This window comes from Sminthopsis crassicaudata, chromosome 2, assembly GCF_048593235.1.
Source record: "Sminthopsis crassicaudata isolate SCR6 chromosome 2, ASM4859323v1, whole genome shotgun sequence".
NCBI classification, from domain to species: Eukaryota; Metazoa; Chordata; class Mammalia; order Dasyuromorphia; family Dasyuridae; genus Sminthopsis; species Sminthopsis crassicaudata.
In genome coordinates, this window is record NC_133618.1 from 464649314 (window position 1) to 464721402 (window position 72089).

The window sequence follows — 72089 nt, forward strand, 5'->3', positions numbered from 1 at the left end:
TCTGTGTGTATAGGAACTGTATATAGAGAGGAAGAGTGTGATGATAAAATGTGTGTGGATAGAATGCGCACATAGAACAAGTATAAGAATTGAATACTTGTAGATAAAAGTGTGTGGAGATAGAGGGCATCTGTAGATAGAATGGGTGTTTAGAGGAGATATTGTGTGAGAAATGTTCTGGATCCTTAGAGTCAAGGGACTTCACTTCAAAACTTAGCCACCTATTTGGGACCAAATGATTCTGGAGACAGTCTCTGCCATGACTCCTAGTCCTCTAAATGTCCATGCCCTCTTCCATTTGTTCCTTTTTAAGCTCAGTGTTTCTCTTCTGTGCCTTCACTCCCATATCTCTGATTTTTCTCCTATTATTCTGTTTCCAACCTGCCCCTGGATATTACAAAATTGCAAGTGGTGGCACTTAGAAATCTTGTGACCCTAAGCTAGTTACCAATGTCTCACTTTTCTCATCTTCAAAGAAAAGTTTGACTAATACATCTAAAGTCATTTGCATCTCTAACTTTATGGGTCCTAGACTTAGAAAAGGCACAGAAAGAGACAGTTTCATTCAGCTAAATTTATTCTACAACAAGGGGGATTATTTTTTTTATTCATATTTCAAATGTATTCTTATTCTCTCTCTCCTTCGCTTTTCCTCCTCATTCTCTCTATCTCTTTCCCACCAGATGCACACAAACATACAATTCACACATATGTACAATCCTCCCTCAAGACAAAAATACTTAAGTGTGAAGAAGATCATGCAAGCTTATGTGGGCATACTCCTCCATCCATAGCCCCAACCTGCCTCTAATTCCTTTCCTAAGGGTACAAGACTCTGGAGTCCAATTTCATCTTTGGCTCTCGGACGGGAACTTGGTGACATTATTGAGATGTCATATCCTCCTGAGGCAGCCAGTGCCAATTACCCAAAACTCAGTATGGACAAGATTTCTTGCTGTTCTCCATAAACAAATTGCCTTCTCAGTGGCCCCACCCCCAGCATATCACCCAAGAGAAGACTGATTCTGAAGGATTCTGATTATTTTCTATTCAGTGATCTCCAAGCCTCACTCCTCAAAGTTACAAGGCTAATTCAATACTGCCTTTTGCACCTTTGGGTTCTGGTCCTTTCTTTAATACCAGACAACTGCCCAAGGTTAGCGTCAGCAGGGTAAGAAGTGAGAGGTTCTCTCTACAGTTCTTCTAGTCTGAGACTTCCCTTCCCTTCTGGTCTTTTTCACTCCTGCATTTGAGATGCTGAAGCAGGGTGAAGTAGGCCTATTGCCTGGAAAACCAGGATTTTCATCACCACTTTGCCACTAAAATTCTCTGTAACTTCAGACATTCCTGAGCCTCAGCTTCCTCACCCCATTAAATGAAGAGGCTGGACTACATGATGGCTAAGATCCCTCTTGGGTGTAAATGCTTTCTTTCCCTATCCCTTTCTTTTCTTAGCTTCTTTTCTTCCCTGATACCTATCCTGATAGTGATGAAATGCCAAGGAAACCTTAAAGGAGATTTCTATTTTCTCTATTTTGTCACATAGGTTGATCTTGATCTATCTCAGTTCTTATAAAATGACAATATTTGTATTACCTACCTCACAGAATTATTGTGAGAATACAATGAGAGAATGCTTGTAAAGTGCTTTGTATATTTTAAAGGGTGATAAAATAGTGTTAATATTAATAGCAGTATTGGTGGCAGAAATAGATCAAATGTAGGAACAAAATGTGTACATGGATAGAATGTGTGTTTTACAGTTGAGGAAACAAAGAGAATCCAGCAATATATACATATACATATATATATAAACTATATATATATTATTATTATTCCTTAAATGTTATATATTCTCCTTCACTTCTTTATTCTCTTGTTTTGTTCCTTAGAGGTGATTCACAACATCAGACTCAATCTGCAAGGTAAGAGGGCCAGAAACCACTTGAGTGAGGACTCTCCCATGTTATATTCCTGTAAGTCAGCCAGTTATAGGTCCATGAAACCATGACAGAGTGCAGGCCAATCCCAGCCTATATTTCCTCTAATCTATGGCCATGAGAATGTTGGTTTCTCTCCCCCTGCCCCATCCTATATTTTCTTTCCAAGCTTTCTTGAATCTTAATCAAATCCCCTTCTTCCATGGGGGAAAACCACCAATCTATGACAAATCTATCTGGAGACAGTCTCTGTCATGACTACTGGTCCTCTAAATGTCCATGCCCTTTTCCATTTGATCCTTGTTAAGCTAAATGCTCTGTTTCTGTGCCTTCACTTCCACATCTCTAAATTTTTCTACTGTTATTCTGTTTCCAGCCTGCCCATGTTTATTTCCAGAGTAATTTTCTTAACAAATTGGTTTTAGGTCATAGGGTTGAGGTTCTCTAGTTTAACCTTTCCCCCATTTTACAGAGGAAGGAGGAATGGGACTTGTCCAGGGCCATCCAGATTGGTGGTAGAGCCAGAATTTGAACTAAAGTCAGATCTCCTGACTTCCATGACAGTTCCCTTTCCGATCACATCAACATTTTTTTATCAACATAGGACAAGTCAGATACATATATAGATATATACTTTTTCCTTTCCCCTTCTATGCCTTTCTCCATCAGTATCTTTCCTAACTTTCTTTCCTCCTCTCCTTTCTCTTCCCCTCTCTCTTTTCTTCATCTTCCCCCTTTTTCCTCTTTCCTATCTCCTCCTCGTCCTCATTTCTCTCTCTTCTCTCTTTCCCCATTGCTCTTATTTTCTCTTCCTTTATCTCCTTCTTTCTCTTTTATTCTATTCTATCCCTTTCCTTCCTTCTTTTCCTTTTTTTAATCTGCTTTCCTCCTTCTCTGATAGCCCTAATGTTTTAATTTGTGAAAAAGGAGTCCTTGATTAGATGGACTCCCTATTATCTTCCAGCTCTAACACTAAGATCCTATAAACTCTAGCTCAGACACTTTCTTAATAACTGTATCAAGTTTAGCAATTCACTCTAATCCTCAGTTTTTTCATTTATAAAATAGAAATTCTAGTAATTGCAATATCTATCTCTCAGTGTGATTATAAGGTACTTTGTATACCTTAAACCATTATTGAAAAGTGAATTCATTTATCTCTTCCTCTCCCTTTCCTTCTCATTTTTCCTTTCTTTTCTTTCTCTCTCCTTTTCTCCCTCTCTTTTTTTTTGCTATCTGATTCACCTTTCTCTCTCCTCCTCCTTCTCTCCCTATTTCTGTCTCCCTTTGTCATTCTTCTTTCTCTTTTCCATTTCCTTTTTTTCTCTCTCCTTTCTTTCATCTCTGTCTTTCTTTTCCTTCCTTTCCTTAATCTACTTCTACTTTTATTAATTCCCTTTCTCCTTTTCTGTCTCCTCTTTTTCCCTTCCTCTCTTTTCTATCCCTTTTCTTTATTCCTTTCTCACCAATCCCAATTTCCTCTCATACTTTCTACTCTCTCCTTTCCTTTCTTCTTTCACATGTTCTCTTCACTTCTCTTACCCTTTTCCTTTCTCCTCTCTCTTTCCCAACTTATTTTCTTTTCTTCTCTCCCCTTTTTCCCCTCTCTCTCCCTCTCCCCATTTTCTTGTCATTTTCTCCTTTTCGTCTATATCTTCCAAATAGGAGGTGATGTTTCCTCCTAACTTATCTTCCCTCAAACAGCATCACCCTATGATCTGAGGCCTCCCTGAAAAATTCAGAAATCAATCTGTGAATATATGGCATCTATACCTGCACATACAGGTGAGTGTTGAGATTTAATGTCTGGTACAACTAAATTGTCAGTTCTCTGATAAGACCCCCATAAGTCATGTTGGGAATCTCCTTTTCATAACAACTTTACATTATTGAGTAAAATCCCTCTAAATTGGACCACAGTTGTGATGTAATGTACTTACATGAAGGCCCTCTTGGAGATGAAGTTCTGTGGTGTGTGTACAGAGGGTGTGGATATATGTGAAGTACTTTGTAAACCTTAAATACTGTCAATTATCCTTATTTTTACGGGCTCAAATATACCTCAGGGTAGATTTCAAAAAAATCACAAGATCTCTGACTTTTTTTAAAGTCAAAGGGAACCTCAAAGTTCATCTAACCCCTGTCTAAAATAGAAATAGCCTCTACAGTATCCCTGACAAGTAAGAGTTGGTCATTCAGTCTCTGACCAAAAAGTTCTAGTTGCACGGAGTTTATTATCTCCTAAAGTACTCATTTTCATTGTTTCATTATATTGTTTCACCAATATAATTTCTTTCTGAAATAAAACACATTTTGTGGATACTGAAAAGAATAGGTTAAAAAAGATTTCTAAATCATTGTTAATGATCTTTGAAAAAATATAGGACTTCAGGACTAAAGAGGAGTGTAAACATGTCTGGATTTTCAAAAAAGGAAAGAATGCAGACCTTCCAAAAATAATAAATTAATATATTTAGAAAAAATCTTGATTGTAATATTAAACCAATGATTTGTGAATGTCTATAAAGGGAAGCAGTGCTTATTAAGGGCCCATTATGGCTTCATCAAGAATAGTTTATGACAGAATGACTTCATTTCCTTTTTTGACAGGATAACTAGGCTGGTAAAAGATAATGTACAATAATATATAGCATAGAGAGTATATAGTTCCTTAGAACTAGGAAAACTTGTTTTCAAGTCTTACTTCTTATATGTACTTGCCATGTTACCACAGACAAGTCACCTAATCTCTCAAGGTACAAGAAAATTCTCTGAGATTAAATTATAACTTATAGAATAGTTACTGATTTATATTAGTGGAAGGAGTTTCAACAATAAGTGACCATTGAAATTACCCATCTGGACCAAAGCAGCAACTAAACCAGTAGCTTAAAGAATTCTATAGACTAGATAGACTAGATTTTAGTTTCAGAACAGCATTTGATTCTCTCTGTTTCTGCCTGTCTTTCTCTCTCTCTTTGTGTCTCTCTCTCTCTCTCTCTCTCTCTCTCTCTCTCTCTCTCTCTCTCTCTCTCTCTCTCTCTCTCTCTCAACAAAATGGAAATATGGAGGCAATACTTCAATTTAGTAAGTTGGAGTTAGAGGGGATTGATTGCCAGACCTGAAGAACAGTCATTAGTAGATCACTTAACCAAGAATCATAGGATCATGATTTTAGAACTGAAATGACCATCAAAAGTCATATAATCCAATTTGCTTATTTTACAAGTTAAAAATGGGCCTAAACATGCTAAGTGACTTGCCAGTAATTGCAGGTAAATAGAAAAAAAGAGTCAGGACTTGAACCAAGGTCCTCTGTCTTTCAATCCTAATTTCAATCCTAACTTCTTTCCATTATTTTATGTTGTTTAGTAGATATCTATCCTTGGTTATATCTTATTTAATATTTTTACTAATACCTTATATAAAGGAATAAATAACTACTTATCAAATTTTCAGACAACATGAATATAAGGAGAGATAGTTAATATATTGAATGACAGAAATAGGATCCAAAAAGATCTTGACAAGACTATGTCAACACATAACATCTAAGATGATACATAGAGAAATATAAATCTTACAGGCGTTTAAAAACTCAACTTTACAAGTAAAGTGAAGGCAAAATCAAATAATAGATCATACTTTTTTTAAATTGAGATTTTAAGTGTATCCTAAGCTTAATATAAACTTACATTTTGAAACAGAGTTAATTGGCCCAACCTCTATTTCAATATAATAAATTCCTTTACTCCATATCCAAATGGTCTTCTGTTCTTTAGTTAATGCTTTCTAGTAACATGGAGCACACTGCTCCAGCTGCTGATTTCATTTTTAGGTTGTTAGTAAGGAGAACCTATCTGCCTTTGATAAATTCAAGTCACTTGGGCAACTGTACTGTACTCAAAGAGCTGGATGAGCCTTAATAAAAGATCTTTGAAAGATAGTAGAGGAATGAAGTACTGTAGAATTAAACAAAGTAAATGTCCTGATTTTTAAAAAAATGACAATACAAAATTTAGCTTAGTCAGTTAAACTTTGATTCCTAACAAAATTCAAGATTATATTATTAGACAGTTGGAGAACATATAGAAAAGGAAGCAATAAACACAAATAGACACCATGATTTCAGTAAGAACAGATCATACTAGGCTAACTTCATGTTTTGCAATAAAGGTATTAAACTGGTTGATGAAAAGAATAATGTAAACATAGTTTACCTGGGTCTTTAGCAAAGAATTTGACAAAGTCTCTGGTACATTATACCAAAAGTAATGAAAATGGATAAAGAAATTATAATCCAGGGTGTGTACACAGATAGATAAATAACATAGTCAAAAAAAATAAAGAGGAATTTAAATGCTAAGAAAATTAGAATTAAAAGGAAAAATTAAAAATGGTAAAGAAAAAAAGGCTAAGAGACATGAAAAACTAACATGGAGAATACAGTTTAAAAATTCAAAAATTCACAGAAGCAACAAACTTCAGACTTATGATTGAAAGTAGAAATAAACACACAGGTAGAGGGGAAAGTAGATGTTTTTAAAATCACTGAATTATCCTAAGAAAATACAGATTTGAATGAAAAATCAAAAAGACTATGACACTGTAACCATAAAGAATCCAGAGAACTTAGAAAAATAAAAGAATCTAAACACTATATTTAAGAAAGTCAGACAAAATTTTCTAAATTAGTAAAAACAATCGACAAACAGAATCACTAGATGCCTATGAGGTCTCAAAATTTGGTATATATAAACATAAGATAGTTAAATTTTTCCAAATCCTCCTCAAGGATAAGGACAAAATATTACTAGTTGTGAGACTCACTTCCCAAGCAAATACAAATAAGACCAGAATACACTTTTTAAGAAGTATAAGAGAAGTTGAAAACTGAAATACAGTTCATAAAATTAAGGAATGTGGACCATCAATTTAGCATAGAGAGCAATTCACTCCAGAGAACTCTGAAAAATGAGTAAGTTTTCCAACCAAATTAATAACAGTTTTTACAAACAAGAGATAACATCTGCTATCATTTGTGAGAGTTCTCAGAGGTTTGTACTGGCTAAATCCTTAATGATTTCAGAAGAGCATTTTAAAAGGACAAAAGGGAAAGGAAGAAGGATAAAATGAAAGGACAAAAATAAAGCTCTTATCTTTGAAAGGGAAATTCCAAGTTAAGATGTAGAACCCAGAGCTGAAAAAAAGTACTATATATTTATCTAATATCTAGGTCAGAGGTCTGTGGAAATATTAACCTACCTCCTTAATCCTCAACAGCATGCCTTCCTTAATGTACCACAAGTTCATTTTAGCTTTTTAAACTACTATATCGAACTTACAGTTCACTAAGACTGTGGTGTTTTTCAAATTTTTTGCTATTGAATTTCATCTCATTAGATTCAATCCAATATTCTAGCTTGATTTTTTTTTAAAAATTCTTACTCTGTCATCCAGTATCTTAACTATTTATCTCACCTTATTTTGGGTCATAGCATATTTAACAACTATATCTTTTACCAAGTCATTGATAAATATGTGAAATGCCACAGGGCCATTCAACGTTCCCTTAGGAAGGGATTCCAGTGGAAAATATCTTTCAAGCTGACATCAAACTATTGATAATAACCTTTGGATCCAACCATTCTACAAGTTCTAAATTCAATTTTTTGTCAATTTATCTTCAAGCTGAGAAGTGTCAAACTTGCCACCAGCAGCTGTTAACCAGAAATGTAAATATAAATACAGAAATGTAAAATGTAATAGAGAAAGGTAATGTTAATTTGTAGTTCTCTAAATTGATAAGCAGCCCACAGGGTTCTAGTTGTATTTCTTTGGCATCACTGGTCTAGTTCACCTATTTCCATCTTGTCCACAAGAAAAGCATGAATGTTTGTACCAAATGCTTGCAAAAAGTTGATATAGAATCAAAGATATCTAAAGCATTCTCTTAATCTAATCTACAAAGAAAGGTGATTAAGTCTGCCTTAACTTTTTTTGTCCTGCACTTTAAAAGTTGTAAACAAATATTTATTGAATTAAAATTGAATTCAATTGGAAACCATTCTGGATTTTCATGACCATCACTTTCTTTTCTAGATGTTTATTAACTATATTGTTTAGGATGTTCTAGTATGTTGCTAATAATCCCTGCCTAGCTGACTGGACACAATTTAGAGATAATGCACTCTTCCATTTTTTTTTTTTTTTTTTGAAAATCAAAACAGCAATGGCTCTCCAATTCTACAAGATCTCTTCCATCCTTCAGGATGCTTAAATATCATTAAGAACAATTCAGTAGTCATATTTGCTAGTTATTTTATTACTCTAGAATATACTTCATTAGGCCTGGTGTACTTGGGGAAATGAGTTGGAATCACTGAATTAGAGCTGGAAGAAATCTCAGTGACCACCTCAAATCTCTTCATTTTGCATAGGAAGACATTGCAACCCAGAGATCAAATGACTTGCTCAAATTCATATGAGTAATAAGCACTAGAGGTAAGATGTGAATCCAGGTCTTCTGATTCTACAGTTGGCACTTTTCCCCTTGTACCATAATGCTCCTACTGCTCTCTCATTCCCTTTGGCAAAGAATACAAGTAATTCTTGACCCTCTTTGCTTTCTCTTTGTCTTCTAAAATTGTTTCATTTGCCTCATTGTTACCCTCGTCTTTTGCCATATTCCTCCCTCCCTCCAAAGGCCTCGATCATGTTTTTGTGGTCTTTCAATGTCCACAACAGTCTCACTTCATGCTAAGTTTCAATGATTCTGAAATTATTCTTATGACTATACCAGTCTTTTGAATTCATTCTCCAAATTTGCCCTTGTTTTCATCTTTTATTTAAAAAAAATAAATCTAAGTTAATGATAAACTTCAGATTAGTCTCTTTAGGCAACTTCCCATTTCTTTAAGATTGAAATTGTTTCTTTTTGTGTCTTCTCAAATTGCTCCAGCCTAATTATGTACTTAAAGTAGCTAGAGCAGTAGAATTAAAGTTGTGAGTACCTGAGTTCAATCCAGCCTCAGATATTTACTAGATCCCATTGCTTTAACTTGCCCATAAAAAGAGGAAGCATGAGAGCATTTGTCAAATGCTTTGCTAAAAATTTCACCTACTGCTTCTACAGTACTTTCTTATGCAGTTAGCTGGTCAAAAAAAGGAAAGATTAGTCTACCACAAAATGATTTTGATGAAGTTGCCCTTAATCTCAGTGATCAGAGTTTTTCTTGCTTAATTTCTCATACTCTGTCTTTAATATGCTCTACAGTTTTTCCAAGGATACAAATTAATTTTTTGTCAATGAAACCCTAAGCCTTGTTGAGAATTGAGATCATTTGCCAATCCTGTAGCATCCTTCCGTTGTGATTTTTTAAAAAAAAAATCATTGACAGTGAATCATCTATATAACCACCTGTTCTTTCCAGACCCTAGTATGTAACAGATACAAGTTTGGAAAGAGATTTAAACTCATTGAAGGCAGCTGAATATCCTGTTGCCATAACTTTATTCATTTTTTCCCACTTACTACTAATCATTTCTTTTGTACTCCTAAATCCAAAGATTCTCTCCTTATAAGAGAAAATTGAAACAAAATGAGAGTTGATGGCATTTAACTTTTTAATCATCATCCATTATCATCCCATCCCTCTCATGATGGAAGGAATAATCTTATTTCTTTTTTTAATTCTCCTCTTATTCCCCACGTAGCTTTTAAAATCCTTTTTTTTTTTGTATTTAGTATTCATCATCTACCTTAGTCTGGTCTGGGATTTAGTGCCCATCAAATTATTCTAGAATCATACTTTTGTTCTCATCTTCTGCTATTTACTTGTTTCTAATGTTTTATTGGTATAATGAATCCCCAGTGAGAAAAACTCCAATTTAGGCCTGCAGCTTGAGAGTCTTTGAAGATTGTCTAGAGCAGAGATGTCAGACAGTGCCTAGGCTGTATTACTGTTCTTAACCCTATCAAGAGTGAGCTGAATCAAATCAAAATGGAATTGAAAAATATTTAGAAAAATAAGTAAAAATATAATAGAAGCTAGACAATATTGATAGATAATTTTCTAAGTAAATATAAGGCCCTAACAAATCCTTATGTGCAGTTTTTTTATTTAATGGCCCCCATTTTTATTTAAGTATGATATTGTTCGTCTAAAGCAGGACTGCTTAAACTTTTTCCATGTATGATCCCTTTTCACCCAAGAAATTTTTATGTGACCTCAGATATTTATATGTATATATATATATATATATATACATGTATATATATACATGTGTATGTATATATATGTATATATATACACATATATGTATATACATCTATTTGTATATATATAAAGTAGGTATGGAATCAAACATCTATTGATGATAAATAATAATTTTGCAATCCCCACATTCAGTTATGTGATTCCATATGGCATTAGATTCCATATGGCATTACAACTTAAATTTAAGAAGCTATGCTCTAGAACATTGTGAAGATAAGTGACTCACCTAAAGTTATACAGCCAATAGGTGCCAGAGATGAGACTTAAATCCAGGTCTTCCTAGTTCTAAGTCAAGATACTTTCTGAACAAGTACATTGGTCCCTTGAGATACTTCATCATTCTCTTCATCATTTTAATCATCATCCATTATCATCTCATCCATCTCAGAGAATAATCCTATCCCTTCTTTGATTCTCCTCTTAGTCCCCAAATAGCTTTTAAAAATCCTTTTTGTTGTATTTAGTATTCATCATCTACCTTTATTTGTGATTTTGGAATTTCATTCTCAAGGGTTTTCATTACTCTTAGGATAAATTTTCCTTCAAAAAATTAGACAATTGGATCTTCCTATCTAGCCTCTCTCTGGAATTTTTGAACTCACTGAACCCTTTCCCAAAATCTAGGTTGTGGCTTGTACTAATAGAATTCTTATTAAAAGTCTACTTATTCACAGGTAAGGACCAAATATTTTAAAATATTACATTGATTTTGGGAATGTCACATCATATGATGTTGACTCATAATAATCATTATCACAAAGCCCCATTTTTCACATGAGTAGTAATCCAAACATAATATTCCTAATCCATGTATATGTAGCTGGTTTTTTGATCCAGGGAAGAACTGGTCTGCCTATTTCATTTTATCATTTTATATTTGGGCCCATTTTTTCCAAACCCTGAAGCTCTTTGGGGATTTGAGTTCTTTTGTTTTCCAATATGCTCACTAATTTGCCAAACTTTGTGTTATCTACAACTTGATAAGCAAACCATTTCTGCCTTTCTTGAAGTCAGTGATAAAAATATAAAACAAAACTTCACCAAGAAAATATCCTTGGACTTGGGTAAGTCCCTCCTGATTAAAATTGATCCTCTAATTGTCACCCTTGGGGTCTGATCATTTGACACCTACCATAGAGCTCAGATCTCTTTATCTTATTCACAAAGATATTGTGAGAAGTATTATCAAATGTTTTGCCAAAATCCAAGTATACAGAATCTAGTAAATATATGCAGAAGATATAGTGTAATGTATAAAATACTTGACTTTGAGTCAGAAAGATCTTATTTCAAATTTTCCCTCACTCATTTCCTAGCTGTACAACCTGGGTAAACCACTTAAGTCCTTAGTTTCTTTTTCCTTATTTGTAAAATGAGGGGAATAAATAAGACCTGCTTCACTGGGCTGTTGTAAAGATAAAATGAGATAGCATATATAAAGTACTTTGCAAACCTTGAATTAGTATACAAATGCTCATTATTTATTACTATTGTTATTGATATTATTATATCTTATAGAGTTTTCCTCATTTATCACTTTAGTGATTCTGTCAAAAGAGAATTAATCTAACCTATCTGTTCCTGAGGAACACCACTCTGATTCTTATGAGTAATCATCTCTTTTATTCTAGCTGCTCACCAACCAATCCTTTAATAAGACATTTTGTGAATTATACCAGGAAACAAAATCAAAAGTGTTCTAACACCCTATGTTATGAACAAGTTCTCATTTTCATCAAAGTTTGGACCTTCTATCTTCAAGTACTCTTATATTCTGAGATCCCTTCCAACTTTAACATTCCATTTTATAATCGCTTCTACTCTAAAAACTGTTCTAAGGTTTCTTCCACCTCTGTCTTCTATGTTTTAAACTTATTTCAGAACATTTTGTTTAATACTTTTTTCTCTTCCTCAGGATTTAATGTCCCAGAAGCTGAACTGTAAAACTAGAGAATTTCTTTTTCATTGGTTTGTCAGGTTTTTATGTCAAGTGTAGCTCTTTCTAATAGGGAGTTAATGAATTGCTCTTCAGATTTTTCAGAGTTGGGTGTAATTTTGTTGTTGTTGTTCTGCACAAACCAGAGTCTTTTACAGTTCCTTGAAATTCCACCATAATGGTTACATTCTTTTGGACTTTAAGGCTTTGATAGTATACAATGTTATTTTGATACTGCCTTTATTAGCCAGTAAGTAACTATATAATATTGAGTAAATTATTTAAACATCCCAGAGCCTCAGATTGTTCATTTATAAAATGAAGGAAATGGACAAAATAGGCTCTAAGGTGCTTTCCAACTCTAACAATCTATCAATATTCAAAATGCTTTGCTTACTTTATGTCATTTGTTGCTCAAAAAAGCCACTCTGAAATAAGCAGGACTATTGTTTTATTGTTTTTACAGAACATGGGCTCAAAGACATTAAGTGATTTTCCCAACATCACACAACTAATACATAGCAAAATATCTGGCATCCCAACACTCAGCCCAGTGCTTTCTGAACTCTATCAGCTAACCTATTAAACTGGAAATATAACTCTTGTCATGGTCTCATTTATATGGAATGGAATGATTGAAATTTTTATTTAAAAAGAACATGTCTTGGATTCAGAATTCCTTGTTTTCAAGTTTTGATCCTTGCCTTTACTAGCTGTGTGATCATTTCATCTACCTGATCCTCAGAATTCAGATATGTAAACTGGAGAGAATTCTATTTATCTTATCTGACTCAGAATTCTTTTGAGAAAAGTGCTCTGTATACTTAAAATTATGGATTCCCAAGTATCTTAGAGTAGTCTAAATTTTAATAAACATTTATTAAATTTCATAAATTACAATAAGATTAAACTTGTTAAAAGTTAATGTTAACTTTAATGTTTTTAATGTAACTATAGAAATTAAAGCTATCCTTAGCACATTCTTCTTATTTTTGAAATAATAAACCAAGGCTTATTAATATATTAAACCTTCTCTGAAAATTCCAGATATCCTGGAGGAAAAGAATGACAATAGCAGCTGGAGCAGCAGTAGCACCTCTGAATTCTTCCTCTTAGGACTCTCCTCAAATCCTCAGTTACAGGAGCCACTCTTCATTATATTCCTTAATATGTACCTGGTCATTCTTCTTGGGAACTTGCTGATCATAGTGGTTATCCATTCAGACTCAAAGCTTCATACCCCAATGTATTTCTTCTTGAGCATCTTGTCCTTCATTGATATCTGTTTCACCTCTGTCATTGTCCCCAAGATGCTGGTGAATTTCCTATCAGAGACAAAAACCATCTCCTACATAGGCTGTCTAGTGCAGATGTACTTCTTCATGGCCTTTGGAAACACAGATAGCTATCTTCTAGCCTCCATGGCTATTGACCGCTTGATAGCCATCTGCAATCCTTTACAGTATTCTATGATCATGAGTCACAGACGGTGTGTCATTTTGGCAGTGGCTTCCTGTGTAATCTCACACCTCCATGCTCTTTTACGTGTTTTGCTCATGTCCCGTCTGTCATTCTGTGCCTCCCACGTCATCAAACACTTCTTCTGTGACACACAGCCAGTGCTGAAGCTTTCTTGTTCTGATACTTCTTCTAGTCAGGTTGTGGTCATGACAGAGACACTGGCTGTTATTGTGACCCCCTTCTTATGCATAATCTTCTCCTACCTGAGGATCATTGTTGCCATTCTCAAAATTCCCTCTGCATCGGGAAAATGGAAGACCTTCTCCACTTGTGGCTCCCACCTCACCATTGTGGTACTATTTTATGGAAGTATTATCTATGTCTATTTCCGGCCTCTGTCCAGATACTCTGTGGTCAAGGATAGAGTGGCCACAGTCATGTACACAGTGGTCACCCCCATGGTAAACCCCTTTATTTACAGTCTAAGGAACAAAGACATGAAACAGGGCCTGGGGAAGTTGAAGGAAAGAATTAAGTTCTAGAAATCAAAGACTCATGGCACCAGAGACACATCAAATATTAAAAATGGAAGGATCTATAAGAATGTTAGAGTGAGAAGGAAATTTAGAAAAAAAAATATTTTAACATAAAGTGTGAAAATTGAAAGAGACCTTAGAGATCATCAAAGACCAACCAGAGAAGGAAGGAGACTTTCTAATTTCACAGAACTTATTGTTTTATGATTGAAAAAGGATAAATATACCAAGGGTAAGAGTAAGAAAAGATATCCATGGATTTTGGGAAAGTCTGCATGATGAATCAGTTGGAGAATGGTTGGGTAAATTGTGGTATATGAAGGTTATGGAATATTATTGCTCGGTAAGAAATGACCAGCAGGAGGAATATAGAGAGGCCTGGAGAGACTTAAATCAACTGATGCTGAGTGAAATGAGCAGAACCAGAAGATCACTGTACACTTCAACAACAATACTGTATGGGGATGTATTCTGATGGAAGTGGAAATCTTCAACATAAAGAAGATCCAACTCACTTCCAGTTGATCAATGATGGACAGGGGTAGCTGCACCCAGAGAAGAAACACTGGGAGGGGAATGAAAATTGTTAGCACTAATATCTGTCTGCCCAGGTTGCATGTACCTTCGGATTCTAATGTTTATTGTGCAACAAGAAAATGATATTCGCACACATGTATTGACCTAGACTATATTGTAACACATGTAAAATGTATGGTATTGCCTGTCGTCGGGGGGAGGGAATAGAGGGAGGGGGGGTAATTTGGAAAAATGAATACAAGGGATAATATTATAAAATATATATATATATATATAAAATAAAAAAAAAAAAAAGTCTGCATGATGAGTAGATACCAAAGACAAACTCCGGCAAATTCACCAATGTGTCAAAGGTCAGTTCTAATTTCATCAATTCATTTATTCAGCATGCATTGAGCAGCACTTGGTTCTTTCAAGGCATTTAGTTAAGAAAGACTGTAAACAATGGCAGGAAAACTGGGGTTTTATCCCAGGGTGTCAAAATTTAAATTGTTTTGATAGTTTTCGTTCTCCATCACCTATTTAGCAAAAATAATTAGTTAAAATAAGAAGTTACAAAATGACTCTTCTTCCCCAGCACTGGTGAACTCTGACATGTCCCACCCTTATCTTTTCATTAGTCCCAATGGGCCCAAGTTCCAGGGTCCCTCCACTGACAGAAATTGAGTTATATAGTTTTTACTTCAAGCTTTGTCTTTAAAAATTAATTTGAAGATAGGCTTTCAGCAGCATGACATAGTGAGTAGAAAGCTGTCTTCTAAGACAGGAAAACCTGTACTATAGGCTGGCCTGTGATATATACTGACTGTGTGGCCTCTGAGCAGGTGATTTAATTCCTCAGTGTTCTAAGTAATTTTTTTAAAATTATAAATTGCAGAGAAAGAGCTGACCCACACTGATGGAGAGTTTCCACACCTGGGACTTACCTATACAAATGAAATCATTTCTTTTCTCATTATGCTGCCTTCTCTGGCCACATCTTATAGTGCTTGTCTTAGGCTTCAGAATTGTCAGTTTTAACTCTGGAATTGTGTTCCCTATGAAGACCATATCTCTTTAAGATACTCTATGAGAAGAGAGTATAGACCTTGTGAGTTGAGTGTGGTAGTCTAGTGAAATTCTCCATCTGCTACAAAGATGACAAAGTTTTCTCATTAACTAGTTATTATTCCTTGGGAAATTCTGTTAGTGCAACATGGTTTCTCAAAGAGTTTATAGTTATTGCTCTTGATCCCACTTGTGTTGTTGTCATCCTATTTATTTGAACATGCCCCAAATAATCAAACTTTTTATTTGACCTTCATGAATCGCTTATTTAGTCACACCATTTCTGTGGGAAATATACTGTTTATTTAGTAGCTCTCAAAGTAAGCTACCATTGAGTCAACACAACGACCACCCAAAATTCCAGAAGACTGATGAAAGCATGCTATCTACCTTGACAAAGAGAAAATGGACTTGGAGTACAGAATGAGACATATTTATTTCTAGACATGACCAATTAGGAATTTGTTTTGTTTGATTAGGCACATTAGTTGCAAAGATTTTGTTTTTGTTTTTGTTTTAAATTAATGGGATTATGGGAGGGAAACAAATTCTTGCTACCAGAAGAAAAAAAATTAAGCTTACCAGTTGGGGGAGACTAAACTACAGTATTTTGTTAAAAGGCCACATAGATATGAACATATATCAAAAGAAGAATTAGAAATTACCAACAACATATGGAAAATCTCTTGATCACTAATAGGAAAATAAATACAAATGAAAACAGCTTTCATTTCACCACACATTTATCAGTATAGAAAATAACAGATGGAACTAGTTTTTATTGAGGAGTCTGTGGGATGATAGACTCACCAGTATCATGTTACTACAGCTATGAATTTATTCAACTTTCTCAGAGAATAATTTGGAACTATGTGAGGAAGTGGCTAAAAATGTTTATATTCTTTAATGCAGCAATACTGCTATTGGTCATATATCCCACAAGGATCAAAGGAAGATTGACTTTCAGAATCTAACCTATCTAAGGAAAAATTTAAAGTTAACCAAAAAAAAGGGGGGAAATACAATGGCTAGCTATTGGTAATGATTTTTAGAAAACTGTGTAATATATGTAAAATAGAAAGTTTTGTGCAATAAAAAATGAATATGGAAAATTAAATTATCATACATTTAGAGTTAGAACTTTGCAGATTAACTAGCTCAAATTCTTAATTTTACAGAGGAGTAAATTGAAGCTCACGAAGAAGAAAATCTTGATATATCTTACATTCCCTTCCATGAATTCTTCAGTCTAGTGACAGTGGCCTCTTTGCTAGTTCTCTGACAGCCCAACTACCGACTTCAAGCATTTTCATAAACTATCCTCACTGTCTAGAATTTTCTCCTTCCTGATCTTCATCTCCTGGCTTCCCCGGGTTTCCTTCAAGTTGCAGATAAAATCCAATCTTCTGCCAGATAACCATTGTTAATCCCTCTTAATTCTAACACTTTCCTTCTATTAATTATTTTCAATTTGTTAGGAATATAACCAATTTGTACATAATTGTTTATATATTGTCTCCTCTATTAGACTGTAAGCTCATCAATTGCAGGAATTGTCTTTTAACTCTCTTTATACCCAGTGTTTAGCACTGTGCTGATCACATATACTTACTAAATGCTTATTGATTGGTTGACTAACTGGTTGACTAACTAAATAACTTACCTAAGATTACTCAGATAGCATGTATAAGAACTGAAAGTGAAACCTAATTTTCTCTGCATCCAAAGGTATATTTCTTAGCTCTATACTATCCTGAAGACATATATACTGATAGAGAAAGAAGTAAACAGAACCAGGTACAGAACAATGTCATGACTAATAAATGACAAGAATGCTGAAAGAAATATGAGTTAATCAAAGGATATGCATAGACAATTTTTAGAAGAAGAAATTAGAACCATTTCTAGTTATATGAAATTAAGACAACTCTGAAATACTATTACACACCTCTCATATTGGCTAAGAAGATAGGAAAAGATGATGATGATGAATGTTGGAGGGGATGTGGTAAAACTGGGACACTAATACACTGTTGATGTAGTTGTGAATGGATCCAGCCATTCTGGAGAGCAATTTGGAACTATGCTCAAAAAGTTATCAAACTGTGCATTCCCTTTGATCCAGCAGGTTTACTACTTGGCTTATATCCCAAAGAGATCTTAAAGGAGGGAAAGGAACCTACATGTGCTAAGATATTTGTGGCAACTCTTTTTGTAGTGGCAAGAAATCTGGAAACTTAGTGGATGCCCATCAGTTGGACAATGGTTGAATAAGTTATGGTATATGAATGTTATGGAATGTTATTGTTCTATAAGAAATGATAAACAGGATGATTTTAGAGAGGCCTGGGGAGACTTACGTGAACTGATGCTTAGTGAAATGAGTAGGACCAGGAGATAGTTATATACTTCAACAACAATACTATATGATGATCAATTCTGATGGATGTGGCCATTTTCAACAATGAGATGAACCAAATCAGTTCCAATAGAGCAGTAATTAACTGAACCAGCTACACCCAGCAAAAGAACTCTAGGAGATGACTATGGACCACTATATAGAATTCCCAATCTCTCTAATTTTGTCTGCCTGCATTTTGTATTTCCTTCACAGGCTAATTGTACACTATTTCAAAGTCCGATTCTTTTTGTACAGCAAAACAATTGTTTGGACATGTATACATATATTGTATTTAATTTATACTCTAACATATTTAACATGTATTGGTCAACCTGCCATCAGGGGGGAAGGGAAAGAGGGGGAAAATTGGAATAAAAGGTTTGGCAACTGTCAATGTTGTAAAATTACCCATGAATATCTGGTAAATAAAAACTATTAAAAAAAAAAGAAGAAGAAGAAGAAAGAAAGAAAGAAGTAGTACCAGGAGTATACAGCAACAACAAGATTATATTATGATCAATTCTGATGGACATGGCTCTTTCCAACAATGAGATGATTCAGATCAGTTCCAATAATCTTGTGATAAAGATAGCCATCTAAACCCAGATAGAGGACTATGGGAACTGAGTGTGGACCACAACATAGCATTTTCACTCTTTCTATTGTTGTTTGCTTGTATTTTGTTTTATTTCTTAGTTTTTTTTTCTTGATCTGATTTTCCTTGTGCAGCAAGATAATTGTATAAATATGTATACATATGTTGGATTTAACATATATTTTAACATATTTAACATGTATTGGATTATCTGCCATCTAGGGGAAGGGATGGGGAGAAGGAGGGGAAAATTTGGAACACAAGGTTTTGCTGTGGTCAATGTTGAAAAATTACTCATGCAAACATTTTGTAAATAAAAAGCTTTAATAAAATAAATAAATAAATGAAGGAACTTTAAAAAGAAATCTGGGGGCAGCTAGTTGGTGCAGTGGATAGAGCACCAGCCCTGAAGTTAGGAGGACATGAGTTCAAATCTGGCTTCAGACACTTAACACGTCCTGGCTGTGTGACCCTGGGCAAGTCACTTAACTCTAATTGCCTCAGCAAAAAAAAAAAAAAAAAGAGAGAGAGAGAGAAAAGAAAGGAAAAAAAAAAGAAATCTTAGTTCTGGTATCTATAATGATCAATATTGGTCTTAGTTTATACATCATGAAACATATTTCCTTTCTCTTAATAGAACAAATGATTTTGGGAGGATTAGAGGATTACAGCTGTGGATTATTGCATATATTGTCACATGTGGTAACTATTCTGATTGGTTTTATTAAAATATGAGTTTTTTCCTATTAGGAGGGAGGGGTCAATGGAAAGGCACATATCCATGAAAGAAAAAGAAAAAACTAATGTGCATAAAAACATTTTTGTAATATATGTATATATATGTATATATTTATATATGTATGTGTATGTATGACAACTGATAAAATTATACAAATGTATAATTCATCAATTTCATTTTTAATATATGCAAAAAATGAAACTCAGGAAATGGCTATAAAGAAAGAGTAATTACAAAATTAGCCTATGGTCTTGGGAGACTAATGCCAGAGGAGGTAATGTTTTTAGCAAGTAAAGCGAAAGCCAACAAATAGAGGTTTTGTGCAATATTGTAGGGAAAGAATTGATAGACAACTGCTTGAGGTGAAGAAATAATTATACTAACTGGCAGAGAAAAGGAAAAGCTGGTGATTTTTATTTGGCTTCTATTTTTTGTTCTACAGAAAATTATCTTTAAACTAGAAATAAAAGTGACTAAAAGGGAGTTGATACCAAAGATGTGTAAATAGGAAAGTAGTAAGAGAATGGCTTTGATGAGTTCATTTCATTAGAACCAAAGATTATTGAAAAAATTGAAAGATGCAATTAATGAACCAGAGTGATCCTTATAAAATTATGAAGACTGAAGCAACACATACAAAAAAGAAGAGTAAATTCTGAATTTTCAATAAAAAATAAATGGAGTCTACAAATTATAGATCACTAAAATGGATATCAACTTCTGGCAAAATTTTAGAATATATTTAAAAAGAATCATTAGTGGATAGATATTAACCAAAGGAAGCAATGATGACCAAAAGTCTTAATAGTTACACTGAAAAAGTCTGAGGAAGTTAACTCAATCCCAGTTCTGCTATTTGCTATCTGTGTGGTCCAGGACAAGTCATTTAATATCCCTCATCAATCTTGTCTATACTTATCTCAATTATATACCTCATGTATAAAGTCCTTACTAGTTCTACATCTATGATCTTTTGATCAAGAACAGAACAAAGGCAAACTAACCTCATTTGCTTTCTTTGCAAGATTATTTATATCAGAATAATATTTTAGATAGTTTACCTGGGTTTCAGCAAAACATTTGATAAGTCTCCTGTGCTAATCTTGTGAAAAAGATGGAAAGACATGGGCTATATTTTACAACAGTCAAGTGAATTTGAAGTAACTGAGTTATCAAGGACAAACAGTGGTCATTAATGTTTATATGTAAATGTGGAAGGAGATCTATGCTTGGTTCTCTTCTTTTTACATTTCTATCAAAGACATATATAACAAATTAATTTCATCTTAGGCCACATTAAAAGAGGTATATGTTCAAGAAAAAGGAAATAGTGCTTCTGTGCTTTTCCAATATCAGTATATATCAGACAAATTCTGTTCACTATTTGATGCTGTACCTTAGCAATGATATTGATAAACTGAAGAGCAATCAACAAGGAACTAACATGAATAGTGATAGGAATGAAGATCATACTATGTAAGGATCAGTTTTAATAACTGATGAAAAAGGACTTATGAAAGTCATCATAGTTGTTATGTATCTAATGAATTGTCATGTGGAAAAGAGACTAAACTTGTTTTGCTTATCACCAGTAGAGAGCACCAGGAAGTAGAAGTCTGAAAGAGGAAGATTTAGCTTTGATATGAGGAAATATTGCCTAATAATTTTTCCTAATAATGGAAAAAAGCAGAATGGGCTGTCTCTAGAATAGAGGCTCCTTTTATATAAGTCAAGTAAAAGCTGAATGACCACTATAATAGAGGCTCCTTTTATATGTCTTCAAGTAAAAGCTGAATGACCACTTGTTAAGAATATTGTAATAATAATAGCTAGCATATATTGACTGTTTTCAAGATTTAAAATTTACAAGATGCTTTACAAATATAGTTTCATTTGAACCTTAAAGAAGTCCTATTAAGTAGATGCTATTATTACTCCTTCTTTTATGTGATGGTAAATCTGAGTCATTTTTAGCATTTTTATTTTCAAAATGTATGCAAAGATACATTTCAATATTCACTCTTGCAAACCCTGTGTTCCAAATTTTTTCTCCCTTCTTTCCTTCCAACCCCTTCCCTAGACAGCAAGCAATCCAATATATGTTAAACCTGTGCAGTTCTTCTATACACACCTCCACAATTATCATGCTGCACAAGAAAAACTCAGATCAAAAAGGGAAAAAATTGAGAAAGAAAACAAAAAGCAAGCAAACAACAAAAAGGTAAAAACACCATGTTGTAATTCACATTCAGTCCCCACAGTCCTCCCTGGATGCAGATGATTCTCTCCATCACAAGTCTATTGGAACTGGCCTGAATCACCTCATTGTTGAAAATAGCCATGACCATCAAAATTGATCATGGCATAATCTTGTTGCTGTGTACATTGTTCTCTTGGTTCTTCTCACTTCAACTTAGCATCAGTTCATGTAAATCCAGGCCTTTCTGAAATCATCCTGCTGATCATAAAACTGAGTGTTAAAGGGTAAATGACTGAAGTAAACATCAGGGGCATAATTTGAATTCAGATCTTCCTAACTTCAAACTTAGCACTATGTTCAGCTGTTGAAATCTGGGCTGGATTAGATGGACTCTGAAATGTCTTCCCAACTCTAATATTCCATGATTTTCTGTAAGCTGTCACCTCACATCTTTTCTCATATATAAAATTAGGGTATTAGGCTAGATAAAGTTCAAGATACCTTCCTGCTCTAGAATCAGTGAATTTATACTATGCACTATCACTGTAACCCACAGCTAATGATAAGTCATCATCCCCAACCAGGAGAAGCATTAGATTTTATTAGGAAAAGCAGAGGGGGTAGTATATTATATTATTGTTTCATATTGAGCGTCAGAAGAAATGTGTTGTCACACCTATCCCCAACTCTGTACTTAAACATAGTATATAACAAATCACATCATATTCCATGCTAGTTATTCTAATTATCCGTTTATTAACTTTTATGATAGAGTTTTTGTTAAGTCAGCAAACTAAAGGATTAACCAGGACTTGGTACGCTAAGGAACTTCACACCAACATATCTAGAGATCAGTCCAATTCTGCCCATATGTTTGCTGGTCCAAGGAAAATATGTCACTTCTCTGTCCTTAGAAGAACATGAATCCTTAATAGGTTTATGAAGTTCTGGAGGCAATAATGAAGAGGATTGGAAGAGGAGAAAAAGGAAGTAAGTGATTGGTGCAAACTGATAAAGTGACCAAGCTTGGGCAATGAGCAATGATAAAATTTAGTCTTGGACTAATCTCACTGGAACAATTTCAAAGAATGCAGCTGAGGCCCTGCCTGACTAACATAAGATCAAATTTTTAGAGTAGATGAATTGACCTCACACATGGCAGCCAATCATTTCACTTAAGCTCTGGGCTTCACTACCCAAGGGCAATTTCCCACATATGCCAGCTGGCCCCAGATGATGAAGATCAACAGGTACTCAATGCAGGTGACTAGAAGGGAAGCAGGAAGTTGGGGGGAGGATGGATCTACATAAAATGTCTCTGATAAAGACTTCATTTCTCAAATAGATAAGAGAACTGAGTCAAATTCAAAAGAATGTTATTTTCCAAATGATAAATGGTAAAGGATATGAACAGGCAGTTTTCAGAAGAAGAAATCAAGTCTATCTATAGTCATATAAAATTCTCTAAATAGCAATCAATTAGAGAAATTCAAATTAAATAAACTCTGAGGTACCATTTCACACCTATCAGATTGGCTAATATGACAAAAAGAAAAAGAAAAAAGACAAATATTAGAGGGGATCTAGAAAAATTGGGATACCAGTTGGTAAAGTTATAACCTGATCCAAATATTCTGGAGAATAATTTACAAGGCTGTAAAATTATGCATATCCTTTGACTCAGCAATAATATTACTCGATCTATATCTCAAAGATATTTTTAAATGAATTTTTATGTATAAAAATAGCTATTTTTATGGTGACAAAGAATTGGAAATTGAGGGCATTCCTATCATTTGGGGAATGGTAGACAAAGTTGTTATATATGATTGTGATAGAATGTTGTTGTGCTATAAAAAATAAAAAATGATTAGCAGAATGATTTCAGAAAAACCTGGAAAGACTTACATGAACTGATGCAAAGTGAAATGAACAGAATCAGGAGAACACTATATACAATAATAGCAAAATTATACAATGATCAAATGTAAATTACTTAGCTATTATCAACAATAAAATGATCCAAGACAGCATTGAAAGACATGATGAAAAGTACTATCTATCCCCAGAGAAAGAACTGACAGAATATGAATGAAAATTGAAGCATGTTTTTTTACTTCATTATTTTGGGGGGTTTGGTCTACATTTTCTTTTATATAATATGGTTAAATGGAAATACTTTGTATGACTGCACATGTATAATTTATATCAAATTGCTTGCTTTCTCAATGAGGAGGGAGGGGAAAAAGATAATTTCTAAATCAAAATATCTTTTAAAAAGTACTATTTTGTGTGCATGTAATTGAAAAAAAAATAAATTTTTTTTTATATGTCAGTAGGTCAACTAAGGGATTGCAACCATCTAAGCTTGATCAACTCTAATTATTCCAGGCATTATCAATGTCAAAATATAAATCAATTCTATAGAACAGGTACTATATACCCACTTCAAAATTCTACTTTTGAAAGTATTCCTACAAAAGAATAGGAGAGACTAACAAAAAAGTTAGTCATGAAGAAAAAAAGTAATTTAAAGTGAAGGTCATGAGGTGCAGAATACTTTTACCTAATCATAATCTATTGAGCAAATTAATACTTTCTGAGGATTTTCCATTTTCTTATCTCAGGGTGATTGCACTCAAGACTGCTGAAGGTAGTTAAGAAATGTTTTATGCTCATTTTAGAGATGGAGAAATTGAGAACAGAGAGGCAAAGTGATTTACATGAAGTTACACAGCCACTTACTGACAGAACTAAGACTACAAACTAGGTCTCCCAATTTGCCATCAACCTTGCCCCTCTTTCCCTTTAACCTCTCTGAATCTCAATGTTATATGTAAATAGTTGTTTGCACACTGCCACTTCCATTAGAACATAAATTCCTTGAGGATAGAGACCTATTTTTTTTACCTTTGTATTCCCAATGCTTAGCATAGATCTGAGTACATAATAAGTATTTGATAAATACTAATTGACTTGACAATTTGTTTCCATCTCCCTACATATCTAGGGAGTCAGCCCAGGTCTCAGCATCCTTCCTTATCATAGAACAAGTAAAAATGAAAATAGAATAACAGAATTATTATGAGGCCCCAAAAGATATGTTCATTTTAAGATTCCAAATACAGTTTTCTTGGGGTTTGTTAGGAGAAGAGTTGTGCTTTCCTCTAAAAGCTATACCTTTTAATGAGACTCCAGGGAAAAAAGAGGTGGGGGGCGAGAAATGAGACTGTTTGACTCTTTGGGCAAGGTCATCAGTAAAGATGTTCTACCCACTCCTTGTACCACTCTGCTTATCATCATATGATCCTTCAGGGTCTTGATTGTTGGAGGAACTAAGGGTCTATTTCCCTGTGAACCAGATAGAATCCTAATTCTTAACTAGAGGTTCTCTGGGATACCGTCCTTTTGAGAGGAAGAAATCATTTGCTTTTCTCACCAAGGTAACTTCAGGTCAATCCTGAGGGAACATCACTTACCCAACTACCCTCTCCTCACCTGGGGCTTCTTACCATCCTGAGAGAATGGTACTACAAAAGCCAAGAAAAGAAATAATGTGGTATAATGGGAAGAGTAATTCATTGGAAGTAAAGAAACTTGTTCTCTACTTTTGACTTTGCCACTGAAGTCACTGGGTAGCTTTAGCCAAGCCATTTCTTCTGAGTTCCTGCTCTTTGTAGAACAAGAGCTAGGTGGCATAATGAATAAAGCACTGGGCTAGGAGGCAGAAAGATCTTGATTCAAATCCTGCCTCAAGTTCTTCTGAACTGGGTGGCTCTGGGTAAGCTCTTTAACTTCTTTCAGCATCTAATATCTCACCTATAGGAAGGAGTTGGGCTTGCTAGTTGTCTCTAAAATACTGTCAAGCTTTAATTATAAGATTCTATGATCTCTCTGCTCAGTTTTTGTGTCTATAAAAGGGTTTTTTAAAAAAGTAGATTAGGTGCTTTTTTTAAGTTCTGTAAGCTGTAAAATTCTCCTTTCCATATTCTAATAGTCTATGTTTTATGGTCTCTTCCAGCTCTAAAATTCTGTGTTCTCAGAGCCTTCCAGTTTTTACAATCTATATTTCCCAGTTTTCTTACATATGATATTCCATTTCCTGTCTCTGGGCATTTTCACTGAATGTCCCTTCTTGTTACCCTTTCTTCTGGTTTCCCTGGTTTCTTCAAAATTTCAATTGAAGTCTCATCTTCATAAGAAATTTTCCTTGTTCCCTTTAATTGCTAGGGCCTTCCCCCAGTGGTTATCTTATAACCCCTATAGCTTGTTTATACATAGTTGCTTGCATTTGTCTCTTCCTTAAGAATAAGGAACTGTTAATTTTTTTTTCTCTTTGGTATTTCTTTGTATTACAGTACTTAACATAATATCTAGCACTTCATAGGCATTTAAGAAATGTTTATTGACTTGACTTGACCTAGATTCTCAAAAAAGACTGTATGTCAACAACCAGTAGCACAGGAAGTTATTATCATTCCAGCTTCATCTTATTATATTCCCTCACCTTTCCTTTCTACATACTTCTCTTTTCCTCTAGATACAGGATTGGTGGTCAATGAGACTACTGAAGATCTAGACCCCAGCATGTAAGAGGATAGCTGTTAAGAGATTAATGATCTTTTGGCCATGACCCTGACCCTAGACATTCCCTCTTCACCCCAGACTTAAGGCAAGGATGATATAATGAGAAGAATCCAGAACCCTGGATGAAGAATCATGAGGTCCATATTTGCATACCAACTCTGCTACTAAACCTGCTGACCTCGAACAAATAGATTCCTCATTCTGGCCTTCACTTCTCTTCTCTACAAAATACATGATGATTATGGAAATATATTTAGGAGAACTACATATTTTGGATTACTTGCTATCCAGGAGGTGGGGAAAGGGAGAAGAAGGGAGAAAAATAAGGAACACAAAGTTTTGCAAGGGTAAATGTTTAAAACTATCTTTACATTAATTTTGAAAAATAAAAAGCTATTATTATTTTAAAAACAAAAAAGAAAAAAGAAAAATAAAATAAAATAGTGGATTGGATTAGAACATCCTAAAAGTCCTTTCCAACTCTGTAATTCTATGAATCTATTCTTCTAGGTCTCCTAACAACTTCCACTCTAGGTCAGCTTCAATCCCTGAGCCCAGGACCTCTCTAATGAAAACTTGTAATATCAAGGAAAAATGATATTATAAGGTCCTTTCTTTATCCTCGTTGCTGATACTTAGTTCAATCTCTTTTCACTTGTTAGTTCATGGTTTTCTCTTTTTCACATTCTAAAACTGCTCAGTATGTCTTCTCCCAAACAGAAGTAGTTAAGTGACATGGTGTATGGAGTGATGAGTCTGGAGTCAGGAAGAGCTAAGTTCAAGTTCAGCCTCAGACTCTTACAAGCTGTGTGACCCAGGACAAACAATTTAACTTCTGTTTGTCTCAATTTATCCACCTGTAAAAAGAAGAATAGCATCCAAGGTTTTTGTGAGGATCAAATGAAATAATATTTGTAGAATTCTTAATATAGTGCCTGATACATAATAGGTGATATATAAGTACTAGCAATATTATTAGAGAGCCATCACCATGTATCATTCCCTGATACTGTAAAAAGGATTTCTTCTTATTAGACTATGACCTTAGGTGGGAGAGGGAAAGCCTTTTCATTGTATTGTCTTTTTCCTCTGAGTTGGATCATCTAGTAGTACCTTCAGCTCACCATCCATCAGCAAAAATCCATTTTGCTTCATTGGAAATATACTTTTTAATTATGTCTAAAACTCAAAGCCACTACTGCTATTTATGGCTCATTTAATTTAGGATTTTAGAAGGCTACCCAGAAGATCTCATTTGTCTCATGATATTGCCTTCCAGAGTGTTCTCTAGTAAATCTTTGAATATGATTTGTGTTTGGCTAATATAATTACTTTTAAAGATCCAAAATTCCATCAATGTGAACACTCTCTCCATCAACACAGATTGCTAAACTTTCCTATCTCCCTTCTTCCCCTCTCCCCAAAAAACAAACTTTACACATACTTTACTAGATAGTCTATATGACTTGCTTTGGACATGCTCACACAGATCAACTAATCAGTAACTCTGGTGATGAATCTCTTCACCATTCTTATTAGCTAGATTAGTCCGTTAATGAATAATATGCAGTCTTTTATTGAGCTTATACCTGAATCTTTTCCTATTTCATAGGATATACTACTTCATTGGCATAGTCTTCAAGAACTCAAGGTCATCTCCCTACCCAGTGATGAGACATTGATAGAAAACTTCAGTGGAAGGCAAAATGACACAAAAATCACCAAATTACAGGTATACAGTATAATCATAGGTCCTACTTAGCACAGAACAATTTATCAATAAGATGTTATTTTCTGTTAACCACAGTCTTTGGAAGCAATAGGTCATTTCTGCTGGACTTGACTTGCACCACCAACACTACCACTCCCCACTAGCTCTTAGTTGAAACTTTCTGCAACACTTTCTGCAACAACTTTCTACAACTAAAACAGCTTCACATCCCTTTGGATTCTATCCAAATGTGCATTTTCCCAGATTCTCCCTCTCTAGGTCAATTTCCTTGAGAGGTTTCTTCCTCAAGCACTCACTTACAGCTTGAAGAGATCTCAAAGTTCAAGTATTTCAACCCCTATTATGAAGCCAGAATCCATTCAACAACCTCCTTGACAAGTAGTCACCCACCCTCTTTTTAGAAACCATAATAGGAAAATTGTTACTTTCCAAGGCAGTCCATGCTATTTTTGGACAGTTGTAATTGTCTTTTTCCTTACTTCAAGTCAAAATCTATGTCTTTGCATTTTTGCATTTCTGACTTTTCCTTTAGAGGGCAAGGCAGAGTCAGTCTAACTTTTCTTCCACATGAAAACCTTTCAAATACTTGAATACCTTTCTAACATCCCCCCTGTCTGCTTTTCAAAAGACTGAACATTTGCTAATACCTTCAACTAATCCTCATATGGTATAAACTGTTAGGCCTTTTACTAACTGGGCTGTCCTCCTCTATATGCTCCCTAATGAATAAAGCACAATGCTCTAAACTGAACACAATATACCTGAGCAGGATACAGTAGGATGATCATTGTCCTAGAACTAGACAACATGCCCTGAATTCAGTTTTATATTAGCTTTCTCAACTACATTCTGGAGTTAAATTGAATTTAATTATTATAATAATAATTAATGTTATGTGGTGTTTTCTAAGTGCCAGGCACATCATAATACAACAATTATTTCATGTGATCTTCGCAACAACCCCTGGAAGGAAAGTGCTGTGATTATCCTCATTTTGTAGATGAGAAAAATGAGGCCAAAAAATGATTTAAGTGATTCACCCAGGGACATACAGCTAGTAAATGTCTAAGGTCAGAATTGAACTCAGGTCTTCCTGACCCCAGAGCTCTATCAAGTTCATGACCTAGATGCTGCTATCTAGCCACACCCATTCCATTTTATATTTATGTAAGTAATCTTTAAATCCTCTCTATGACCTTTATATTTATCTCCATTAAATTTCCTCTTTTTAACTTCAAGCTAAATTTCTAGCCTCGTAAGAACTTTTTGTCTCATGACTTTACCATCCAGGGCATTAAGTATTCCTCCCAACTTTATGACATTGAAATAATAAGGCCAAATCTAGGCCTTCATCCAAGTCACTGGTAAATGCACAAAATAGCAACAGCTCAAGCACAGATTCCTGAGGCAGTCCACTGAAAACCTTCCTGCTTAGCTTTGAAACTATCTGTCTATTCAACTAGTTCAGAATCTATATAATTGTATTAATGTTTAAGTCATATGTTTTTATCATTCCCACTAGAGTGACATGAAAAGCTTTCATCAAAATATTGCTAAAATCCAGTTAAAATATATCCCCTAATATTACCAGTTAATAACCCTATTAAAAAAAGAAACTTTGCTCACAAAAATCCTGACATACCTAGAGCAAATGTTACTGTTAATCATTTCCCCCAAAAAGTTAGTGTTACCATTCTCAAAAAAAAAAAAAAATCACTGTTACTATTCTCTAAAAAAGTTACTGTTACCATTCTCTAGGACAAAAAAGCTCCTCTGCTAAAGTGCAGAAAAGCTAAAGATTTTTCAGAACAATGAGGCTAATAAATTTCAAGCAGCTCCAGGGGTTCAGATTCTAAAAACCAGTGTTCTTATCACCACACTCCTAGTTGCCTCACCAGAAGAAACTAGAAGATTACACCTCAGAAGATTCCTGTATTGTATGGCTTGCCGAACTAGAATACCAGGCATCATAGACTCTTAAAATATAGAATTATGAAGAGCCTTGTAGGTCATTTATACCAGGCTGCTTAAACTTTTTCCACTCATGATCTCTTTTTGCCTGAGAAATTTTTGCATGACTCCTAGATATATAGACATATAAAATAGGTATACAAATCATTTGCTGATAATAAATCATAATTTTATGACCCCAACATTCATGTATGAGGCTCCCATATGGGATCTCCAATCACAGTTTAGGAAGCTATATACCAAGCCCTTAAGGTATCTGATGCTCAGAGACATTAAGTGATTTGTCCAAGCACACACAGACCATTAATAATAACATTGGGATTTCAACACAGGTCCTCTAACTTCAAATTCAGTCCTCTTATCTTGCCTAAATCTGAACTTCTCTGATTCTATACACATGTGAATCTTATAGCAACTATGCTTAATTTAGTGAGTTGTTATAGAGAAGAAGGCTTAGGTTTGTTGTGCTTGACCACAGAGGGAAAAAGTAGGACAAACTAATTGGAAATAGATTTTTGTGTCATAAAGAGGAACAATTATAACTATTCACTAATGAAGAGGTTCAGGGTTCTATCCCCAAATAATGAGGTTTGTCTAGGGTCCCCTCTATTCCCCTAGGATTTGGCACAGGGCAGAAAGTTGTGGGAACCCTTTGGTTGGCGCAGAGATTTTTTGTAAAGCAATTTACAAACCCAAAATGCTAGACTGGCAAAAAAAGTTAATTATTGGCATTGGTAAGTCAGCCTTTGCTAGAAAGACTGAATTCCTTGGTGGCAAGGTCTCACAGAGAGATATAAAATTTCTAGCTGAAAAATCCTATCTTAGTAGAGAAAGTGAACAAGGTCTTATGAGGGAAAAAGAGAGATAAAGATAAAGAGGGAGTAACACTGAAAGAGAATATAATTTCAACAGGCAAAGGGTTGCAGCTTATACCAAGGGGAGAGAAGGGTTTTTTGGCATGGCATATTAGGTCTTCTGCAAGGAGTGAGCCCCAAGTTGCCTCTTTTTCTAATTGAAACCTTGGCTAGAAGCTAGGGGCAGCTCTTGGTGGGGGCTGGGAGCAGTTTGAGCTGGAATCAGAATAAAAAATCTTGGAATTGAATGAGTATCCCTGGACTAATCTCCAACTCAATAGAGTTGAAATCTCCAGTTCCAGATAAATAGGAGTGGTCCTGTACTCAACTAGCCCCACCTAGATAACAGAATAAAACCAGTTTATCTTGATTCCCTGGGGTGGATCTGTCAGGAGAGAGCTTAGCATTTCCCCCCAAAGTCAGAGGGAGAGTTTTGGGGCTCCCCTCATCACTAATAGACTCCACTAATATATTCAGAAGGTGCTGAATTCCCCAGTGCTATAAATCTTGAAGCAGAGACTGGATGAACACTTATCAGGTATATTTAGAGGTAATTCATGCTTTAATAGAGGCATAATAAGATTATCTCTTTGTTTCCTTAAAATGCATATTCTATACCCTGAGGTCTCTCTAAGCTCTGGTAATATTCTATGATTCTATGAAATATTAGAAGAAAGGTTTTTCCTCCAATTCTTAAAAAAAATCAGTTCATGGAATTGTATCCAGAGGCTCAAGTCCCTGTGATGAGATGTGTGAATGAATGCAGTTCCTTTTGCTCAGAGATGCAGGTTCAGAAGCAAAAGAATTCACTAACCCCAGAAGCAGTGACAAAAATAAGAGGTTTTTATTATTATACATCGAGGCATTCCCTTAGCGGGAATTTCTCAATGGAGAAAGACATAAGAAAAGATAAGTCTAGGATTTCTCAATGGAATATGAAATGTTTCCCGAGGATGTGATTTATTTAAAAGATCAATAGGAGTTTGAGTGACCCTTGAATGGTTTTCCTTATCTCACTCTGAAAGGATGTGAAAGTATTTGGAGTCTGTGTTTTTTGGCAGATCAAAGGGGACATGGTTTTTGTGATTTTACCTAATTTTACAGAGTTCACTCAGGTCATACAGAATCTCTCGAGTCACCTTCAAAGCCCAATTATCCACAATTTCCCTTTAGCTTCCTTCACATCTTCTCTAATTTAACTTCTTCCTTCCAGTGATATATTTTTCTCTCCCCCTTTTCTTCCTTATTTCAGCCTACCTCATTTGTGCTCATTTAAGTTCCAGAAATCCAAGGAGTATGACTTAACTAAATGTATCTCTTCAAAGAGAGCAAGCACAGCATTTGGCCAAAATAATTATAACTGACTTTATGTTGCGTTTTATAGATTACAAAGAAATAACATAAACTACCTTATTTGATCTTCACAATAACCCTTTAAGGTAGCTAAGGCAGAAGAAACAAATAGTTGACTTGCCACTGGGGTGATATAACTAGTAAAACACATAAAAGTACTACAAAACCTATTGTTGTGATTATCAGTCCAGGACTCTTTCCAATACATAACAGTACTCCAACTGTGCATATATGCAAAGTAAGTAGTTGTTGACTTGAATTAACTTGAATGGATGGATTAAAAAGCCATTTATTACGCATTTACTATGCTTAGTCAAGCATTATGCTAAGCACTGAATATGAAAAAAGAAAAACAAATATACTCTGTGCCTTCAGAGAGCTTACTTTTTACTGAAGGAGCCAGTAGAGAAAGGAGAAAGTAGCAGCCTGGGAGAAATACTTTGTTCCAGAAAGTTACAAGGATGGTGAGTGGGTGAGCAAAAGTAAAGAAATTGATACACTCCTATCCAGATACAATTGAAGAATTGGGGAGGGGAAGTGAAATGAAACATACTGGTAAGAGAGTTAACAAAGCAGATGATTGGAATGGTTGTGAAATGAACCATGGTAATTAGGACATTGCTGAAATAGTAGAACAGAAAAGGCAATGACCTATCTTGAGAGTGGGTTCCCAAGGCAGAAATTACTTCAGAACAGCCAGACATTTGGTAGATGGCAGCAGAGTAGGGAAAGAAGTGAAAATCTGAAATGAATTTATGGAAGTTACAAAAAACCCATAATACATAGTTCTATGTACATAGTAAGAAAAAAATTCCTAACAATTAGAATTATCCCAAAGTAGAATGGGCTGCTTTGGGAGACAATTAATTTCTCATCAGTGAAAGATCTTTAATCAGAGTCAAGTTAATAACTTTTTAGAGGTTAGGGGGTTAATATTGAATGATTTCTGAATTCCCTTCAAATGGTGAGTTTTCTAAACTGAATTAAAATGAATTAGATTGAGCAGAATCAACGTAACAAAAATTATCCCTAGATCCGGGAACTGAACACATTGTTTGGTTTCCCAGTCACTCTTATAAAATTCCTGAAATTTGTATTAAAATCATTCATGGTACTATAATTTGAAAGTCCTATGTGGACTCAAACACTCATCATTTGCACCCAAGTGAATCTCTGCTTTCCTTTAAGAGGAGGAGAAAAACAACAGTTATTAGCATGGTTATTGTCTTAACAAAGAGGAAAAAGTTAGTAAAATGAACAGGACACCACATTTGGAACTAGAAGATCAAGTCATTTCACTTCTCTAGAACTCACTTTCTTCATCTACAAAATAAAGGAGGTGAATGGTATGACTTCAAAAAATCTTTTCTAGATATAAATCTCAGGACTGCTATGACCCAAAGATATCAGATGCAGTAACAAGCAAAAGGGAAAAAAGGAAAAAAGAAGTGCTTGAAATCCTTCCTTGAAATAAGAATGCAGAAGATGTAAGAAAGCAAGAGTGAATCTGAAAATGTCTTTATTCAGTTCTCCAAGTTCATAGATACCTAGGAAGGTCCCCAAGGGATTCCAAATAATGGGGAGTCCCAGAAACCAACACAGCTAATGGTCCCCAATTTTGCTTTCTTCACAGGGCTGCAATGGAGAAGGAAAACCAAACCCATGTGTCTGAATTCTTTCTCCTAGGACTGACCACTGATCCTCAACAGCAGGTGTGGCTTATTGTACTCTTCCTGGCCATGTACCTCCTCAATGTGACAGGCAACACAATCATCATTGCAGCTATCATAGGAGACAGTCGGCTTCACACCCCTATGTACTTTTTCCTCTCCAACCTATCCTTGGTTGACATCTGCTTCACTACTGTTATTGTGCCCCAGATGCTGGTGAGCATGCTGATGCAAAACAAGTCCATCCCTTTTGCCCAGTGCATTGCTCAAATGTATTTCTTTGTGGCCTTTGGCATCACAGACAGTTTCCTCCTGGCTGTAATGGCTGTTGACCGTTACATGGCCATCTGTAACCCCTTACACTATACTGCAATAATGAACCCCAAGCGCTGTGTTTTGTTGGTGGTCATGTCATGGCTGGTGTCTCACTGTCATTCACTGGTCCACACACTCCTCATGGCCCACCTTTCATTCTGTGGGCCTAACACTATACATCATTTCTTCTGCGATGTCCAGCCCCTACTGACACTCTCCTGTTCTGACACCTCTATCAATGAGATCTTGGCTTTCACTGAAGGCTCTTTGGTGATCATGAGCCCATTCTTATTCATAGTTATCTCCTATATCTGGATTACACGTGCCGTACTGAGGGTTCCCTCAGGGAAAGGGAGATATAAGGCTTTTTCTACCTGTAGCTCTCACATCACTGTTGTGGTACTGTTCTATGGAACTATCATTTCAGTATACATTCGCCCATCATCTACCTATTCAGTCACCAAGGATCGAGTAGTAACAATCATTTATACTGTGGTCACCCCCATGCTGAACCCTTTCATCTATAGCCTCAGAAATAAGGACATGAAGGGAGCCTTGAGGAAAATGATGGGAAAAGCAGAATAGCCTAAGCCATGATTCATACCCAACAGAATGAACTCCTCAGAACTAGCTGGAACAGAGTAGCTGTCATCACTGTAAAAAATTTAATGCATTAGAAAGGAAACTAAATAAGTTCAAAGACTTAGGTTCTAGCTCTAGTTCTGTTATTTACTACCTGTGGGAGCCTAGAATTGTTTAACTTCTCTCAATTTTTATTTCTTAATCTGTAAATTAAGATGGTCAAATCAAATAGTGCCTAAAATTCTTTTTGTGATTCAGTGATCATCATCAGCATTTATTGAGTATCTTCTAAATATCATGTATTTAATGAAGAGGATAGAAAGGAATATGACATAGATCCTGATCTCAAAGAGACAACTGGTCAGGAAACAAGTATTTACTATCTTCTAGGCATTCTGCTAAATGCTGAGAACACAAATCAAGGCAAAAAAAAATATTCCCTGTTCTTGGAGAGCTTATAATCTAATTGGGAGGTGACAACATGCAAGCACATATGTACCAATAAAATGCATACAATATAAATTTGAGATAATCAACAAAGGGAAGGCATCAGCATTAAAGGGGATTGGGAAAAGCTCCTTGTAAAAGGCAATCTTTTAGTAGAAATTTAAAGAAATTCAGAGAAAGCAAAGAGGTGAAGATGAGGAGGGAGAGAATTCCAGTCAATGACAATGCCTCATCAGGGAGATGGGATGTCTTATAGAAAGAACATCAAGGAGGCCCATGTCATAGATTCCTTACAGTCTACTAAAGGGGAGAAAAAGGGGGAGAAAAATGTACAAATAAAAGATAACCAATGATACTAGGCAGTTATGGCTGTGTTCAGGGAGTCAGAAAAAAAAGGATAAAATGGAAAAATCTCTACTTCCATAATTAGGTCTGGCTTCAAATCCCAGACATGCTGCTTATTATCTACGTTATCTCAATTTCATCTTTCTGAGTCTCATCTGAAAAAAATGAAGAATTTAAGTGAAATGATCTCTTCCAATCCTTTTCAGTTCTAAATTATATCTATATTCTAGATAATAGTAGGAAAGACAGAGGAGGCTTAATAAATGAGATGAGTTGTATTGATGGGGGCAGCTAGGTGGTGAAGTGGCTAGAACACCAGCTCTGAATTCAGGAGGACCCAAGTTCAAATGTGGTCTCAGACACTTAACACTTCCTAGCTGTGTGACCCTGGGCAAGTCACTTAACCCCAGCCTGGGGGGGGTGGTTTGTATTGCTGGTTGAATTAGATAAGGAATGAGGAAGGCTTCTGGGATGAAAAAACAACTTGAACAAAACAGGCAAGCAGAAAGATCCATGATGAATAACACAAGTAGAATCCTAAAGATTCTTTCCCACTATAAAAAAAAAAAAATTCAAAGTTGTTTTATGCCTCACTTAATACTATTTCCCCTAATCCTTTTTTTTATCCAAATCATCCCCTCTCCTCTCAGCAACTATTTTATTTAACACTATCTACTAAACACACAGTTTGCCTGTCATAGCACTGAACCCTTGAGGCATGGAAAAATTAAACAAGGAGACATCACTCTAGGAGTCAGTAGACTAAGATTATCAACCTTTCTCCATCTCTAACTCCTTGTGTGATTTGGAGCAAGTCCCTTTTCTTCTCTATACATCACTGTTCCCCAAATCTAAAATGATTCAAGGAACAAAAAGTTGGTCTTAGAACCAGGAGGACCTGGGTTCAAGTCTTACCTCAGACATATAATAGTTACATGTCCCTGGATGAGCACTTCTTAGTTCTTGAGGCAACTTTTTAACCTAAAGTAGCAGAGAAGATGCCAACCTGCATTGGTAGAGGAAACTCCCTCATCTGAAAAACCTTTAGACTAATGAAATCACAGGGTCAGTCCTTATTTCTGTATTTCCATGATTTGTTTCACTGGATTATATAGTAAGCATCAAGGAATATAATAGGCTTCAAACAATTTGGAAACTATAAAATATGATTTAAAAAGAAAGTCTGGCAACACCTTGAAGACAGGTTCATTGGTTGTAAGTATACAATTTAAATGTATGTTTGATTGCTTAACCTGGGCATATTATCATCTTAGAATTTGGCCTTCTGATTTTCATTTTTAATAAATCTAATCAGGACTCTAAGTGAAACAGTCTCTAGTGTGCCTGTCCTATGAAAACCAAGATATCCTCCATCATAAGCTCAAAATTTCTACAGTGTATTGATATTCAAATCATTTGTCAGAGATATTCCCTAACAAAGTCTTACTTCATATGGGACAAGTATGATTGTCTTCAATGTATAAAGGAAAAAAATTAAGGTATAAATTAGTTGTGATTTGCTCAAGATCACACAGCTAGTAACCATTGAAGTCTAGATTTGAACCCGGTCTCTAGAATACCAGTTGTTTCTATCATTTCACTTAATAAATCTTTATTGATTAATTGATTCAACAAGTCATCTCCCACCCCACCTAATGAACTCTAACATCTGTAAAATGGAGATATCATTATTTGCATCTATTTCCCACCCTGGAATATTGTCAGAAAATAATTTTAAGTACTATACAAATAAAAACCATCATTATTATAATTATTATTCATATCACCTCTACTAATATTAGAGAATCATAGAATTGAAAACTTGTAAGTAACCTCAGAGGCCATTTAGCTGATACCCCAAAAGAATTCCAACTATAACATAACTGACAAGTGGTCATATCGCTTCTATTTGAAAACCTCCAAGGAAGAGGAAACAATAACATCCCAAGGAGGCCAGTTGTTTTTAGCATCAATTGTAGGAGATTTCTTTCTAATAACCAAAATTTTTTTTAATTTCTTTAAATGCTACAAGAATGAAAAATCAAAACTGATGTTCAGCTGATTCATTCATCTCTTAGCAACCATATGTTTTTGCTAGTTAGTAAGATCTAAGATTTAGGATATTGCTTTCTGAAGTTTAAGAAAAATATCTTTTATTAAAAAGAGATTGCCCATATTCTCTTTTTTAATATTTAAAATAAATTTTATTAATTTTTGTTTTTACAACATCTGCACTTCCTCAAATGCTACTTTTACCAGCTCTAATCATTAAGAAGTTTTTCTTTTTTCAAACCTAAATTTCCCTTTTTTCAAAGTCCATAGCTCCTGGTTCTATCCTTAGGGAACAAAAAGAACAAATCATATCCCTCCTCCAAATGACAGTTGTTAAAAGCTCTAATGTCTAAATCTGCCCCCTTGAATCTTAAACATCCCTGCTTCCTTGAACTGATACTTATGTATGGTGACAAGACCCATCTCCATTTCAGGTGCCCTCCTTGACTGCTCTTGAGATTACCAAATGTACTTCCCAAAATGTGGTGGCATTGCTGAACACATTACTCCAGTTGTGCTCTAACTAAATTAGAATGTGAGGGGATTGTCTCTAAGCATTCATTCCTGGATGTTTTTTTGTTAATGGTTCATAGAGGTGACATTCACTTATGCAGGTAATGACAGAGGAGCATAAACTTTGGCAGGTCCTACCAAATTTGAGTGCCATTGAGTATGGACCTGGTGGTGTTCATCATCTAAGAATTTTGAAAAATATAATGAAATTCTTTTTCAATATAAGTGATAGTATAGTGAAATATTATTGGACTTAGAGTTAGGAGAAATGACTTCAAATTATTGCTATGATGTTTACTAGCTACATGAACCTTAATCTCTTTATCTATAAAATGAAGATAGCAAATTTTGTATAAGTTGCCACAGAGTTGTGAGGAAAATTCTTTGTAAATCATAATGGCTCTTACCACTCAGATCAGGAATAGCCCCTGAAGGCCCTTCTACTTCTAGTTCTATGATATTGAGGCCATGAGCACACTAATATTTTATTGCTGACATAGCAACTCAGTCTAGCCATTCTAGAAAGCTAATTGAAATCATCAAGAAAAATAAATCACACATATCCTCTCCTAGACAATGACCCTAGCTAGCAAAAATATAAAGAAAGCCAGCAATAGAAAGATTTTATATACACCAAATTATTCCTAGCATAACTCTTTTTGTAATAAAATTTAGAAATAATATAGACACACATAAATTAAGAAATAACACATTGCTCTATCAGTGGTCCTCAAACTTTTTAAATAGGGGTCCAATTCACTGTCCCTCAGACTGTGGGAGGGCCGGACTATAGTAAAAACAAAAACTCACATTCCATCTCTGCCCCTCAGCCCATTTGCCATAACCCTGTGGCCGCATAAACGTCCTCAGTGGGCCACATCTGGCCATGGATAGTAGTTTGAGAACCCCTGGGTCTAAATGAATGTAATAGAGTACTATTGATGAGGTTTGACACAGGGCAGAGTGTTGTGGAAACCTCTTCTGGTCATAAAGGTCCTTTGTAAAAGAATTTATGAAACTGAAAAGTTAGACTGGCAAAAAGAAGTTTATTGTTGGAACTGAGAAGTCATACTTTGATAGGAAGACTGACTTTCTCAGTGGCAAGGTAAAGTTCCTAGCAGAGAAATCCCAACATAGAGGTAAAGAGGGGTATAGTTCTGTTAGGGAAATAAGTGAGAGAGAGAAAATTCCTAGCAGAGACACCTTCTAGCAGAGAAAGATAAAGAGGATAACACTGAAAAGAGAATGCCTTCTCAGTGGGCAGAAGGTCCGTGCAGGCAGCTATGCCAAGGAGAGAGAGAGAGAAGTTCCTTGGCATGACATGTTTTTGCTTTGGTCCTCTGCAAAATAGTGCCCCAAGTTGCCCCTTTTTATAATTTGAAACTTTGGCTAGGGGCTGGGGCCAGTTTGAGTTGAAATCAGACTGAACTCTTTGTGAGTTGAATAGAAATTTTCCAATTGAATGAGTAGTCCTAGAATAATAATTTCCAACTCAATAGAGGCCAATAGAAATCTAAATCTCAGTTCTGGCTAAGTAAGAGTGGTCCTGGATTTAACAAGTCCCACCAAGATAACAGAATGAAATCACTTTATCTTGATTCTCTGAAGCAGGCCTCTTCCCAGGAGAATTAAGGGGTTTCTCCCTTTCAAGAATTCTCAAGCATTTACTCCAGAGTCAGGACAGTTTCAGGGTTCCCCACATCACTATTGTAACATAAGGAGTGACAAAAGCAAGAAATTCAAAGAAAACTGAGAAGACACATATAAACTGATATGAAATGAAGAAAGCAAAATGAGGAAAAAATATGCAATAACAATGAATATTAATATGAATGGAGACAACACTAAACAGCAATAGAAGTTACATCAAATTCAAAGATCAATATTATTTACAGATGACTGATATTGGAATTCACTACCTTCTCAGGTGACAGAAAGTGAGCAACAGTTTTATGATATTTTATATATATATAGCCAATTGAACTTTCTATGTTGGGCAATTTTGCTTAACTGTTGCTTTCTATTATTAGGCAGAGTACTACTAGGAAATTGTTGCTATTGTTCAAATAGAATTAAGTAATTTGCCCAGGGTCACATAAATTTGAATTCCGGAAAATGAGTCTTCTTGACTCCAGCCCCTGTACTCTACCTACTATGCCACCTAGTATAAAAGTAAATGCAAAGACAAAAAGCAAAAGACACAAATAAAATATTGACAACAATAAAGCCACAATTCTTCTGATGTATTAAAACACAATGAAATGAAAAGAGCACTGGATTTAGACTCAGAAAGAGCCATTTTTGAGTTCCAGCTCCCAGTATAAACCTGGTCAAGTTGCCTCCCCTGTTTGGAGATTTCAGTTTCCACTGCCTGAATAATAATGAGATTGGATCAGTTGATAGCTATGGTACTTCCCATTTCTAATATTTTCTGAATCTGAGTCTGTGTAGTATTCTATCCAATTACCATACTGGAGCAGTCCTTTATTCCAGCTCCTACCACTAAAGTCAAAAATTATTTAAATGCCTATTGTTTACAAGGCACCACAGGTAGAAAGACAATATAAAAAATCCCTATTCTCACAGAATTCATATCCTATTATGGGAGGGATACAAAAAGGGAATATATCAATGATTATTTTAAGAGGAAGAAAGCATTAGCAACTTCTCATAGAAAGTGGTGTGTGAGTTTTAAGACATAAAAAAGCTAATGATTCCAAGCAGGAGAGGTGAAGAAAGAATATATTCTAAAAACTGGGAAGTACAAAGGCACACAGGCAAGAAATGGGCTCATTGGGTTCTGAAAACAATAATGGGAAGGAGTAATAGGAAATTAATCTGGGAAGATAAATTAGAACCAAATTATGAAGGAAAGTATGAATATCAAACTGAGTTTGTAGTTCATCCCAGAGACATTAAAAAAGCCATCAAAGATTCTTTAATAGTTATCTGACAGATTCAGCTTTGTGCTTTTGGAAGATTATTTTGATAGCTCCATGATAGATCAGAGAGAAGAAAAACTGGAAACAAGAATTTTAATCAGAAAATTAATATGATAGTCCAAGTGAGAAATAATAAAGGCTTGAAATACATTTTGGGAAGTACATTTGATAATCTTGAGAGCATCCAAAGAGGGCATCTAGAATGGGAATGAGCCTTGACACCAAGTCACATAAGCATCAGTTCAAAGAAGTAGGGATATTAACATTTGAGAATGTGGATTTGGTCATTAGAACCCTGTTCAATGTCGAAAGCATAGATGGCTATGCAATCTTGAAAAAGTAGATATGAAAGTTATTTTGGATGCACAACCTAAAGAACTTGGCAATGGACTGGATATAAGGGTTGAGAAAGAGGGGGGAAACTAGAAATGCCTTAATAGAAATATGCAATTTAGAAAGAAGAAAAGATTTAGTGGGGAAAATAATGAACTTGGGATGGTTATAAGATGCCTAGTGGAGGTGCTGAGAAGGCAGCCAATGATGCAAAATTGAAGCTCAGGATAAAAATAAAGATTGGCTATATAAATTTAGGAGTCTTTTACAGAAAAGTGATCATTAAAATAAGAACTTTTAAAAACACAAGAACTAGGAGACAGAGGGAGAGAAGAGAGAGAAAAAATAAAAATAGAAACATATATAGAAAGATGGATATCTATATACTTAAGTCCTTATGTGGAATTATATATATATATCCATAATATCTATATTTATATGGGTTTCTATGTTTCTTATCTTTTATATATGCTTATGTGTGTATACAGGCACATATTCCTAGCAACTAAAACAATACACCTGATTATTGATTGATTGGTTAAAGTAGGTAGTGCAATTAGAATTGTTCCCCATTTCATGAATAAGGAAATAATTTCTCAGAAGTTGTTACTTGCTCAAGTTTACACAGGTAAAGTCAGGATTTGAACTCAAGACTTCTAATATAACTTTCAGAGTTCTTTCCATTAAATCACATTTAATTCAATGACATCCCAATCAGTGTAATCATTCAGTCTTTGCTTAAATACTTAATATATGGACAAACAGCTCATTACCCACAAGGCAGATGCTGCATTTTTCAGATAATTCTAATTGTCTAAATGTTTAATTCTAGTTGTTAATTCTAATTCTAACTATTTTTCCCAAAATCTTAACCCCTGTATTTTCCTAGTTCTAGTCTTTTTTTTTAAAGGAAAATTATAATTCCTTATATCTGAAAATACTTCAGATATTTGATATCTAAATCTTTTTTTCTCTTACTACTATGTGTTAACTTTTTAACTTGATAAGCTTTGGAAATAAAGATCTTGGAATGCATATATTATCATAAAATCCCTTAGTTGGAAGAGGCCTCAGAATATTCTTCTTAGTGTCCCTGAAAAAATCATTCATTCTCTGCTTAAAGGCTTTCCAATAAGGAAGAACTCACTGGTTCCTGAAGCAGCCTATTTTACTTTTAGGTGACTAATTTCTAGGAAATTCTCTTATATGGAACAAAAAAACTTATCTCTCTGCAAATTCCTTCCATTGCTCCTATTTTGTTTCTAGACAAGTTTAGGCTCAGGACTGCAGAAGACAAGGATGAGCAAAAAGCTTGACAGCAATTCCTTTTCTACTCCTAGTGCTGGTCTCTCCAAGGGAGAAAAAAGTTCCAAATGACTCAAGGACTCAAGAGTACCCTGGACTGGGGAGGGATAGATAGGTCAGATAATTACTTGTTTGGTCTCTAATGAAGAAGCTGGGGAATCTGTCTCAGTGGCCTGCCAAACAACTGAATCAACAAAGTATGAAAAGCTCAAAGTTGGATCCTACTTCCCAGTTTCCCAAGTCCTGCCCTCTTGGTCTCCTCTGCTATTTGGACTGGTCTCTAGTCTTCAGTTAACTCGCTGCTATGAATTTCCCATTTTTCAAGGGAGAAATGAAGAGAAAGCAGAGATAGTACACACTAAGTGATAAAGTCTTCCTTGGTAATAAGGACTGATTGATGGGATTGGGTGAGACTCGCTAAAACATTTACAGAACCTCCTTTTCTCCTTTCTTAAAGTCAATTCCATCTTGGCTTTTAAGATTATTGGTGAGGAGACTCATTCCATCATCCACAAATTCCCTCAAGGTTTAGTTGGGACAGAAGGAAGAAAGGAAACAAGCATTTACTAAAAACTTACTCTGTGCTAAGCATTGTACACTCTTACAATACTTACACTTACAAATACTATCTTTTTTTAATTTTCACAACAATTCTTGAAGGTACGTGCTATTATTATTCCTATTTTTCAGATGAGGAAAATGAAGCACACAGAGGTTAGATGACTCTTGTCCCGAGGTACAAAGTATCTGAAACCATATTTGAATTCAGGAATTTCTGTCTCTAGATCTAGCACACTATCCATAATAACTTTAATCATTAGAGATTCAGATAGATATCCCAAATATAACCCTGCCCTGGAGTGATAGCAGGAGAATAAGGTCCAATAATATATACACCAAAAAAACCTTGTCTCACCTATCTCATCTCAGGCTTTTTCTTTATCAAGAATTAATCAAGGGAAAACTTTACTCCAATCTCAAGAATGGTTCCTAACTATAGCAGGACCTTTTCTCACTAATTCTGGTCTATGTAAGAGCTTTTAGAATCAATAAATGAATAAATAACTAAAAGGAATTACTAAATAATCATTCTATTCTAGGCACATTTTTCTCAAAAGGTTTTATGCCACAGTGCTACAAAGAAGTCGGACCTGTTAACACAGTGACTGAAACCCACACAAGTATTTTTTAATGAAATTTAAATGTAAAACTTTAAATTTCTAAAACAGAAGGAAAGGATTGATTTTGACTATTTTTCTGTGCTAATGTCTGCTAGTTTTCACTAAACTGAGGAGTTTAACAGTTGTCTTATATTATTGTTGATGTATAGAACTATACATCTCTTCCTTCCTCAAACTGTCACAGTAGCTGCTGTATTTAGATTCCAATTTGGACAAACATTTATACTGACAAGTTCCAGGTTCACAGTAGGATCTCATTTTTCAGGTGTTTATATTGGTGGTGGATCAGTTCAGAAAGACCATCAGCTATAATAAATTTCTTACTTTAAGAAAAAAAATAGATAATGAAGAAAAAAAAGTATATTACGATGTCATGGTTAACCTTTCTAAAGTCCTACTCTTTCTCCAAAGCCTCATTGACCAAAGAAGTGACTCTTGATTTTAAATATCTATACTAAAATGGTATAGATTCTCACAAGTCAAGCTGAAATGCACTTGAGTGGGGCTGAAGGAAAACATACTAAAGGACTGCTCTCTAAAGTTAGTATCAGTGAGTGACTCCAAGGGAAGATGGATATTTTTTCATCATAGTAGCTCTGAAAGTCATCTACTAAGTCATAGAAGTGTGGCAAATAGTACAGATGGAAGGACAACCTGTGCCAACAAATTTCCAAGATCATTTCCAGAACCAAAATAAAGAATTTTCTCATTATAAACACATAGGCTTGAAATATATCACAAGTAGGTCAGAGGAAAGTAAGACACAGAAAGACAATTAGAGGAAGCAGACTGAATGGAGGGCAGTCTTTGATGTCAGGAAAACTTGGGTTCAAATATTTCCTTTGACACATGATAGCTAAGTGAAGAAGACATTTAACCTCTTGGTGCTCCAAGAAATTCTCTATGGCCATAAGTAGCATAAGACCTTAAGTATCTTGCATTTATAAATTTCAAGGCTTGCAAATTACTTTACATGTGTAATCTCATTTGATCCTCATAACAACCCTAAAAAGTAAAAGGTACTATTATTCCCACTATATAGAAAAGAAAACAGCCTGACAGAGGTTAAATGATTAACCAGGGTTATACAGCTAAAAAGGGTTTGAGGCAGGATTTGAATTGAGAACTTCCTAATACCAAGTTCATCACTCTCTGTCCCCTTCTCTACTTCACTTTTCAACAGAGGTCAATGTGCATTGAGAGAAGAAGTTTCTTTGCTTGAGAGTAACTTACACCTATGAAATCACAAATCAAGATGAAAATAAAAACACTGCTACACCAGGGGAACAAAAAAAAGGAACTAGAATTAAAATTAATGTATTGTGATCAAAGTTTTGGCTCAGACAGAAGCTAGTTCTATGATGGAAACATTTTTATTTTGAAGTCTCTATTTCTTTATCAAAAGAGAAAGCTAACGATTGCATGTCAGTTCTCTGTAAAGCATTACACAGATTTTTAGCTAGGTCTTTGAGCCCATAGGTATCAGGAATAACCAGTGAAGAAACTCCCACTGCTAATACAAAACAGCAATTATTCTGAAACTTATAGTTTAAGATAGTTGCCCAGGGAACACAGACTTGACCAAGGTCACATGGTCAATAATAATAAAGGTAGGATATGAATCCAAGTCATCCTGACTCTGTGGCCAGCTTTCTATTCATGACAATACACTGCTCCTATACGGGGAGAAATCATAGACATTGATATTAGTAGAATTAATTTTATTCAGGGAATTTTTCATTTGTTCAAGACTAGATCACACAAAGTTCACATAGTGGTATCATGTCCATTTCTTCAGTGACTACTTCAGAGACTACAATGATAGATGGAGGTCCTACCATCTTCTATTAGTTTCTCTATTTTAGCCAGACTCTCTTCCAATGAGTCTTTTTCAGGAAATGCAAAGTGAAAATATAACTGGCATCTCTGAATTCTTCCTCCTGGGACTCTCTGAACAGCGAGATCATCAGCTGATTCTCTTTGGGCTATTCCTGGCCATGATCTAGTTACCCTGGTGGGGAACCTGCTCATCATACTGGTCATTGTGTTCAACTCCCATATCCATTCTCCTATGTATTTCTTCCTGGCCAATCTTTCTTTTGTTGATACATGTTTTGTCTCCACTACAGTCCCCAAGATGCTCATGAACATCTGGACCCAGCATCAGAACATCTCCTATGCTGGGTGCCTCACTCAGATGCATTTCTTCATGATCTTTGCTCTTCTGGATGATTTCCTCCTTGCTGCCATGGCTTATGATTGCTATGTGGCCATTTGCCTCCCTCTTCACTACACCACAGTCATGAGTTCTACACACTGTGTCCTGCTGGTGACTGTGTCTTGGCTCTGCTCCCACCTCATTGCCCTCTCTCTCAATCTCTTCATGGCTCAGTTCTCCTTTTGTGGATCCCATGTGATCCCCCACTTCTTCTGTGACCTACCTCTTCTCAAGCTGTCCTGTTCAGACACTAGTATCTTTCAAGTGGTGATGTTCATTGATGCCAGCTTGGCTGGTTTTATCCCATTCACTTGCATTTTGATCTCCTATGTCCACATTATCTTCACTATTTTCAAAGTACCTTCTGCTGATGGAAAGCATAAAGTCTTCTCCACCTGTGGTTCCCATCTCTCAGTGGTCATTCTCTTCTATGGGACTCTCCTTCTAATTTATTTATGACCCTCGTCTTCCTACTCAGCAGACACAGGAATTATCATATCTGTGATGTACACAGTCGTGATGCCCATGCTCAATCCTTTCATCTATAGCCTGAGGAATAAGGACATAAAGATAGCCCTAAGGAAGCTGCTCAGCAAAGGAATGATTCCTTCTTGGTGATATGCCATTGTCCTTAGCAAAAAATTAGGAGCCATTAGACCATTCACTTCTTGCTCCTTCATTTCCTTATCATCCAGGATAATAAATTCAACTGTTAGTTTGACGTTCCTGTGTCCCATTCTTGTGATATATCTCTCAACTGCCCATTTCTTTCTTTGATGATCAAAGCATCAAATTACTCACTCACAAGACAACAAAAAACTGAACCAAACCTCAGAGTGACAACATTTCAGGAAATGCTCTTTTCTTCTCTAGGATGAATTGCTTTCTTTTCTGAATCAGTGATAATCAAATCTGAGGGTAGTGGGATTCTATGCATGCTAAAAGGGCAAAAATTGGCCACATTTCTAGTACTGTGCTGATAGACTGATTGATGGTGAATTGATCCTTCAAAAGAAGTATGAGACTACGCTAAAAGATGGAATTGATTTAGTACATAGCAGAATTGTCTGTGAGAGCAAGAAACCATTCAAAAGAAACAAGTGAATGTTGTGGCACATAGGGATTGGACTTGTTGGCCTCTAAGGTCCCTTCCAGATCTAGATCTGTGACTTTAGCTTCTTCCAGCTCCATTAATGTTATTTCCCTCTATCTGGATCATAGAGGGTCAAGTCCCTGCACTGATGTGTAGTAGTTAATTAGTTATGATCAGACATATTGTAAAAAGAATTAATTCTTCAAGGAGAGTCTGGAAAAGATGATCCGAAATCTCTTCATCTCTAATGTCATAGCACCTCCTTAACCCTGGTGCGTTATGTTACTTTTCTCTAGTTATATTGGTAGAGTTTTGTGAATGGAATCTTTTTTTGTGTTTTGAATATGGTCAGAAATTAATTTAATTTCTAGGATGGGCTTGTCTTTATAAACTGGATCCTTGACTCCTTGTTTACCTGTATGCTTCTCTGGGATTATATAACTCAAACTCCTTCCCCAATAAGTCAAGGATTCTACTAGGCCATTGCAAGACCACAACAGACAGAATAAGTCATTTCCTAAATCCATTAAAATAAATGTTTCTGGGAAGTAACTCAGAAAGGTAGCATAGAAGAAGCATATTTGGGAGTGGAGAGACAAAGAGAAGGTGGTTCTAGCAAAACAATCTAAAAGCCCTCAGCTATTATTAAGACAAAGAGATAACCTGAATAAACAATATCAACCTCCCAACTGCAGCCCAGACCTGGCATCTGCCTCATAATATTGTCCAGAGCTACTATTGCATTGGAGGAATATTTTGCTGATGAGATCACAACCTGTCTTCAGTAAGTCCCCACTATGTGCAAGGTCTTATGATCCATTTTAAAGATAAAAAAATATAGGTGCAATGAATAGAGCATAAGAAATGGAATCAGAAAGAATTGAATTCAACCTAGCCTCAGACAGTTAATATCTGTGTGATTCTCAGCAAGTCATTTAACCTCTGCCTCTATTTCCTCAAATGTAAAATTGAAATAATAATAGCATCTCACAACATTCCCAGGGATGTTATAAGAAATGAGAAAATGTTTGTAAAACCCTTGACAAAACTTAGAGCAATATATAAATGTTAACTCTCATTGTTAATAAATATTAATCTCATATTTATAATTCATTTTATAGTTTCAAAAATACTTCCTTCACAGAAATACTTTGAGAAAGCAATGGCAAGTTCATTATTCCCATTTTAGAGATGACTAATTTGGTCAGTCAATAAGCAATTGCTTAGTGCTAACACATAACAAACACTATAAAGGAGAGTTGTCTTGCTCAAGGTCAAATACTAGTGAGTTTAGACTAAACTTCAGATCTTCTGAGTCTAAGAAAAGTCCTTTTCCCAATACAATAAGTGGTATTAAGATACAGTCCCCTATCTTCAGGGAGCTTATAGTTCAACATTATATCTACATATCTATAGAAATAGAAATAATAAAAATTAGAATATAATCTGGAGAAAAGGAAGATTGAGATAAAAGGTATGAGAAATTTGAAGTAAGATATCATTTTTTTTACAGAAAGCAAGGCAAGACAGCGATTGATAAAGGATTAATGGAAGAGGTGACATCAGAACTGGACAACAGAATTGAAGGAAGGAAGGAATTTAAATGGGAAGAAATTGGAGGAAGCAGCACACATTAGGCAAAAGTTTTGGCTCCAGTTCTAAAATAATAGGATCTTATGACCCTAAAAATACAGAGACAGGAAAGAGTAGGATGAGAATAGCCCCATTTGATTCCAATGTAGAACATATAAAGGGGAGTGTAAGATCAGTTAATAGTGATAGTATTTATAAAATGCTTTAGGTTTTGCTGAGCATTTTATATATGGTATTTTATTTGATCCTCACAAAGACTGAGGTAGGTGCTATCATTATCCTCATTTTACAAAGAAGGAGACTAAGATTGAGAGAGTCTCTACCACTCTCCCAAGGTCACATGTACAGGCATTAAATGCCTGATACAAAATTTGAACTCAGGTCTTCCTGACTCCAACTCTAACTCTCTATTCTCTCGGTCACTTAGTAGACTAAAAGGGTATATTGCTCACAAGTTCAAGAGGACTTTAAATACCAGGACCAAAATTATTTAAATCTTTCATTTAAAGGAGAACAAGAAGAGATCTTTGAGTAGAAAAGTAGTATAGTTTGGACAGTATAAAAACATAATTTGGGCAACTGTGAAAAATTCATCAGATAGAAAAGGTGTGTCAGGAAGATTCAATATGGAAACAATTCTACCTACTCTTAATAGTCATAGGAGACGTGTTAGGGTAAAAGCAAACTTTTTGTACCACCTCCCCCCAAAAAGGGCAAAATTAACAAAGATGACAAACATTTTAACTTTGAGTTACAATATAATACTTCTCCTTTAGCCTATTTTATCCTGTACATATCAAGGTTTTTATTCTCTATACTAGATCACATTTTTTCTCTTATCCCCACCTTTCTTTTAAGGGGTTAACAGTCAATCAATCAATCAAAAAGTATTAAGTACCAATTATGGGTCAAGAATAAAAACTGAAGAATACAAAAAGAAGCAAAAGATAGTGTCTACTATCAAGGGACTTATAGTTTAATGGAGAAGACAACTTGCAAACAAATATATAGAAGCAAGTTATATACAGAATAAATGAGGAATATTTAAAAGAGGGAAAGCACTGGAATTAAAAGGTTTGAAAAGGCTTCCCATAGAAAATGGGATTTTAGTTCGAACTTAAAGGAAGCCAAGGGAAGTCAATAATAAGAGCAGAGGAGAGAGTATTCCAGGTATGAGGAAGAGCCAGAAAAAAAAAAGTCCAGAGCCAGTAATGGAATTTTGTTCATGGAACATCTAAGAAGGCAGTGTGACTGGATCAAAAAGCATATGGTATGGAGTAAGGTGTAAGAAGAATGGAAATCCAGAAGTAAATTGGGTTATGAAGAGCTTTGAATACAGAAACAGAGCTTCTATATTTGCAGTAAGAAGCCAGTAAGGTTTGAGAAAGGGAGCAACATGAACAGATCCACATTCATTTTTTATAGCTTTTTATTTACAAGATATATGCAAGATTCAGCCTTGACAATTGCAAAACCTTTTGTCCTAATTTTTCTCCTTCTTCCCCCCACCCCTTCCCCCAGAAGACAAGTTGAACAATACATGTTAAATATGTTAAAGTAAATGTTAAATACAATAAATGTTTACATGTCCCTACAGTTATTTTGCTGTACATGAAGAATCAGACTTTGAAATAGTATACAATTAAAACCTGTGAAGGAAATCAAAAATAGAGGGATTGGGATTCTATGTAGTGATTCATAGTCATCTCCTAGAGTTCTTTCCCTGGGTGTAGTTGGTTCTATTGGAACTGATTTAGTTCACCTCATTGTTAAAGAGGGCCACATCCATCAGAATTGATCATCATATAGTATTGTTGTTGAAGTATATAATGATCTCTTGGTCCTGCTCATTTCATTTAACATCAGTTAGTTCATGTAAGTCTCTCCAGACCTTTCTGAAATCATCTGGTCATTTCTTACAGAACAATAATATTCCATAATATTCATATGCCACAGTTTATTCAGCCATTCTCCAACTGATGGGCATCCACTCAGTTTCCAGTTCCTAGACACTACAAAGAGGGCTGCCACAAACATTTTTGCACATACAGGCCCCTTTCCCTTTTTTAAGATCTCTTTGGGATATAAACCCAGTAGTAACACTGCTGGATCAAAGGGTATGCACAGTTTGATAACTTTTTGAGCATAGTTCCAAATTGCTCTCCAGAATGGCTGGATGTATTCACAATTCCACCAACAATGTATCAGTGTCCCAGTTTTCCCACATCCCCTCCAACATTCTGCATTATCTTTTCCTGTCATTCTAGTCAATCTGACAGGTGTGTAGTGGTATCTCAGAGTTGTCTTAATTTGCATTTCTCTGATTAATAATGATTTGGAGCATCTTTTCATATGGCTAGAAATAGTTTCAATTTCTTCTTTGATCAGATCTGCATTCTAAGAAAATCACTTTAGTGCTAAATGAAGAATGGATTGGAGTGGGCACATCTATCACTAGGTTATTGAAATAATCAAGGTGATGAGGGCATGTACTAGAGTGGTGACCATATCAGAGGAGAAAAGGGGACATAATTGAGAAATGTTACAAAGATGAAACTGACAGACTTTGGCCATAGCTCAGATATGGGGGGGGGAGGGAGGCGAAGGGTGAAAGATAATGAAGAATCTAGGATTACTGGTAAATTGTGAGACTGAGGAACAGGGTGGAAAATGTTGTATTCTAAAGTAATATGGATAGTAGAAGTAAGAGAGAGGAGGTTTAGTGGAAAAGATAATGAATTCTGTTTTAGAGATATGTCTTTCTAATGCTCACATAAGGCTAAAGGATAGAACCTTGATGAATCACTGTTGCTATAGGGCATTCCCAGATGAGGAAGTTCCCTCTACCAGTGCAGGTCAGCACCTTCTCAACAATGTATAGACTTGGAGAGCTGTGTAATGTTATGAGGACTTAAGCTAACTTTCTCATGATAATACAACCAGTATTTGTCAGAAGTTGCACTTGTACCCAGGTCTTCCTAGCTCTGAGGCCAGTTCTCTACCCATTACCCCAGACTGCTATGATGCCTGCCTAACAATAAAAGCAGTAGTAGTAGTAGTAGTAGTAGTAGTAGTAGTAGTAGTAGTAAACATAAACCTAATTAAATTATGCGGATGAATTTATAGAAACAGAGGTATAGGAGGAAAATTCAGAATCAAGTCATGACCAACAAAAACTACAGATAAACTAGCCTTAAGAAGCCCAAATGTATTGATAAATGCGTACCATATAAGAAAATGGTAGAAACTGAAACACAGAACTATTGGCTAAAAAAAAAAGTTAACACTATATTGCTTATTGGCTACAATTGTACATCAATAAATTCAAAAACTATGCTCATAAAGTGACAAATGACAAATGTCTATACTAAATAGACTTGAAAGACTTGAACCATTTCACAAATAAATTTAATGGAACTGGCCTATTTCATAGATAAGGCTGTTCACAATTTTTCAGACATAATATTGGTACATACTAAGTTAAGAAAGTTTCTAAGGGCCCCTTGTTGGTGTAGTTGAGAGAGCACCAGCCCTGAAGTCAGGAGGACCTGAGTTCAAATATGACCTCAGGAACTCAACACTTCCTGACTATGTGACTTTGGGCAAGTCACTTAACCCCAATTGCCTCAGCAAAAAAAGAAAGTTTCTAATAAATTTCATCATATCAAATATGCATGATCTCTGATTTACATTGAACATAAAGTGTTCAAAATAGACTAACAGAAAAAAATCAAAATCATATGGAAATAGGATGAGATATAATATATTATCCCTGCCTTCTTGTCTGATATTGGAATTGTTCCAAGGATATTTTCAGTGAGCCTGCAGAAGACAAACTTATAAGTTATAAAAGTCAGTAATTTTATCCATCTGTGCAATAGTCTACAGAACTTTAAATATAAACCAGAAAAGTGACTTATCCTTCTGCCATATTTATCTGAACTCCACCAAAAAGATTAGAACAGACTGATGATAGTGATGATGGTCATGATATTAATAACAATATCTCATATTTTTATAATGTCTGAAGGTTTGCAAAGCATTTCACTCAAAGCAGCTCTATGACTTATAGGTGGTATCAATATTATGTTCATTCTCATGTGGAAACTGAGGACTTGCTCATAGTCAGCCCCATAAATGAACTAACAAGTACTTATTTTATGCCTACTACATGCCAGATGTGCTCAACTCTGGAGAAACAAAGATAAACATAAAATGGTACTTATAATATAGATTCTATAAGGGGATTCATCATATCAACAAAAGTACAAACAAAATATTTGTAAAATTGTATATGATCTTAAAGAGATCATAAAAAATTAAAAGGACCTCCATGTACAAAAATGCATCAGCTCTTTTTGTAGAACAAAGAACTGTAAATTGAGGGGATGGTATATGAATGTAATGGAATACTATTATGCTTTAAGAAGTGACAAGTAGACAGATTTCAGAAAAATGTGGAAAGAATTTACATGTACTGATGGAAAATGAAGTAAACAAAACTAGGAAATCATTGTACACAGTATCAGCAACATTGTGTAATGATCAACTATGATTGAATTTGTTTTTCTCAGCAATACAATGATACAAGAGAAGTACAAAAGACTCAGGATGGAAAAAAATTCTATCCACATCCAGGAAAATAATTGATGGGAATCCAAATACACATTGAAGCATATTATCTTCATTTTCTTCGTTTTTTCCAAGGATTTTTTTTCCTTTTGTTCTGTTTCTTCTTTCACAATATAATTAATATGGATACATTTTACATAACTGTACATATAAAACCTATACCAAATTGCTTACCATTTAACAAAGGGAGAAGTGAAGAGGGGAAGGAGAAAATTCAGAATTCAAAATTTTATATAAAATTGAAAAATTTAAAGATTTGAATTGTATGTGTCTATAGGCAAGATATTTTGTTAGGAAATATTAGAAAATTGGACTCAAGCTAGGTCTTCAAATACAATCCCCTGAAGTAGTAATGTCAAACTGACAAAGAAACAGTGGTCATTAAACCAGACATAAGGATTCCTGTAGATTACATATTGATTTAGAAAACCACATATTAATATTCTGTATCTTCTATTGTATTTTTGTTATTCCCAATTTACAATTATTTCCCAATTACATTTTAATCAGATTCAGGCTGTTCTCAATAGTATTACCAATACCTGTTTGACGCCTCCTGTTAAGAGAACATAGTATAGCCATTCCTTAATTAGAATCTACAGTTAATCTCCCTTAAGACTGATCTTAGCTGACTTTCTCTTCCTTCTGATACTGGACTAGATTCCTAATTCCACCTGGATAAGTATTCTGGCATAGTGGTGAAGGGAGAAAGAAACAATGATAAACATTGATAACAATGCTTTGTGGTCTTCCTATATCTAATCTTTCCTTCTCCAATCCATTCTTTTATTTTATTTTATTATTTTATTTTTTTTCTTTTTCTGAGGCTGGGGTTAAGTGACTTGCCCAGGGTCACACAGCTAGGAAGTGTTAAGTGTCTGAGACCAGATTTGAACTTGGGTCCTCCTGAATTCAGGGCTGGTGCTCTATCCACTGCACCACCTAGCTGCCCCTCTCCAATCCATTCTACACATAACTGCCAAACTAATATATCCAAAGCAATATCTTGACCACAGAACTCCCTTGTATAATCTTCTGGGGCTCCCTATTGCAACTACAGATTCTTTGATCTGGCATTTTAATTCTTTAACAGTCTTTCATCAGTATATCCTTCCAGAATGATTCCTTCACCTCTAAATATTCTATGCTTCAGCCAAACTGAGCTACATGTTTCTCGTCCACAATATTTCATCTCTCATCTCCTTTTCTTTGAATATGTTAATCTCCATGCTTATACTGCTCTGCCTTCTCACCTCTACCTTTGGGACAATAACTTCCCCTTCAAAGTTTAACCCAAATGCTATTTCCTTCAAGAAGTTATTTTTTTCTGATTATTTCACTTATTTTATTTTGTTAATTTATTTTGTATATATTCTGTATCTATTTATCCTTCAACAGTGTGTATCCCTCTATCTCTTAGAATATAAATGCCTTGAGAAGAGAGATTGCCTCAATTTTGTATTTATATCTCCAATGACCAGCACATTATTTTGTATTTAGTGCTTACTAAATACCTGTTAGGCAGCTAAATGGCCCAGTGGAGAGCACCAACCCTGAAGTCAGGAGGCCCTGAGTTCAAATCTTACCTCAGACACTTAATACTTCCTAACTGTAGTGTGATCCTGGGCAAGTCACTTAACCCCAATTGCCTCTGCAATAAATAAATAAATACTTGTTGATCAATGCCTCAATTGACTGACTTATGGGGAACTCCCCCCAGCTTCAACAAATATTTATGAAGTGCCTCTGTATATAATAGAGTGTAAAAGAAGTTAAAGGATACTTTCACCCAGGATTCATGTAATCAGAAACCCTGGATTTGAAGAAAGGCTGCAACATTTATATTCATGTGCTTATAAGTAATTCACTCATCCCTTCTGAGATTGACTTTCTCATCAATAAAAGGATAAAAGCAAGTCCTATTCTACATGATTTTAAAAGTTGTAAGGAAACTTTTTTGAAAACTTTCAAGTACAATATAAATGTGGCGTTATTAACATAGTTCAATTTTCTTAAAGGAAAGGCTGAGCCACTTGCTGGTAGTGAGATGGCATAGCGTGGAAATGAAGTTGGGAGTTAGAGAGAAAAAAAAGATTTCCAACAGTCACTCGGGATTATTATGTAAGACATCAATAAGAGTTTCCAAAAAGAAACCCAACTAAGATGGAAAGGAAGAAAAACTCTGGAGCAATAATGTAGGAAGTCAAAAGGAAGAGGATAGAGAGACCAACATACTGACAGCTGGATAGATAGATGGATATTGTTGTTGAGTCATTTTTCATTCATGATCCAATTTGAGGTTTTCTTGACAGAGACACTACAATGGTTTAACATTTCCTCCTCCAGCTTATTTGACAGATGAAGAAACTGAGGAAAACAGGGCTAAGTGACTTGCGCATGGTCATGTAGCTATTAAGTGTGTAAGGTCAGATTTGAATGCATGAAGATAACTGATTCCAGATCCAGCACTCTATTCACTGCAGAGACAGAGAGACACAGAGACACAGAGAGTGTGTATGTGTGTGAGACAGAGACAGACAGAGGGGGGAGAGGGAGAGAGAGGGAAACAGACAGAGAAAGAGAGAGAGAGAGAAAGAGAGAGAGAGAGAGAAAGAAAGAGAGAGACAGACAGACAGAGAGAGAGAGACAGAGAGTTGGACAGAGACAGAGAGAGACAGTGAGAGACAGACAGAGAGAGAAAGAGACATAAAAGGAGGGAAGGAGAGAGGGGGAAAGGGGAAGAGACTGAAAGAAAAGCAAGAAAGATAATAGTTGCTTTAAAGATTACTTTCTAAAATGGAAACAGCATATGGCATAGATTTAGAAAGTGAGGGCAGATGGAAAAAGCTCCACGACGGGCACTGAAGCGAAGATGGCTGAGGCCCTGGCCAGGGATCAGGGCCATAGCGGAGGAGTAGAAGCGGACTGCTTTGTCCAGAACCTGAGGGAAGAGAGGACGCCACAGTCGTCCCCTCACCTTCCCCCTGGAATAAGGCACAAGCACCAGGGATCCAGCGTCCGGCTGCGGCCAGGGAGGCCTCGAAGTAGGTCGCGCTCCGCCAGTTCTGAGATTCCTTGGACTTACGGAGACGGGGGAGGCCGCAGTGGAAGGGGTGGGCCGCAGCTACAAGCTTCTGACGGCGTCTCTGGCACCTCCGAGATTAAGGAAGTGATCTCGACGCCAGAACAATTACAGAAGAGTCATTCAGAATTCAGCCAAGCCGAGGACAATAACTTCCTCGCCAGGCCCCTCAACATTAACACCGCAGCTTCTGAGGAGGGTGATGTCCATGCGGGGAAAAACGAAGTCCGCAACGCACCGGCCAGCGAGCGGGGTAGGAAGCGTGGAGGGCCTCGCCGACCTGATGTCGTTGGCGGGACGTTGGCTGTCAGAGCAGCCTGGCAGAAACAGCGAAGGGAGAATAAAGCGAAGCCCAAGAAAAATGCCGCCGCCTGAGCGGAAATCTCCGAGCATAGGCAGCATTTCTGTCTGTATCAAGTCCAGGTCAAAAGTCGGCTCGTTCCTTGCGGTTTCTGTCAGTTGTCAATTCCCAGTAGGGCCAAAATAAGCGATTCGAAAGAAGTGATGGAAAACTTCATTTCAAAAAGATAAATGGAACTTGCCTAAGACTGAGAAATTTGAATCCAAAGGGACCAGACTAAAATTAAATTCAGTGTGAGATTCTCTGGCTTGAAGATCATCAAAGGGAATTTCACAATTACCAAACCTGGGAACAGAACTTCCATGCTGCCTTAACTGTCATAACTGTTTGAGGTTATGGCAACACAGAGTCAGTAGTTGTTTTCATGCATTTTTTTTTTTTTTTTTTTGCCAAAGATAGTAATTTTCTTCCGTTTGCTAATATATTTTCTATTTAAAAAAATATGCTATACTGTAGCATAAGTCCATACACATATGACATGTGTATACATATACCCAAAGGGATAAAATCCCTGTGGACTCTACATTCATGTTCCTTTTCTAGAAAAGTTATCAGGTAGGATGGAAGATAGAAGGAAAGAAACATCTATATGTTTTTTGACGGTAGCACAGTAGTTATTTCATATTCATCTACCTTGCTCCAGTGGGGGGGGGGGGGGATTTATTCACTCTGAGGTCTTTGTTCATTAAAGCAGATGAACTACTTCAGATTCTGCTCCATCATTAGAATAAACTAATCCGCAAGGGCTGCTCTGACCAATAACCTTGTGAGAGAAGTCACTCAGGTTGACTGACAATTTCAGTGAGACATCTGGAACAGACAATTTGGCACTTCCTTTTAAAGTGGCATTGAATTTTCACATGGCTTTGTAGAGATTTAGAGGTTATTGGTTTTTTGTTTGGTTTTGTTAAGTAGAGTACTTACACAAAGCAAATAAACTTTGGAAATGGAAGGAAAGGAAAGGAGATAGAGAAGGAGAAAGGGAGGAAGAAAGGAAGGAAGGAAAGATGGATGGATGGGTGGGAGGGGAGGGAGAAAGGGTGAGAGGAAGAGAGGAAGGAAGAGTGGCAGGAAAGGTGGGAGGAAGGAAAAAAGGGAGAGATGGGGAGAAAGGGAGGGAAAAAGGGAGGAAGGGAGAGAGGGAGGGAAAAAAGGAGGAAAGGAGGGAAGAAGATAGGCATGGCAAAGAACTGGACTAGAATAGAACTCTGGACACTAGCATGATAAAGCAAAACCTCAACTATGAGAGTTGTAACCCAAAACATTTTGGCTTTTCCCATACCAGTGGAAGGTTTGAACTGAGACTGAATTAAGGCCTTCTCTAGAAGATATGACGTTGCCACTCACCTTATCTTATTCCCTTATCTCCTCTCAAAACATCTTAGAAATAGCAACTTTCCCCCCATAAATCATGGATCTAGATCTAGAGCAGGAAGACACTCCAGATGCCATCTGTGCCCTGTAACTTTAGAGGTGATAAAACTGAGGCCCAGGGAGATGAGACTTGTTTAAGGTCATGCTGGCTTTTTAAAGGTCAGAAGTCTGCTGTGGAGCCATCTCCCAAGAAGCTAAATTAACATGCTTTTCCACTGTATCATGTTTTGTCCTTGTCTTTTATCTCAGGAGAATTAGCTTTCTTCCTTGCTAATGATAATTCAGTGGACTAAAGACCATGTTCCAAAATTATCTCTTTGCTCACTTTGAGGTTTTTAATGCTCATTCCAAGTGGTTGAATCCCTATCTTAATTTATTCAGCTAGATTAACTGTTGTTTCCACCAGGAATCTTCCTCTAACAAGTAACCTACTTTCTTTTATTTTAAAGAACAGTCCCAGGATCTGCTGGATCATTTTGAGAAGACTTTGGGGAGAGTGTCAAGATGACTGATCTAAAGGTGAAGAGCAAATCAACCCCCACCCACAGCCTAGGCTCCCTTCCTTAATGTCTGCTTCCATAGGGAGGTAGTGTACAGATTCTCCTCCTTTCTTGTCTCCTTACAAGCCTGGATCACAGGACCCACCAAAAGGCTATGACCCTTGACCTTTAATGACAAGTGTGAGAAGTTTGCCTCCCTCTCTCTTTAGGCTGCTTTCACAGTACAGACTCCATAGTGCCAGGGTTTGAGAAACACTTTGGGAAATTAATGCAGACCTTTTGGGCTCTGGGGATGAAGATATCCTAGCCCTCTGAGGGTGATAAAGTCTGTAGACAAAGGGAGAGACAGAAAAGAGATTTCTCGGTCCATTTCTCTCAAGACCTGTTTCCTCCTCTTTGGGGAGGCTGTTCCCCAGAGCCACAGTTAGGGCTTTCACATAGCTTCCTCTGGATCTCAGATAGGCCAGGGCAGGTGGACTTCATTGGAAGACGCAGAGAAATCTATCTTGTTGGTAGCCTACAATCTATAAAGTCTGTAATGCACCCACCCTGCATGATGCCTGAGGTTGATGTGGAAATAGGATGCTTATGGAAATAAATATTCCGTTGGAATCCATATGAGAAATGACTCCTATGAACAATGTATGAAAATGAAATTTGCAAATAAAGCATTCCCCTCTTTTAAAAAAACCACAATCTCAGTATGTCAAATTTCTTAGAATATTATATAATTCATATGTTTCTCTTGATATATAGAAAGTAATGTTTTGCTAAAGCATAAAAACACAAAATAAAAAATAAAACTTATTAAATAACCTTCACAGATCACAAATCAATAAAAATAGTTATCAATAAAGGGAGACTTTTGAAACGATCTCAATTATGGATGGGTCAAATAAAAATCATAGAAAAAATGAGCAAATAATCCAAAAATTCATGCCTAATATCATGTTAAGTGCTTTCAAATATCATTTCACTTTATTGTCAAAACAATTCTATGAGGCAGGTACTGTTATTATCCCCATTTTACAATAGAAGAAATAGACAAATGTGAGTTAAGCAACTTAACTAGGATCACATAGCAAATATCTGAGGCCAAATTTGAATTCTGGTCACACCCACCAGGAGTGTCTCAGCACACTCTCAGAAACTCAGAGCTGAGCACAGACACAGCGCAGCCATTGCTGTCCTACTAGTGCCTCACGGCTGCCTCCTGCAGTCTGTAGAGGAAGCTTGGTAATAACATACAGCCCTCCCCCCCAAAAAAAGCAGACTGCATTTGGTTTTTTTGTTGCTCATTTGTCTTCTTTGAGTCTTCTTTGACAAAATGGACAAAAAATGTTGATAGCTTCTATATGGATAGTGAGCAGACTTTAAACCCTGAGGAGACTAAAAACAAACTGTCTCCAGATGAATTCCCAAAGGGGGATATGATCTGGTCCCCACCACACAAGATTCTCATAGAAGAAATTTAAAAAGCTCTCACAAGTGAGAGCTAGAAGAAAAATGGGAAAAGGAAAGGGAAGCTTGACAAGAGAGTCTGGATAAGTCATTCCACTCATTTAAAGATAGAGTGGATAAAGAAATCAAATACTTGAAAAACAGAATTAGTGAATTGGAAAAATAAAATATCTCTCTAAATAAAATTGGTGTTTCAGATGATGAAATTGAAACTATTTCCACTCATATGAAAGTGTTCCAAATCACTATTGATCAGAGAAATGCAAATTAAGACAACTCTGAGATACCACTACACACCTGTCAGATTGGCTAAGATGACAGGAACAAATAATGAATGTTGGAGGGGATATGGGAAAACTGGGACACTGATGCATTGTTGGTGGAGTTGTGAAAGAATCCAACCATTCTGGAGAGCAATCTGGAATTATACCCAAAAAGTTACCAAACTCTGCATACCCTTTGATCCAGCAGTGCTACTACTGAGCTTATATCCCAAGGAAATACTAAAGAAGGGAAAGGGACCTGTATTGCCAAAATGTTTGTGGCAACCCTTTTTATAGTGTCTAAAAACTGGAAAATGAATGGATGCCCATCAATTGGAGAATGGTTGGGTAAATTATGGTACATGAATGTTATGGAATATTATTGTTCTGTAAGAAATGACCAACAGGATGAATACAAGAGAGGCTTGACTTACATCAACTGATGCTGAGTGAAATGAGTAGAACTAGGAGATCATTATACACTTCAACAACAATACTATATGAGGATGTATTCTGATGGAAGTGGATATCTTCAACATAGAGAAGAGCTAATCCAATTCCAATTAATCAATGATGGACAGAATCATCTACACCAGAGAAGGAACACTGGGAAATGAGTTTAAACTGTTAGCATTTTTTGTTTTTCTCCCCAGATTATTTTTACCTTCCGAATCCAATTCTTCCTTTGCAACAACAACAACAAAATTTGGTTCTGCACACACACACACACACACACACACATATATATATATATATATATATATATATATATATATATATATATATTGTACCTAGGATATACTATAACATATTTAATATGTATGGAAATGCCTGCCATCTAGGGGAGGGGATGAAGGGAAGGAGGGGAACAATTCAGAACAGAAGGGAGTACAAGGGATAATGTTGTAAAAAAAATTACCTATGCATATGTACTATCAAAAAATGTTATAATTATAAAATTAATTTAAAAATAAAATAAAATAAAATTGGTGAAATGGAAAAAAATTCCATAGAATAAAACAACTCATTTAACTCAATTGAACAATTAGAAAAAGATATAAAAAAGTGAGTGAAGAAAATAATTCATTGAAAATAAGAATTGAACAAATGGAATTGAATGACTCAAGGAGACACCAAGAATCAGTCAAGCAAAACCAAAAAAAAAATGAAACAATGGGGAAAAATGTCAAATACCTTCTGGGGAAAACAACAGACCTGGAAAATAGATCTAGGAGAGACAATCTGAGAATTTTTTTGGACTCCTTGAAAAATATGATGAAAAAGAGAGCCTGGACTATATTTTCTAGGAAATTATCAAAGAGAACTGCCAAGATGTTATAGAAACAGTGGGTAAAATAGACATTGAAAGAATTCATCAATCACCTACTGAACAGGACCCTAAAATCAAACCAAGGAAAAAATATTGCAAGCTGCTATAAAAAAATCAATTCAAATATAGAGGAGCCACAATTAGGATTATTCAGGATCTAGCAACATCCACATTTAAGGATTGAAGGGCCTGGAATCTGATATTCCAAAAGGCTAAGGAACTTTGGTATGGAGCTAAAAATAACTTTCCCAGCCAAAATGAACATTTTTTTCCAGGGAAGAAGATGCACATTCAACAAAATAAGTGAATTTTATCTATTTCTGATGAAAAAACTGGAACTCCACAAAAAGTTTGATCTCCAAATATAGAACTCAAGAGAAATCTAAAAAGGTAAAAAGAAACATGGGAACTATATTTCTGCTATAAAGATATATAAAGAAAACATGTATAATTTGTTCTAGAGGAGGGCAGAGCCAAGATGGTGGAGAAGCCAGACAGAACTTTTTAAGCTCTCTAATTCCCTTTCGACCAACTATTTAATTCAGCCTCAAAAACAGCGCTTGACTGGTAAAACTCACGAATATTGGAAATACAACAATTTATCAGCGGAAGAGAATCTGGAATATCGCCAGAAAAGGTTTTTCCTGAGGTGGTAGGAGTAGACCACCACAGAGCATGGATAGAAGAGGAGTGGGGTGGCCTCTGCAGTTGGAAGGTTTACATAGCACTCTCTGCCATAGTTTGACTGCTTTGCTTTGGTAGTGGAGTAGTGGACCAGCTGAGAAGTTGGAGCCTAGGGCAGAGGATACTCTCAGGGATGCCAAAGCCTGAGAGGATCTGGCTGCACTCACCCAGGATCAGAAGTGAGTCAGCACAGACCATAACACAGCTCTTTGCGGTATTCTGCAGCAAGGGGTTCTTACTGGGGGGCAGACACACACAGCAGGGGCACAGCCAAGGTCAGCTTCTCATCTGCACAGTGGGGGGCTCGGCCAGGGGTAGTGGAATTTCCCCAGCTTGACTGTGCTCCCCAGGCAGAGACACTTCTGGTGCGGTGAGGAACAGGATGACTGCGAATACTCAAAGCAGGCATTTGGGGGGAGGGGTAGTGATACCTTTGCTCGTTAACCTCTAGCCCCAAGGTGGTCACTAATCCTCACAATGGGGCTCCTCACAGGGCACTTACACAGCCCGGCCTGTGATACCCAGGCATACTCACTTCTACTTGGAGCTCTTCCCAAAGCCCTCCCGCAGCTTGGCCATTCCGTGCAGCCCATTGAGAGGAGAGATACTGTTCATAAACCCATCCTTGCTCTGCAGAGGAAGCTGGTAACCTCCTTGCACTGAAAGCTTTAAAAAATGAGTAAAAAACTGAAGAAAATGATTGACAGCTTCTATGCAGAAAAAGAATGTGTTTCCAACCCTGGGAAGACAAACAGCATACAGCCTCCAGACAATACCCCAAATAACACTCTCCTAGAAGAAACTATTAAAAATATGAGGAATGAATTAGAAGAAAAATGGAGAAAGGAAAGAAAAAATATGCTAGAGAATAACAATGTCCTAAAATGTGAATAAGAAAAGGTAAACAACTTCCTGAAATGTGAATTGGAAAAAGTAAAGAATTCACAAGTAGTGCAGGGAAACAGAATTAGGGAATTGGAAAAGGTAAAGAAATCACAGGAAAGTAGCATCTGTGAATTGGAAAAGATAAAGAATTCCCAAGAAAGTAGGATTTGTGAATTAGAAAAAGAAAATAACTCACTAAAAAACAAATTTAGTGAAATGGAAAAAATTCCATAGAGCAAAACAACTCATTTAAAAACTCAATTGGACACATACAAAAAGAAAAAAAGCTAATGAAGAAAATAACTCATTAAAAATCAGAACTGAACAAATAGAAATCAATAATTCATTGAGATACCAAGAATCAGTCAAGCAAAACCAAAAAAATGAAAATCTGGAGAAAAATGTCAGCTATCTACTTGCCAAAACAATAGACCTGGAAAATAGATCTAGGAGAGACAATCTGAGGATTATTGGACTTCTCAAAAATTATGATGAAAAAAAAGAGCCTAGATACTATTTTACAAGAAATCATCAAAGAGAACTGTCCAGAGGTAATAGAACCAAAAGGTAAAATAGGCATTGAAAGAATTCATCAAACACCTTCTGAAAAAGATCCTAAAAAAAAAAAAAAAAAAAAAAAAAAACCCACAGAACATTGTGGCCAAATTTCAGAACTATCAGACTAAGGAAAAAATATTACAAGCATCCAGGAAAAAAACAGTTTAAATATCGAGGTGCCACAATAAGAGTCACTCAAGATCTGGCTGCATCCACACTAAAGGATCAAAGAGCCTGGAATCTGATATTCCGAAAGGCAAAAGAACTTGGAATGCAACCAAGAATAAACTACCCAGCTAAGCTGAGCATTTTCTTCCATGGAAGAAGATGAACATTTAATGAAAAAGATGAATTTCATATGTTTCAAAAAAAAACTAGATCTAAACAAAAATTTTGATCACCAATCATAGGACTCAAGAGAAGCATAAAAAGGTAAAAGGAACTCTTGAGAACTGTATTTCTGTTGTGGATATACATTAAGACTACATGTATAATTTGATTTTAAAGATATAACAAAAAAAGGGGGGAGTAGAAATGGACAGAGGATAGTGTCAGAAAAAAAGGGGAAAGGGGAGATAAAAAGAGGGAAACTATATTCCACAAAGAGGCAAAGAAAACCTATCATATCTGAGGGAAGTTAGAGAGAGGAAGGAACATTGTGTGAACCTTTCTCCCATCAGAACTGGCTCAAAAATAAAATAATTTACATATTGGCTTTACAAAAAAATTCTTTCTCACCTCATTAAAAAGGGAAAAGGAAAAGAGCAATAAGGAAATGGAACAAGAAAGGGAAAGGGATTTAAAGGGAGAAGGGATACTAAAGGGATACTAAAAAGGATACTAAAAATTTGCATGATGCAAATGGGGCTCATAAATTTAATACTGGGGAAGTGGTTTTGGGGGGTAAAGGTAAAAAAGAATAATGAGGGGATAATATAATGGCAAGAAATACAGAATTAGTACTTTTAACTGTAAATGTGAATGGGATGAACTCTCCCATTAAGCGGAGGCGGATAGCAGACTGGATCAAAAGTCAGAACCCTACAATATGTTGTTTACAGGAAACACATTTAAATCAGAGAGATACATACAGCGTAAAGGTAAAAGGTTGGAGAAGAATCTGTTATGCTTCAAGTGAAGTCAAAAAAGCAGGTGTAGCCATCCTTATCTCAGATCAAGCAAAAGCAAAAATTGATCTAATCAAAAGAAATAAGGAAGGAAACTATGTCTTGCAAAAGGGTAGCATAGACAATGAAGCAATTTCAATACTAAATGTATATGCACCAAGTGGTATAGCATCTAACTTCCTAAAGGAGAAGTAGACAGCAAAACTATAATAATGGGAGATCTCAACCTTGCACTCTCAGAATTAGATAAATCAAACCACAAAACCAATAAGAAAGAAATTAAAGAGATAAATCGAATATTAGGAAAATTAGGTATGATAGATCTTTGGAGAAAACTGAATGGTGACAATACTTTCTATACGTTCTTCTCAGCAGTTCATGGAACCTATACAAAAATTGGCTATATATTAGTACATAAAGATCTCAAAATTAAATGCAGGAAAGCAGAAATAGTAAAGGCTTTCTTTTCAGATCAGATGCAATAAAAACTATATTCAACAAAAAGTTAGAGGTAAATCGATCAAAAAGTAATTGGAAACTAAATAATCTCATCTTAAAGAATGATTGGGTGAAACAGCAAATATAAACACAATAATTTCACTCAAGATAATGACAATGATGAGACATCATACCAAAATTTGTGGGATGCAGCTAAAATGGTAATAAGGGGAAATTTTATCTTTTGAGGCTTACTTGAAAAAAATAGAGAAAGAGAAGATCAATGAATTAGGCTTGCAACTTAAAAAGCTAGAAAAAGACCAAATAAAAAACCCCCAATCTAAATACTAAACTTGAAATTCTAAAATTAAAAGGAGAAATTAATAATATTGAAAGTAAAACTACTATTGAACTAATAAATAAAACTAAGAGTTGGTTTTATAAAAAGCAAATAAAAAAGATAAACCTTTGGTAAATCTGATTAGAAAAAGGAGAGAGGAAAATCAAATTGTTAGTCTTAAAAATGAAAACAGGGAACTGTCCACCAATGAGGAGGAAATTAGAGAAATAATGAGTTACTTTGTCCAACTTTATGCCAATAAATTTGATAACCTAAGTGAAATGGAGGACTACCTCCAAAAATATAGGCTTTCCAGATTAACAGAGGAGGAAGTAAATTGCTTAAATAGTCCCATTTCAGAAAAAGAAATAGAGCAAGCTAATCAACTCCCTAACAAAAAATCTCCAGGACCAGATGGATTCACAGGTGAATTCTACCAAGCATTCAAAGAACAATTAGCTCCAATGTTATATAAACTATTTGAAAAAATAGGGAATGAAGGAGTTACCAAATTCCTTTTATGGCACAGACATGGTACTGATACCCAAACCAGGTAGGTTGAAAATGGAGAAACAAAACTATAGACCAATCTCCCTAATGAATATTGATGCTAAAATCATAAATAAGATATTAGCAAAAAGACTACAGGATAATACATCATGATCAAGTAGGATGTATACCAGGAATGCAGGGCTGGTTCAATATTAGGAAAACTACCAGTATAATTGGCCATATTAATAATTAAATTAACAAAAATCATATGATCATCTCAATAGATGCAGAAAAAGCATTTGATAAAATCCAACATCCATTTCTATTAAAAACATTTGAGAGTATATAAATAAGTGGATTTTTCCTTAAAATAATCAGTAGCATCTATTTAAAACCATCAATAAGCCTCATATATAATGGGGAAATATTACAACCATTCCCATTAAGATCAGGAGTGAAACAAGGTTGTCCACTATCACCATTACTATTCAATATTGTATTAGAAATGCTAGCTTTGGCAATAAGAGTGGAGAAAGAGATTAAAGGAATTAGAATAAGTAATGAGGAAACCAAATCATCACTCTTTGCTGATGATATGATGGTATACATGGAGAACTCCAAAGATTCAACTAAAATCTATTAGAAATAATCCACACCTTTAGCAAAGTTAACGGATACAAAATAAACCCACATAAATCATCAGCATTCTTATATGTCACTAACAAAATCCAACAGTTAGAGTTACAGACAGAAAGAACATTTAAAGTAACTACCTATAGTATAAAATATTTAGGAATCTATCTGTCAAGGGAAAATCAGAAACTATATGAGCAAAACTACAAAACACTTTCTACACAAATTAAGTCTGAACTAACCAATTAGAAAAATATTAAATGCTCTTAGATAGGACGAGCAAATATAATAAAGATGATAATACTACCTAAAGTAATCTATTTATTTAGTGCTATACCAATAAGACTCCCAAAAAACTATTTTAATGGCCTAGAAAAATAACAACAAAGTTCATATGGAAGAATAAAAGGTCAAGAATTTCAAGGGAATTAATGAAAAAAAAGTAAATGAAGGTGGCCTAGCTGTACCAGATCTAAAATTATATTATAAAGCAGCAGTTACCAAAACCATTTGGTATTGGCTAAGAAATAGACTAGTTGATCAGTGGGATAGGTTAGGTCCAAAGGACAAAATAATCAATAACTCTAATAACCTAGTGTTTGACAAACCCAAGGACCCCAGCGTTCAATGTTTGACAAAAGTTGCTGGGAAAATTGGAAATTAATATGGCAGAAACTAGGCACTTACCCACACTTAACAGTGTACACCAAGGGCAGGTCAAAATGGGTTCATGACCTAGGAATAAAGAATGATATTATAAATAAATTGAAGAAACATAGGATAGTTTACCTCTTAGAACTGTGGAAGAGGAATGAATTTATGTCCAAAGAAGAACTAGAGATCATTATTGATCACAAAGTAGAAAACTTTGATTATATCAAATTGAAAAGATTTTATACAAACAAAACTAATGCAGATAAGATTAGAGGGGAAACAATAAACTGGGAAAACATTTTTACAGCCAAAGGTTCAGATAAAGGCCTAATTTCCAAAATATATAGAGAATTGACTCTAATTTATAAGAAATCAAGCCAATCTCCAATTGATAAATGGTCAAAGGATATGAACAGACAATTCTCAGATAAAGAAATTGAAACTATTTCTAGTCATATGAAAAGATGCTCCAAATCATTATTAATCACAGAAATGCAAATTAAGACAACTCTGAGATACTACTACATACCTGTCAGATTGGCTAGAATGACAGGGAAAAGTAAGGCAGAAAGTTGGAGGGGATGTGGGAAAACAGGGACACTGATACATTGTTGGTGGAACTGTGAATACATCCAGCCATTCTGGAGAGCAATTTGGAACTATGCTCAAAAAGTTATCAAACTATACAAACCCTTTGACCCAGCAGTATTGCTACTGGGTTTGTATCCCAAAGAGATCTTAAAGAAGGGAAAGGGACCTGCATGTGCAAGAATGTTTGTGGCAGCCCTCTTTGTTGTGGCCAGAAACTGGAAACTACATGGATGCCCATCAATTGGAGATTGGCTGAATAAATTATGGTATGTGAATATTATGGAATATTATTGTTCTGTAAGAAATGACCAACAGGATAATGTCAGAAAGGCCTGGAGAGACTTACATGAACTGATGCTGAGTGAAATGAGCAGGACCAGGAGATCGTTGTATACTTCAACAACAATATTATATGATGATCAATTCTGATGGATGTGGCCATTTTCAACAATGAGATGAACCAAATAAGTTCCAATAGAGCAGTAATGAAGTGAACCAGCTACACCCAGCAAAAGAACTCTAGGAGATGATTATGAACCACTACATAGAATTTCCAATCCCTCTAATTTTGTCCACCTGTATTTTGGATTTCCCTCACAGGCTAATTGTACACTATTTCAAAGTCTGATTCTTTTTGTACAGCAAAACAACTGTTTGGTCATGTATACATATATTGTATTTAATTTACACTCTAACATATTTAACATGTATTGGTCAATCTGCCATCTGGGGGAGAAGGGGGAGGAAGGAGGGGAAAAATTAGAACAAAAGTTTTGGCAATTGTCAATGTCGTAAAATTACCCATGGATATATCTGGTAAATAAAAACTATTAAAATATTTTAAAATAAATAATAATTTATTCTAGAAACTAGAGGTAGAAAGGAAATTGTACCAGGAAAGAGGGTAAAGTGGGTGTACTACATCTCATGAAAAGGCAAAGGAAACCTATCATATCTGAGAGAAAGGATGGAGGGGGATGAACATAGTGTGTATCTTACTCTCATCAGAATTGGCTTAAAGAGAAAAATATTAGACATGTTTGATTTATAGTGAAACTTCTTCCACCTCATTGAAAAGTGAGAGGGGAAAAGTGAAAAGAGAAGGAGTAAGCTAAGTGGAAGGGAATACAGAAATTGTGAGGGAAAGAGGTTGTTTTTAACCTTCTGAATCCAATTCTTCCTGTGCAACAAGAGAACTGTTAGGTCCTGCACACATATATTGTATCTACAATATACTATAACATATTTAACGTGTGTAAGACTGCCTGACATCTAGGGGAGGGGGTGGAGGAAGGGCAGGGAAAATCAGAACAGAAGTGAGTGCAAGGGATAATATTTTTAAAAATTATTCATGCATATGTACTGTCAATAAGAAGTTATAATAAAAAAAAAAAAGAAGAAGAAGAAAGAAAACTTAGGAAATGTGCCTTAGGCTTTCATCTAGCCTACTAGCCCATGTCACCTTCAAAAGCATTACAAGTCTTTCCTGGGGTAGAGTGGAGTAGGATTGCACTATTGCAGTCCTTACAAATCTATATGTACAATGTACGCAGACTGCTACTGTTTCAAGACTTTGGAATCATTGAGCACACTCACTTTATATTTCCCATATCTTTTATGGACTATGTATAATTATATCTGACACCTTTCCTAAGATTGAATAAGCTGTGCTATTTCCCTTGGAGTCTTGTGTTCAGTTTCTTTTGGCTTATGCCCTGAATGATCAATTCAGTCAATTAACAAGCATCTATCAAGCATCTATGTACTAGGCAGTATGTTAAATATTAGAGTTAAAAAGAAAACAATGAAATAGTCCCTACTCAAGAGAAATTAAATTCCAAAAAGGAAGATAACAAACATATAATTATACACAAAAGTAAAACAAGATGATTTTTCAAGTATACATCAGAAGCTAAGGATATTAGGGAATTTTTTATAATGATTATTGCATGGAAGATACAAAATGCAAATCACTTTCTATGTGGTTCTAGCCTAGTGTTCCGATATTTATAAATATATTTCAGGAGAATATATAGTGGCACAGATTCTACCAGAATGACACATTTCAGAAGTAACAAACAGGAACTCAGTGGGACTGCAGAGGTGGAAAAATGGATGTTATTTTTACATATACCTTTAGTTCAATAACATAGCCCATTGAAACTAGTGGCTGTAGGCTTCTATTTGGCTAACCTAGACCCTGAGAAAGCAAATTTAAAGCATAGAAAAGGATTTCTGGCCAAGATGGTGGCGTGGAGGCAGACAGCTGCTTAAGCTCTGTGTTTTCTCTCAGGACTTACTTCATGACAAGCCTCAAAATTAATGCTTGACCAGAAAAGAAACCCACAAATAATCACCAACAGAAGACATCCTTGAAATTCCCGAGAGAAGGTCTGTGTTTGCTCAGGGGAGGAGACAAACAGACTGGGCACAACTGAGGGCAGGCAGCGAGAGCGAGGCAGGCAGCTCACAACAGCTCAGACTTGAGGGGGGAGGGGTGCAATCTCTTCCGTTTCTGCCAAACAACATTTAAACCAGTGTAGTTGTTCTGTCTTGGCAGCAAAGTAGGAGCAGCGGAGAGGGTGTAAACACCAGAGATGAAGATTAAAACCCTGGAAAGCTAGTATGTCTCCAGACCGGGCTACCCCCACCCCCAGAATGACTCAGCACGTTCTTAAAGCCTCAGAGTGCAGACACAGCACAGCCATCACTGTCCTGTTAGTGCCTCACTGCTGTCTCCTGCAGCCTGTAGAGGAAGCCCAGTAACACCATCCAGCCCCATTCCCCCCCAAAAAAAACAGACCAATTGTCTCTCTGGTCAATTTGTTTTCTTCAATTCCTGCTCTAACAAAATGAACAAAAAATTTAAAAGGGGTCCAACCATTTACAGCTTCTGTATGGAGAGAGAGCAGACTTCAAACACTGAGGAGACTAAAAGCAGATTGTCTCCAGAGGAATCCCTTAAGGGGGATATGATCTGCTCTTCAATTCATAAGACTTTCATAGAGGAAATCAAAAAGGCTCTCACAAGAGAGATAGAAGATAAATGGGAAAACAAAAGGGAAGCTTGGCAAGAGAGTCTGGAGAAGTCATCCCACACATTTAAAGACAGAGTAGATAAAGAAAGCAAATCATTGAAAAACAAAATTAGTGAGTTGGAAAAAGAAAACAGCTCTCTAAAAAATAAAAATGAATGAAATGGAAAAAAATTCCATAGAAGACAAAAACTCAATTGGACAATTACAAAAAGATATTAAAAAAGTGAGTGAAGAAAATACATCATTGAAAATTAGAATGGAACAAGTAGAAATGAATGACTCAAGGAGAAATCAAGAAGTAGTAGAACAAAACCAGAAAAATGAAACAATTGAAATGAATGTCAAGTACCTTATTGGAAAGACAACAGACCTGGAAAACAGATCCAGGAGAGACAATTTGAGAATAATTGGACTCCCTGAAAAATGTGAGGAAAAAAAGAGCCTGGACACTATTTTCCAGGAAATTATCAAAAAGAACTGCCCAAACGTTTTAGAAACAGAGGGTAAAATAGACATTGAAAAAATCCATCGATCACCTACTGAAAGGGACCCTAAAATCAAAACGCCAAGAAATATAGTGGCCAAGTTCAAGAACCATCAAACGAAGGAAAAAAATTGGAAGCTGCTAGAAAAAAGCAATTCAGATATGGAAGAGCCACAACAAGGATAACCCAGGATCTAGCAGCGTCCACATTAAAAGAATGAAGGGCCTGGAATATGATATTATGAAAGGCTAAGGAACTTGGTATGCAGCCAAGAATAACTTACCCAGCAAAAATGATCATCGTTTTCCAGGGAAGAAGATGGACATTTAACGAAATAAATGAATTCCATCTATTCTTGATGAAAAAACCAGACCTACATAAAAGGTTTGATCTTCAAATACAGA

At 35.7% G+C, this 72089-nt stretch overlaps 2 protein-coding genes and 1 pseudogene across 2 annotated transcripts; all 3 read left to right on the forward strand.

Annotated features, from left to right (window-relative positions):
• The first annotated feature begins 5187 nt into the window (after positions 1–5187).
• LOC141552912 (olfactory receptor 1L4-like) lies at positions 5188–14158 on the forward strand. The gene is made up of 2 exons (XM_074284828.1): positions 5188–5215; positions 13203–14158. The coding sequence occupies exons 1-2, from the start codon at positions 5188–5190 to the stop codon at positions 14156–14158; spliced, it is 984 nt and encodes a 327-aa protein (XP_074140929.1).
• A 19645-nt stretch (positions 14159–33803) lies between these two features.
• On the forward strand, positions 33804–34738 carry LOC141553606 (olfactory receptor 1L6-like). Its single transcript, XM_074285169.1, has one exon. The coding sequence runs from the start codon at positions 33809–33811 to the stop codon at positions 34736–34738; it is 930 nt and encodes a 309-aa protein (XP_074141270.1). The 5' UTR covers positions 33804–33808.
• Positions 34739–45751: 11013 nt separating this feature from the next.
• Positions 45752–46689, forward strand: LOC141553607 (olfactory receptor 1G1-like; annotated as a pseudogene).
• Positions 46690–72089: the final 25400 nt, after the last annotated feature.

What these genes read in the sequence shown, in the direction of transcription:
- LOC141552912 (XM_074284828.1), top strand. Translation starts at nt 5,188, where the DNA reads ATGCTAAGTGACTTGCCAGTAATTGCAG. An exon ending in TGACTTGCCAGTAATTGCAG is followed by an intron (nt 5,216 to 13,202) that starts GTAAATAGAAAA and finishes TGAAAATTCCAG; the next exon opens with ATATCCTGGAGGAAAAGAAT.
- LOC141553606 (XM_074285169.1), top strand. Translation starts at nt 33,809, where the DNA reads ATGGAGAAGGAAAACCAAACCCATGTGTCTGAATTCTTTCTCCTAGGA.